Source organism: Apodemus sylvaticus, chromosome 19 (genome assembly GCF_947179515.1).
Source record: "Apodemus sylvaticus chromosome 19, mApoSyl1.1, whole genome shotgun sequence".
NCBI classification, from domain to species: domain Eukaryota; kingdom Metazoa; phylum Chordata; class Mammalia; order Rodentia; family Muridae; genus Apodemus; species Apodemus sylvaticus.
In genome coordinates, this window is record NC_067490.1 from 29,449,152 (window position 1) to 29,521,240 (window position 72,089).

The 72,089-nt window shown below is 40.5% G+C and overlaps 1 protein-coding gene across 1 annotated transcript; it reads right to left on the bottom strand.

The window, feature by feature from the left end:
- Window positions 1–493: 493 nt before the first annotated feature.
- Gcc2 (GRIP and coiled-coil domain containing 2) lies at window positions 494–50,406 on the bottom strand. The gene is made up of 23 exons (XM_052163214.1): window positions 50,295–50,406; window positions 49,973–50,026; window positions 48,892–48,976; window positions 47,253–47,320; window positions 34,748–34,852; window positions 31,092–33,536; window positions 30,391–30,463; window positions 27,929–28,029; window positions 27,737–27,835; window positions 26,012–26,131; window positions 24,154–24,318; window positions 23,762–23,866; window positions 22,933–23,095; window positions 18,568–18,668; window positions 18,402–18,479; window positions 17,567–17,704; window positions 15,952–16,073; window positions 14,217–14,393; window positions 11,087–11,304; window positions 9,037–9,231; window positions 7,556–7,707; window positions 5,786–5,987; window positions 494–2,362 (listed from the first exon to the last, which is right to left on the bottom strand). Exons 1-23 carry the CDS (start codon window positions 50,298–50,300, stop codon window positions 2,292–2,294), a joined length of 5,043 nt encoding a protein of 1,680 aa, XP_052019174.1. The 5' UTR covers window positions 50,301–50,406; the 3' UTR covers window positions 494–2,291.
- Window positions 50,407–72,089: the final 21,683 nt, after the last annotated feature.

Consider the following 72,089-nt stretch of genomic DNA (forward strand, 5'->3'; position numbering starts at 1 on the left):
ATGAGCTGTAGGCCAGGTACAGAATCAGTCATACACTGCATCTAGCCCCAGCTCTGGGTATGTAGAGATTTTAAAAAGCAAGTTGTTAGGGTCACAGTGGAGATGAGCACTGAACTAAACTAATTGATCACCACATACCCATTAATGACTAGGCCTAAAGACCATGCTCACTCCCTGCCAGGGGTCAGTGGTTCCTTGTTTTTCAGAGGACCAGTGTCTCTCTCCACTCTGCCTCTCCCTATAGCCCAGTCCTCGGGAATTTGCAGGAACTGAGGAGGACCCTTCCTCTGAGGTCACCCTGAGGCTGCACCGTTTGCCAGGTGTCTGTCTCTACTTAAATCCATGTCTACATTGCCAAATGTTGTTTCCAGGTCCAGCTGGTATGTGTCTGTGTCTCTCTTTCTGTTCTTCTCTTTTTTTTTTTTTTTTTTTATTATTCGATATAATTTATTTACATTTCAAATGATTTCCCCTCTTCTAGCCCCCCCACTCCCTGTTCTTCTCTTTTAACAGTGTCTCACTACATAGCCCTTAGCTGGACTGCAACTCCCAATGCAGACCAGTCAGGCCTCAAATTCATAGCGATTCACCTACCTCAGCATCTTAGGATTAGAGGCATGTGCCACCATGACTGTCTGTCTGTATCTTCTTCAGAGGTTAGGGGGAGGGTGCCTTACTAGGCTGGCCTCAAATTCCTGAGCTGAGAGGAATTTTTCCGCAGTGGCCTCCTGAGCAGCTCAGTCCATAACACATTTTCAGTACCATCAGATCCCAGCCATGGAGGTACAGTAAGAAAGGAGTTTGCAACTTCACTTCACAACGCAATTTAAAACCCCAAAGAGACAGTGTTTAACAGAACAGTAGTTATAAAAATATATAGTTAAGTGCATTTAATAGAAATATCAGTCATTACAGTTCCTTACAGCTGGTCACAAAAAAGCATATATGTCTTTTGTAATCAAAGTAATTTTTACCATGCAAAAGGTACTTTTATTATATTCATATGAACAGATTAGATTTGAAAACAAGTTTATACAGACTTAAAGGCATGTTAGGCCCAAAGAAAACATGGGGTTTATTTAAATAAACTACAATGACACGGGATGCCGCAGGGCACACTCACATTCACAGTTTATGACGGTAGAGAACCTCACCTTCTAGAGTCAGCTGAGGAAGGTGTGCTAATTAGCACACTCACTCGCTAGGTCTGTTCTCACACAGGCTGAGCGAACACTGAGAGATGGACAGCTTTAAGAGAACAAACTCAACATGTCAGCAGCAAATGTCAGCCAAACCAGGTTGGAAACCAATAGTCACAGTGACTGAAGTACAGTTTCTAGCTGAGACTCAAAATTGGAGACTAAACCGTAAGCTTAATACTTCAGACAGCACTCTGTGGTTATTTCTTAACAAATTACATATTAAAATATAATCCTCAAATTTGATTTAAGAGCACAATTTTAATCCAGTCAATATAGTATTTCCAGAGACAATAAGGACAGAGACACCTCCCAGCTGGGCGTATTCACCAGTAGCCTGAACTCCTGGGGCCATGCTCAGGAAATAAGTCTACCTGAACAATACAGGAAGCACCAGGCACACGTGTAGATTCAATGCTGAGTGAGACAGTCACTGCTCTGAGACCCAGGGAATTCTAGACTCATGGCTTATGAGCAGTGGCAGCGGACTAAGCCTGGAGAACCATGGAGACACACCAGTGAGGTGGGGCCGGCCTATTCAGTCAGCGGCACATCACCGGGACTAGGGTCAAATTTGAAACTAACAAATGGGAGAGGGGGTCTATTTTAAAGCAACTGACTGAATTGCAATTTAACTTAGCTTCATAATTAACCATAGCATAGTTACTTCATAATCCTTTAATAAACATGGTAACTTTACCAAAAAAGCATTTCTTCAATCTTGAAACATTATTTTAAAAGATTAAGTTCCCCAGTTTGTATGGGACTAAAATTTAGTTCAATATCAAAATTCACAGTACTACTTAGAAATGAGCATCTCCTGGGGTTCCAGAGTTCAGGAATGAACTGTTTCCTCTGTGGATGGAGAACACAGAGGTCACATGCTCAGTTAGAGGGCTGTGGACAGTTGGTACCATTGCTTCAAGCTGTTGTCCTTTTACCACCGGATGAGATTCTAAATACATGGGCTAGACATACATAAAATCATCAGGGGATGTGAACAGATATGCACACTTCCTCATTAAATAATGATAACCATTTTTCCCCCAGAGGAATTCTGTTGAGTCACTAAACAATCTTCTTTGTATCGATCTACCGCAGTCCAGACCAGCTATGCAGATAGGACGCCCATCCAGAGGAACGAGAAGCACTTTCTTCCTCACCTTTGGAAGATTAAAAGTAGAAATTATTAAATCTTATCAACGTGAAAACCAAATATGGAATCACTATAGAATATATGCAAATATTGTCTAGTTGATTGATTACAGGCACTGTAAGAGATGCATTAATTATTATTTTGAATTTCTTAGGCGCATGGTACTGGATGAAGCCTGGTGTGACAGGTGCCTGAACAATGCCACTGTTGATTTAGTATGGTCCTTTTTCATTAACTTTTGTGAACAGGCAGACTTTTTTTTTTTTTTTTAATTTTACTTGAAATCATTGGGGTTTGAGTCTTTAATCAGTCTTAGAAAAATCTCTTTAGTTACTATCTCTGTCCTTTCTCTTCTGCTCCTTTTAGAACTTTTATCATCATTATTTTATGCATATGAGAAATTCATTTTCGTATATGCCTGTGCAACACCTGTAGAGGTCAGAAGAGGGCATGGGGCCCCTGTTACTATAGTTACAACAGGTTATGAGCATCCTTGTGGGTGTTGGGAATTGAAGTCAAGTCCTCTGGAGAACAGCCAGTGCTCTTAACCACTGAGCCATCTCTCCAGCCTCTAGAACTTTATTGTTGTCAAATGATGCCACTTATGAGTGTTTATGCCAAAATACGTACAGTTTCAGACTAACCCAGGTACCACTGACCAACCACAATCTCCCCTTCCATTCTCTTCTCCATATGTTGTTTCTCTCAAATTTCCCTTTTTAATCTTGAAGACTTTGTCACAAGCCTATGTGGCTTTTCCTAGATGCCTATTAGGTATTATCTTTCTCTAGGGGGTCTGAGAAACTTTCCCAAGTCATTTGAAAGCATTTTTTTTTTTTTTGCACAAGAAAGCTCACTTTATAAAAATCAACAATAAGCAACAGCTGTCCACCTCTCCCAGACACAGATCTCTTGTATCTTAGACTGACCAGCTGAGGGTGAGTTCCTGAACCTCTTCTCCTACCTCCCAAATCACAGCTGTGATTAGAGGTATATAGCACATATTTAGGCATCAATGGGTGTGGAACCCCATATAGAGTGAATACTCTATAGAACTACGTCTCCAGCCCCTTGTCTTAAAACCCTGAGCCAAAACAGAGGGAAAGGCTTCCACCCGGAAGAACACGACATCAACTAAACATCCATCTAGAGCTTTCTTTCCTGGGTCTTTCTCTATTTCTTGATGCTCTATACGATTCCTTCTTCTATGTGTTTGGTCACCTATTCTGCTAACTGTTATCTGTGCCAGTCATTAAGCCATCATGGTTTTTAATTTTGTGGGTTTTCATTTCCTATGTCAGTGAGAGAAGCACAAATAATTTTAAGACACTCAGGAAACTCTTTAAAACAATTAAACTTTAAGAGTTACATGAGCTACATCAGTGGGTAAAAGAGCTTTCCTTACAAGCTCGATGACCTGAATTCAATTCCTGGAATATACCACAGAGGGAGAGAACTGGCTTCATAGATAACGGTGCCTGCTGCCAACCTATGGCCTGAGTTGGATACCCGGAATCCACACAGTGGAAAGACAGAATCCAGGTTCCAAAAGTATCCTTGAACCTCCACATGTGTGCCATGGCAGGCATGCACAGAACATATATCACTGATACACACAACAACATATACACAAATACATGGTATATTCTCATTTTTTGTTGTCTGAGATGGCCTCTGTGTTTTGATATTGACTCTGTAGCCTGGGGTAAACACTCCAACTCTTGGAATCCTCTCACCTCTGCCATTTGACTGGTGTGGTGACAGGTGTATACTACCACGCCTGGCTTCACTTGGTTATTGTTAACAGTGGCTATGGCAATCTGTACTCCAGTAGGCAGAAATAGGAGTACTGTAAGTACTGAGAACACTCTTTATCAGGAAGACAGGTTGTATGAAAACAGATTCGAAGGAACCACCAGTACTTGTTATGAAGTAAACAATCCTGCCAAACATGAAGCCTGAATCTCCTCAGTCCTCTAGATCAAGAACTCCTGAGGTACAGCCCTAGACCACAAGCATCAGGTTGCTAAAAATTTAAAATCTTGGGAGAGGTCAAGCAGGATTATATTCAAGGGCCATTCTAAATTTATTAGTTTATTTAGGAAGTATAGGGGATAGAGGAACACGTGAAAGAACATCAAGATGAGAACATTGGCCACAAGTTGGTATCTATACAGTTTGGGCCTAGTACTGCAACGCCGTGGTAAGTGTACAGTACGCTTGTGAGGTGTTCTTGGTGTTCACTTTGCCCAGACCCACCTGGATATAATCAGAAAATTCCATATATGTGGTATTTGAATAAATATCGAATTCAAAATGTTGGGCTGCTATGGAAAAAAATGGTCTATTTCTTCAATTCGTAAATGGTATATTAAGTTCAAACATATGACTTATTGTAACTCTGAGGGGATCAAAACAAACAAAACAAACGAACAAACAAATCCAGACAACCAGACCCTTACAATCCTTCACTCAACCAAACCTGAAAAACTGCAACAGAAGGAAGCTTGAGGGATACTGTCAACTAAGGGCAGAGTAGACACTGATGGGAGGCGACATCACGGTCATGGCATGGGAGGAGGAGGTTATAAGCCTCTAGTTCTACTTCTGCTAGAAAAACTGGCCATGAGTTGAGAACCAGAGACTGATGACAGCTACAAGGGACATCACTATATTTTCTCTGTATGCTCAAGAATGAAGACATTCTAGACCAATTCAAAAATAAAATCGTGAATCTTTGGGTTTTTGTTTTGTTTTGTTTTTTGGATTTGGTTCTTTTGAGACAGGGTTTCTCTGTGTAGCCCTGGCTGTCCTGGAACTCTCTATAGACCAGGCTGGCCTTGAACTCAGAAATCCGCCTGCCTCTGCCTCTCAGAGTGCTGGGATTACAGGCGTGCGCCACCACCGCCCGGCTCAAAATCGTGACTCTTAGCCTGCATTTTCAAGTCAGGCCTATCAACCACAGCATTTCAAAGGAATCTATAGAAACACTGTTAACCTCATTGATGGGAACACAACAGTCCACCATGGGACAGCACCTGAAGAGTGGACTGCTACCAGAGACAAGAATTGGGTCACATGACTGTTGTTCCTCTACTGTCTAGGAGTGGGAGTAGAGTAAGGGGAGGGGAGGGAGGAGGAAAACATGCGAACACACGCTAAAACCAAGACACAGCCACCTCAACACCAGGATACAGATGTACTTTTCAGAGATAGGTCATACTGCGTTTTGCTGTGTACTGAACTCAGTGATGTACTGCAACTGACTCAAATGTTAAAGAGCCAGCTTTTCAACCTACATGTATGACAAAAGTAATCCAAGTGAATAAAACTTAAACAGAAAAACTTAAACACACATATATCAATTCTTATGCCAGAGCAACGGTTAGGGCCAAGGACCACAGGCCAGTGACCGTCTCCCATCACAAACCTTGAGCAACTGTGGCCAGCTTTCCCTTTTCCTCAGGGCTGAGCTGCAGCATGGTGTCTATCACAGGAAGAAGCCTCTCTCTTTCACTACCGGGTTTCAGGAAAATGAACCGCAGCAAGACATTCTTCAAGTACTCCAGGTTAGCCACAGACTTCTCACGCTCCTGGTTTCTTTCCAGTCTTCTAATTTCACTCTTGAGAAGCTGGCATTAGAGGTTACTTATCAGAGAGTGTGGGGCCGCAAACTCAACACATACATTCCCATCTTCTCCCTGACCAATCCCTGCCCCATGAAAACAAAACTGGAGAGGAGACACCTGTGAGAGCTGTTGACTAACTCAGGGAGACAGGAGTAGGGGAAGTGCTTTAGTCTGACTACTTTCCAAACACCAGCAAGGAGAAAAGCAGAAGTATCCCGTGTGAAGACACTGATGTCCCTGCCCAAGCACAGGCATCACAGAGATGCACTGGGCCATCGTTCCCGCCCCTTTCCTGCCCATCTTTGAGGATAATTTGAACATTTTAAGTAAAACTGTTATTTCTGTGGTATAGAAAAATTGGCCTACTCTTCTAAGATCCAGGATCACTTAAAAATGTGACAGAAGTCTAAGAAATACCAGAAGTGCAATACATGTATTATATGATCTATAGAGGTGGAACTAGTCAATGACGCTAGACATGATGGTACCTGACAAAGCAGAAACCTATAGAGATGTATATTAACGTGTATTTATAGAGATGTATCTATAGAGATTAAAGTATTCAGATGTCATCATAAATAGAATTCAGTATAAAAACCAACCTGACAAGGACAGCTGGCAGCTCTACATAGAGGTAGGACACAAACACAGAGAGGCGGAAGCGGAAGCGGAAGCACATGTTTGCTGCCAGGCAGCTACAAGTTTTGGTTTTGCCCTACCATTTTTTACAAGCTGCTACCGCTGCCTCCTGCCCGCCTCTACCACTTCCTCCACAGTCATTCATTCACTGATTTCTTTGGGACTAGGTCTCATTATGTAGCTGTAGCTGACCTGGAATTCTGGAATTTGTTATATAGATCTGGCCTTAAAAATCTGCCTGCTCTGACTCCCAAGTGCTGGACTAAAGGTGTTTGTTACTTCTATGTCTGGCTCAGTTTCAGCTTTTTTCCCTTAAGGTTCTCTAGTCATTATGAAGATTAAATAATTTTTGGGGGGGCAGGTTGTTCAAGACAGGGTTTTCCTGTGAAGTCCTGGCTGTCCTGGAACTAGCTCTATAGCTCAGGCTGGCCGTGAACTCACAGAGATCCACTTGCCTCTGTCTCCCCGAGTGCTGGATCATTCTTAGAGGGAGAATATCTCATTTGAACACACTTAGCTATAGTCCTACATGCTTGTAGTATTAGCACTCAGAAGGTAGAGGAAGGATAATCAGATATGTAAAGCCACCTGTGGCTATTTAACAAGTTCAAGGCCAGTCCAGGGTTTGATCTAAGAAATAGGAGATGTCCTTAGTATTCAAGGACATGTGCTCATGTTTGATTTAAGTCCATGAGCAACAATGACTGGGAAATGACTGCCCAATTGCTACACTGTCTTAGAAAAAGTTCGAACGAACAGGATTTAACAAATATAAAAGCAATGGTTCCTATCAGGAGGAACCTAATATAAATGACACAGATGCTATGGATGCATCTGAAATGTGAACTTGTAAATGGGGTACACATACACAAAGGTTAGAGAAGCAACTGGCACAGAGTGTTTTGGGGCAGCCAGCCAGCCTCTGCCCACACCTTAATTTGCTCCATCAGGATAGCGTTGGTAGCCTCTGTCTCCCGAAGCAGGCCGTTTAAGTGATCCGCACTCTTCGTGGTGGAAGTGAGCTTCTCAGCCAGTTCCTCTTTGGTAAATTCATTATGCCATGAGGAGGCCTCTGAAAGACGTTCTGAAAATTAATTTTAAAAATCAGAGATTGCAGATGCCAAATAAGACAATGAAACGTCTTTCTTTGGAGCATGTACACGCCTGGTTATCTGTCTACATGGCACGTGTCATCTCAAACGTGGCTAGGTGCGGGCAGCACCAGTAACACTGAATTTCTGCTGTAGGACAGACAGTTTTGGAGTACAGGCTCTGTCAGCCCCTCATGGTTTAGACTTTTTGCAACTTTTTTTGGGGGTGTATGTGTGGGGGGTAGATGGTGCCCTAGACTCTAACCCAAGGCCTCATGTACACTAGGGAGTACTGAGTTCCCGGTGTGCGTCCTGGGAGATGGGGCATAGTGGAGTGAACGTAGGTCACAGGAGGGGTGCCTCTGCTGGGAAACTGGAGCCCCCCCATTTCCTCTTCTTGGTTGCCATAAGGTGCCCACCATTACATTCCATTACATTCTGTCTTGCCAGTGTCAACCCGGTAGGGCCTAGTGACCATGGGCTGAAACTCTAAAGACCAACCTTTCTTCTTAAGCTACCTTTCTCAAGGGTTTTGTTACAGCTTCTGAATGGTGGCTAACACAACAGTGAGTACAAATGTGGTCCCAGAGCATTAGAAAAGATGAGAAGCCTCCTGAATTAAGAACAGTAATATTCATTACATATAAGAACAAGAAGCATACTGAACTATACTGTATTTATCACAGCAAACTTGCCAATATTTCACTGTAAGGAGTAAACTGTAAACGTAGTTTCCTGGAGGGTAAGGGAACAGCTCTTTTACTATCTGATAGCACCGAGGGACTTTCTTATGACTTCTAGTGACTTCAGCCTGCACTTCTGCCTCAGGCCTATGCTTGTGTTAATGTGTTTTTGTGTTTGTTCTTTTACATTGTTTTTTTGAGACAGGGTTTCTCTGTGTATCCCTCTGACTGTCCTGGAACTCACTCTAGACTCAGAGAGCCACCTACCTCTACTTCCCAAGTGCTGAGATTAGAGGTGTGTGCCACCACTGCCAGGCTATGTTTTTGATTTTTTTTTTTTTTTTGGTTTTTCCACACAGGGTTTCTCTGTGTAGCCCTGGCTGTCCTGGAACTCACTCTGCAGACCAGGTTGACCTCAAATTCAGAAATTCACCTGCCTCTGCCTCCCAAGTGCTGGGATTAAAGGCGTGCATCACCACCGCTCGGCATTTTTAATTTTTAAAGAGATCTGTTTCACACTGTAATATTTTTGACCAAAATAGCTAAAAAACCACATAAAAATCAGAGTAGTGTTTATCAAACAAGAAGCCAAGGTAAAATCAGAACAAAGCCAAGAACCACTCACGGGAGGCGACCTACCAAGCTTGGTGTCAGGAGAGCTAAGGAGCTGCTCTAAGGACTGGATGTGTGTGCCGGCAGACGATGCGGACTCACTGTCAGTGGTCTCCATCCCCTCCCCCTCCTCGCGGGCCACCGTGTGCACGTCCAGAAGGGGGAGGTCCGTGGCTCTTCTTTCTCGGAGGCTTTTTGAAGGTTGATGGGAGGAAGCAGGGCCTAGTTCAAAGGGCGAGCGAAATTGTTAAAGACCAGGGGACTCCACCCCAACAGTTCTTTAATAAAGTTAAATACATTAAACAAACAGAAGCTAAACAAATGGTGTCTGAAGAAAGGATGCTCCATGCTTAGATACATTTAGTCACTTGACACTGAGCTAATCATCTGACAGAAACGATCTGCATTGCTACTTGCTGCCGATGACGAACAGGGGGCTAATGCTTACTCTGCAGGACACCCCCCCCTTTCCACATGCTGCAGTGTGCTGACTGACAGTCTCCATCGCTGCCTTACACTGTCGTCTCAGTTGTACTAAGTGCTGCCTGCTTACATCTCCAGTGTTCAGATTACGGAGCCCAGAGTTCAGTGCTGGGAACCAGCGGTTACCACAGAATTCTTGGGCGCACGTCTTTAATTCTAACATTTGGTAGACATAGTGAGTTCCAGGCCAGCCATGGCTACATAGTATGATTTGATCTCAAAAATGGAAGAAAGGATTTCTTGCTTATTTACAACAAACACTTATACAGACTTGTGACACTCATAGGACATTTCCAAATGCACTACTTGATTAATGAGGAATTAACTATGCGAAGGTCTCATAGTTTAAGTTTCAAAGTTCATTTCTTTTCCTCTTTTTAGATTTTTTATTGCATACACACACACACACACACACACACACACACACGCACACACACACACACACACACACACACACACACACACACACAAACATTGTAGCTGTCTTCAGACACACCAGAAGAGGGCTCCAGATCCCTTTATAGATGGTTGTGAGCCACCATGTGGTTGCTGGGAATTGAACTCAGGACCTCTGGAAGTGCAGTCAGTGCTCTTAACTGCTGAGCCGTCTCTGCAGCCCAGTTCATTTATTTTCAGTACTGTCCTTCAATAAGTGTCTCCCTAGTCCTTTAAAGCTCAGTTAGCCTCTGGCTGCCTGTCTGGAGCATTTCCCTGAGTTTCTGACATTTTTACCAACTGCTTATTACACTGCTGATTCCGAGATTACAACCTCCTTGTACAACCTGTTTTTCTTTGTCTGATCATTTCCTTTAAAACTCTTGGTGTAAGTTAAACTCTCCTAAGGTCATTTTTAACCTTGTTAAGTGACCCGTGCCGGCCAATGCTCCATGACATTTTCTATGGGAAACGAACATAGGACTAAAACATCACTGTCATAACTGATGGTCCCTTGGCTTTTTCTGGAAGAATGGAAGACATCGAGTGAAGCGACAATTCTACCTCACTAAAGTCTGAGGAAAGAAGCTGCACTGGCAAAAGACTCGACAAGTACGGTTCATAAGTCCCTGGCTCTGCCCAAAGCTTCCAACCAACAACACATGTGTTTGAGGCCAAGTAATAGATGACAGAATTAGAACTCATGCCGTTAGACTGATAGGAGTATGTGTAAGCCAAACAAAAAATAAAGACATTACCCAGAGGGTAACATAGTCATGACCCTCAGTGGTCTAAGACGGTGCACAGGCTGCTGTAGGTATAATCAAGAAGGGTTCACATGACTCAGGTTTATTTCCAGTAAACAAATCAATAATTCATTAATCATAGAATCAACACGGGTTGATACTCAGCAACTTTTCCCTTTAAGTTTTATATGTTTTTGGTTATTACTATGACTGTTTTTATGTTGGGTCTCTGGGTGTTTTGCATGTTATGTCTGTATACTGTGTGCAGGCAGGTCCTCTGGAATTGCAGCAAGCACTTGTAACCACTGATCCAGCCAATATTTTACCTTCTCATCAATTTGTGAATGATGTTCTTATGGGATACAAATATGTCCGAACACAGGAAGGCCATCCTCCCACACAGAGACACTTACTTCTCGAGGAGGGCTCACTCCTGAGCTGGAAGAGCTGAGCCTCCACCTTGGAGAGCTGGTGCTGCAGAGTCTCCACTGTCTTTCTGTGCTCATCCTGCAAGTGTCGAACTTGGTCTCGGAAGCTGTTACGGAGCGCTTCATTCTGGGATGTTAGCTGACACATCGTCTGCGCGTGCTCAGACTTCATCATGGTGTTCTCAGACTGAACTGAACATAACCTGTAGGTGAGAAGAGCTAAGTCTGTATGAGAGCACAACACAGTGATGAACTACAGTTGCTGACGCAGCCTCTGTCAGCTGGATGCTCTGGGCTGTCCCCAGCACCACTGAAACTGGACACACTGGAACATCCTTGCAATCTCTGCACAGGGGTGGAGGCAGGGGGATTAGAAAGACACCCTCATCTACATAATGAGTAAGACGAGCCTCAGAGACACCGTTACAATTTAAACACACACACACACACACACAAACACACACACACACAATACTAGTCAGGTTGTTATGTGACTTTACTAGGCAGCTCATGTAAAATTCATCTACCTATTCTCTATTACCTTGAACATGAGAAAGAGGATACTTTTCATAAAGACAGTCCAAAGGAAAATATCAATTTTTGAGTGAATTAGCATGAATCACGCAGGCACAAAGACCTGGTTTATTACAGCTGGTTCTAACTTTCACAGCACATCAGGTTTGCTGGTTTACCTTGTAAAACACATCTAGTTCTCCTATGCAGCTGCTGACTCTGAGGTGGTGGTCCTGGGACTTAGCTACTAGCAGCATCCTCTACTTGAGTTTGACACAGGCTGACAACAGTTAGCAGACCTACACTATGGGAGCAACTACTTTATTAATTAATTAATATTAATATTCTTTTCATTATTCCTGTGTGCGAGTGACTGATGGGCGTGTTATGGGCACACACGTGGCAGGAGTCTGAAGACGATTTTGCAGTCAGTTCTCTTCTTCCACGTTTTCATGGGCTCCAGGGGCTCAATTCACGACCCCAGGCTTGCTCAGCAAGTGTCTCCCTCCCGAGCCATCTCAGCCGCCTGAGCAACAACTGTTTTTAAACAGTTTATTTGTATCTTTGTTATTTTATGTTTGGTTTTAGCAAACCTCAGCCAGAAAACATTAATAAAATTTCCAGAAATATTTACTCATGAAAACTAGAGGCAATTAAAAAACACTGAAAGCTGCCTTCTCCTGGGTCTCGTGCCTGTCAGTCTCAACCTGATTCCAGTGTTAAATGAACATTCTTACCTATTGGGAGTGTAATGTGTTAAAATGAATTTTTTCTGTTATAATTAGACATACCACATTAAGTTAAAACAGATTTATAGTAGCTAAAGAAGAAAACTCAGCTATTAAAAATGACAAATTCATGAAATTCTTAGGCAAATGGATGGAACTAGAAAATATCATCCTGAGTGAGGTAACCCAATCACAGAAAGTAATCACAAAAGTGAATATCAATCACATGGTATACACTCACTGATAAGTGGATATTAGCTCAGAAGCTCGGAATACCCACGATACAAATCACAGACCACATGAAGCTCAAGAGGAAGGAAGACCAAAGTGTGCGTGCTTCGGTTCTTCTGTGATGGGGAACAAAATACTCACAGGAGCAAATATGGAGATAAAGTGTAGAGCAGAGACTGAAGAAAAGGCCATCCAGAGACTGTTCCATCTGGGGATTCATCCTATGTACAGTCACCAAACCCTGACACTATTGTAGATGCCAAGAAATGCTTGCTGAAAAGAGCCTGATTTGGCTGTCACCTGAGAGGCCCTGTCAGAGCCTTACAAATACAGAGTCAGATGCTAGCAGCCAACCATTGGACTGAGTGCGCGGTCCCCAGTGGAGGAGTTAGAGAAAGGACTGAAGGAGCTGAAGGTGTTTGCACCCTCATAGGAGGAACAACAATATCAACCAACCAGATCTCCCCAGAGCTCCCAGGGACTAAGCCATCAACCAAGGAGCACACATGGCTCTAGCTGCTTATGTAGCAGAAGATGGCCTTGTCAGACATCAGTGGGAGGAGAGGTCCTTGGTCCTGTGAAGAAGGCTTGATAGATGCCCCAGTGTAGGGGAATCAATGGCAGGCAGGTAGTAGTAGGGTGGGTGGAGGAACACCCTCATAGAAGCAGGGGGAGGGAAGATGGGATTAAAAAAAAAAACAATTAAGAAAAAGTAAAGGTAATAAAAAAAATCATTATTTCCTTTGTTTTCCTTTCCTTTCCTTTTCTTTCTTTCTTTTCTTTTCTTTTCTTTTTTTTTTTTTTAAAGACAGGGCCCTATAAAACAGTTTGGATGGACTTAAACTTGTTATGTAGCCCGGGTCCTAAACTTGAGTGCTGAGATTACATGTATATGCCACCATGTCCAGCTTTAGCATCTTGCAGTCCAGCAAAAGGGTTCTTAATGACCAAGCTCATAGTGACTAATAAGACACTGTACATAGTGCTTTTGCAAGCCTTTTCTTCATAATAGTTACAAGAACATAAAGGAGGAACCATTAGCAGTTACGACGGTTTTCTGAGGGCTGAGATACAGCTCAGAAGCACAGCACTTGCCTATGTTCAATCTCGAGCAATATACACACCAAGACTGCTTGGCAGTAGCCGCCAGGTGTTACCAGAGGTCCTTCTGGATTTACTAGCACGCTAGCTGCTTACAAGCTCCTCGCAGGGAACTGGAATCCCAGTCCTGACAGCAGCTTATCCTCTGCCCCAGTTGTGACTTGGGTGTACACATTAGCCGGGCTCTGTAGGTTATATAAACACTGGTTGGCTTCATTAGTGAATGATTACTTTAATCCCTCCTTATGGCAATAAAGAGAAATGCTTTTTTAACATTGACACGGGTTGGAAAGCCCCCCCCCTTTTTTTTTAAAATAAGTTCCTGATGATAAAGCCTGTAAGACAGGTGGGAGAGCAGATGTTTGTTGTTCTCAAAAGTGCTAAAGATAAAAACAGTCTGAAGGGAAGCTTGCAAGTGGCTAAGGCGAAGTTACCCAGCGTCTGTATGCTCTCACTCCTTACTGCAACCCAGGGAGGGACACAGCAGAGTGCCAGGCTGCTTGCCTGCCACGGGTGGCACTTGCTGCTCCTGGTAGCCTTACTTTTCCCGAAGTTCAGCCTCTTTGGTCACAGTTTCCTGCAGCATCCGGTTGTGCCTCTCTAGCAGAGTGTCGTGCTCAGCCTGCAGGGTCTGGAACTCCGACACGCTGATTTGTAAGCTATTTTGGCTGTCTTGTAACTTGATTTTCAGTTGGTCAATCAGCATTTCCAGGTGTTCCCTAAAACAGAAAGAGTTTAACAACATTTATGGAAGAGGTAAACTCATTTTGTGGCCTCAAATATGTTTGCTGTTTCAGTGTCAAACTCCTGGTTACTGTGGATGATTGTAATGGATATATACTCGCAAGAATTAAAATAATTTAAAAAATGTTATAGCGAGATGGCAAATATCTGGCACTACAGATTTATCACAAGATGTTTCTTCGGTGTAGTCTATACAGCCATGATGATTGGCCTGATACTTGCTACAGAGCATAAACCAGCTTTGAACTAGGGGCAGTCCTGTCTCAGCTTCCTGGGTGCTGGGATCTCAAAGCTTGGGTTTGTCTGAGTTTGATATTTCATACTGAAATGGAACAGGACATCACATGGTATCAGATGAGGCTACGTTATATGTTTAGGGTTTTATTAGTTAGAGAAGAACCTTACACACTCGTAAGATAGTGGTTCTGAGAATGGCATATGAGGTTAAAATACAGTAAAAGGCAATACTTGAAGAAAAGGGGTGAGTCTGTTTAGAATTAGAATAAAATCTTGGTGGAAATAATGAAAACCCACAATTCTTCCATAATGCATAGATTTTTAGTTCCTTAGAAGATGTATAAGAAACGGACATTCTTTAAGGTGACAATCCTCACTCACAAGAAGCTCTAATTAAAAAAAAAATCACAAAGACAGGTTAAAAAAAGTGTAAAACACTGGAAGGAACTTAAGAAATCACATTGAAGTAAAAAAAAAATCACATAAGCACGCAAACATCATAGGACCATGAGCCCTGTTTAGAAGCTTAGAAGCAGGTACAGAACTTTAAATAACCGACCTCTACTACAAAACCAAAATGGACATGCCACGGGATGTCTGAGCCCTCTGTCCTTCCCCCCATCTCTTTCTGAGACAGTTTCTCTGTGCAGCCCTGGCTGTCCTGGAACTCCCTCTGTAGACCAGACTGGCCTCGAGCTCTCAGAGATCCCCCTGCCTCTGCCTCCCAAGGGCTGAGGTTAAATGGTGTGTGCCACCACATCCAGCTCATCTCTTATCTCTGGTGTAATTTTGAACAATTTATGAAATGAATCTGGATGCTAATTTTAAACTGACATTAACATAGCACTCAACTCCAATGGAGGTGGTCATAAATAGCATAATGTACATCTAATTTTAATGCCCATATCTCTGCTGTGTTTGTATCTTATTGAGACAAGAGGTTATACTTAGAGACCGGATTCTGGCTTCAACATCGTTTAGAGTTTGCAATAATGCCCGTGCTGTATCCTTCCCTAATTGTCTGGGAATATGGTGACACCAGAAATATCTCTGCTCACTGGTAACGGTACCTAAAATTCTAGTCAAAAGCAATCAAAACAGGGCTTTTAACCAACATTGGGAAAAGCCTGTATCTGTAGGGAACCTCAGACTTTAACCAACATTGGGAGGAGCCTGTATCTGTAGGGAACCTCAGACTTTAAGCACCATTGGGAAGAGCCTGTATCTGTAGGGAACCTCAGACTTTAAGCACCCTTGGGAAGAGCCTGTATCTGTAGGGAAAACCTCAGACTTTACCTTTCTTGTTTAGCTCCCTCAGTGTCAGCCTGAGACACAGATTTATTTTTCTGTTGTTTTAGAACGTTATGAACTCGGACTTTGTAGCTCTCAAATTCAGAGGTGACAGCAGCTTGTTCTGCCTATGACAATTAAGAGAGAGAAAATTGTCACTGTAACATGACCCTCCTATGTCCTTTCAGAGGTTAATGAAATGAAGTAAAAAAGAATCTGTGAAAATAAATAAAACAGCTTATTATTCATTTTAGTCTTTATTAACATTACTAAAAGTGAGTTCTGGGGCTGGGTACAGCCGCTCATTCCCACAATCTCAGTAGGCAGGAGGATTGCGAAGAGTTTGAGGGTAGCCTGGGATATACTGATTTCCAGGTCAGTGTAGGATATAGAGTAGTTCTCTGTCTCATAAAATAAACAACAAACCAAACCCCAGTCTTCTACAAACTTAAACCAAAACAGAAACCCTGCTGGCCTGACCTCTTTTAAGACTCTCGATTTTGTGTTTTTGTCCGTAAATTTTATACGGACACTCTTTGCTTCTACTACTTTACAAATTTTTGTTTTTGTTTTTGGTTTTGGTTTTTTGGATTTGGTTTTTTTCAAGACAAGGTTTCTTTGTGTAGCCCTGGCTGTCCTGGAACTCACTCTGTAGACCAGGCTGGCTGTGAACTCAGAAATCCGCCTGCCTCTGCCTTCCAAGTGTTGGGATTACAGGCGTGGCCACGGCTCAAACATTTTTTTTAAAACCTATGATATATTCTTTTTATAAACAGAAAAAACTGATTCTCAAGGACAGCTTCATTTGAACTTCACTCTCAATACACAGTGGGAAAAGTTAAACTGTGTGTTTGGGAAGTGATCTATAGAATCCCACGCTCCCGTCACAATCACTTAGTTAAGAGAGATACTTCTAACAAAGCCACAGTAAGTAGCTAGATGCTTTGTATGTTGACACCAGGGAAGCAGGCCCATTCTATTAGTGTCACAATTATTTAAACCTCAGAAAAAACTGCAGTGCTCTCCCAAAATAATTATGTGACAATTTTACACATACACATTGCTAAACATAAATGTAAGGTAATTGTACTTATGGTTTTTGTTTTAGAAAAAACAAAAACAAAAACCCTGTCAAGAGCTGGGGCAGTGGCTCTGTGGCTAGAAGTACTAACTGTGCAAGTCTGAAAAACCCAAGTTTGAGCCCTGAAACCCATGGTCTATTCTTTGTGTACTTTTGTTTTAAAGCCGGCTCAGAAGGTGTGCATTTACCTTCCCCGTCCTCCCATGGTAAGTCAGGAGGCAGAGACAGGAGGACTGCATGGGGCAGCTGGCACGAGTGCACAGTGCAGCAGCAGAAACAAGACAGACATTGTCTCAACAAGGTACAAGGGGAGAGCCTTTTCCTGAAAACTGACCTCTGACCTCCACACATTCATTTTGGTGTTCCTGTGTGCTCACATATATATATATAAAGAAATAGTAATCCTGTGATGTTGGAGGGGCCTTGTGGTTGGGCTAGAGTAGATGAGCTGAGGTTGGTATGCATGTGCTAATTACAGAACACTGCTAGGGGAGAGCCCTGGAGTACTAGAACCCGTGAGTTCAGTCCTGAGGGACATACCTTGGCAATGCGGCTCTCCTCCTGCAGGGCTGCCACCCTCTGCTGGTATGCATTCAGTGTGCGCTGGTGCTGTTCTGCAGAAGTCTTCAGATGCTCATGGATCTTGTGTTTCTCAGATGTCATCTCAGCCAGCTGAATCTGCAGAGACAGATTAAATAATAGTGGACTGTTTTTAGATATGAGAACATTTCCTTAAGTAGGCTGATTTATTTTTTTTAAAATCAGAATCTGCATAACTTAAGACTAAATATCTCATGTTTAATTAAATACCATCAGACATTATGCATATAAAAAGCAGCAAGTATAAGCCAGCTCGCTTCTTGCAACTGTCTTTTCAGTCAGAGGTAGAGATGAAGTTTTGGGTCGTGTTTATTTTCTTTGCACTGTTCCAGAGTGTTAGACCCTCAAAGGCATGATGGTCACTAGCCTGACTGTGTGGTGTAAGTAGACTTCACTGCTTCTGCTTCAGCGAAGTGCTGAGCAATCTTCTTAAGAACCCCTAAAGATAACTCTTTATCTGATAGAAAAACATCTAAAAGGAAATTTTTTTCTAAAAACAAAACAAAACAAAACAATCAATCAATCAATCAAACAAACAAACAAACAAAAACAATGAAATACCCAAACTCCCTTCTATTAGTTTTTATGTGCACGGATGTTTTGCCTGGGTGCATGTCTAGGTACCACATGTATGCCTGGTCTGGTGCCCTTGGATGGGTGCTGAGAATTGAACCTGGGTTCCTTGCTAGAGCAGTGAGTGTAGAGCTCTCTAGCCCATCTAACTGGGAACTAACTTCTACACGGTCAAAGCTGTTCAACACATTCAAAATCTTACTTTATAGACTTCTACTTGCTGCTGGGCCGCTTCCAGCTCACCCTTCAAAGATGCTTGGAGTAGGATGTGATTGGTTTCCTACAGAAAGACAGGCTTGGTTAAATTAAACACCAAAGAGACGTGTCGCCGTGAGTGCGCGCTAAAAGGGTCCGAGAGATGAACTTACCACTTGCTTTGCGTCCGCCAGCTCCTTCTTGGTCTTCACAAGAAGCTGCTTGATTTTGGTGTTCTTCTCTTCGTGGTGCTGTACCGAAGACTGCAGTGAAGCTAGCCCACGAAGGAATTCCAGCAGAAAGAGATAAGATTTTTATTAGCGAACATGACACACAAATGGTAATTGTTTTTCTTCATATTAAGGTACCAGAAACTCAATTTAGTTCTTCATTTGAATTTTTCAAATATAGGCAACAATGCATTCCTCCGTGCCGATCACCCACCTCAAACACTTATGAACATAGCAGATCTTACTGTACACTGACAGGTTCAAAACAATGCAGCTGCTCACAGGCTAGTTTTCTGAATATAGTTTAAAACAGAACACAGAGAGGCTCCTTCATTCACATATGGTCTATGGCTGCATTAGCATGATCCACTGGTGCCCCCGAGGAACCACCACAAGGACTGTGTAGCTTATAAAGCCAAAATATTTACTACTTGGCCCTTTACAGAAAATATGCAAACCTCTGATCTGCTCTAAAACTGCCAGATAATTTTAAAGCAAATCTGTTCATTTGTAAATATTTAAGTATGTATCACTTAAATAAAGGCATACTTTATTTAGTATATACATTTGAAGAAGTACTTTTTAAAAGTTCTTCAAAAAAGTGAGGTGTGGTAGTATACCTACAATCCCAGCAGTTAGGAGTCAGAGGCAAGTTTATGATTATGAGTTTAACGACAGCCTGCCAACCCTGTCTCAATGACAGAAAACAAAAATAAAAAGTACGGTTGTAAAACACAGAAGGTGTATACCTGGGATTGGCTTTTGTGATAGCAAGTAAGAGGCAATACATTTGTGGCAGGATTGTTAATGAAAGAGTGCTTGCTAGGGAACAAATCGAAACATAATAAAGGAAAGACTATTCTTGTTAACAGAGGTTAAGAACAAAAAGCAAATATCAAGTGATTTTTGTCCACAGTTAAGTGGACAGACTGTGTAGAATGAGCAGGATAAATCAGGCTATAACCTGCTAGGAAACAAGCTAAGGAGAGATGACACAGATCCTGTGGTCTGAAGCCAGAGATAGCGACTAGTAGGCCCTTCTCACTTTTGTATTAGCACTTCATAGACAAAGCATACAGATGAGTAGTTGGGAAACAGAGACGGGAGTTGCTTTCTACTACAGCAAACCCTGCTCAGCTATCACCTGACAACCGATTTGCTCAGTTCTGAAAGTATTTTATAAAGCACAGATAATATAGGAAGCCTTGATATGTAGGCGGCACGAAGTTCCTGGGATCAAAGAACAGAACGAAATGGGGAGACGACGGTTTACAACATGATGTAAAGCCACGTCTACATGCTATATGAAACGCAAAAGGCTATGTGGTGCCACATGCTCAAAGGTCATACACATTTAACATGAACAAGCGAAGTTTCATAGGACAAGAAGCATTTAGGATTAGAAGGATCCGATGGGTATTCAGGGTGGACAGGGAAGGGAGAAGAAGAGGATCAAGATCTGTACCTGTGGTAAAGTCACACGCGGAGAACAATGTCTAGTCCTTTACTGAGAGGGTGCTGAGAAAGCCACCCATGTGGTGGCACACTGTCCCTGCTTCTGAGGCTTCCTTCTATACCATGGCTCTAGCACGTGACCATGTTTTTGTCCATCTTTTGGCATCTGTGGTGCTTTCTGACACACTTATGGATGAGAAAAGAGACACAGGGCGCTCCTCAGGTGCTGACCTTTTGTCTGGTTTTACTGGGTGGCGGTACCTTAGTGTCTCCTTTTAGACTGCTTCCTCTGAAGTCACTGCATGGCAGCTGCTTCGCGGGACTTTATGGACATTCTGCTTCTGGTCATGAGAGCCAGAGGGTCTAGACTTAAACTCTGCTGTCATATACAATCAAGCAGCTGAATCCTAACAACACCTTTCGCTCCCTGACACTTGAACAATGAATAGCGGAGGACTGTGATCGCTAAGAGATGGCCAACAAAGGCGGTGAGCGTGCTTCCTGTTCTGGCTTTGTGCAAGGGAGTATCTATAGAATATGGTGTAAGGGTGGAAATCTGAACAGCTGTTGATCTAGCTGGGATGTACATGACTTCGAGGAAAGAAAACAACGAACAGTGTTGTATGTAATGTGAACGCTGTAGCTTTCACACAGGGTGATCACCATTAGCTACCAGCCAGGGTGGAGAAACCCTCTGCAAACAGATACACAGGGTTTCAGAAAGAGAACATGATACACAACTAGGAGAAAAGAAAGGAGGAGAAGCAGACCCACACTTTATAGAAATAATGACTTAGCCAGCATGGACATTACATAGGTATTATATGTGTTCAAAGAAACATTACTATAATAGAAGAATTTTAAAAATGAACCCAACAGAACTTTTAGAGATAAAACTCATATTCAATATCTAAAGTGAAATTTTCACCACATGGGATTAACAGATTAGACACTGTGGATTAGTGAACGTGACGACACAGCAGTAGGAACCTCCAGAGACTCCATTCCACGATGGGACATTTGCAACTTCAAAGTAACCAAAGATAAACTCAAGATGTAAACTAAAATGCTAAATTACCAAACTGGAAGTACAGCAAATTATTAAACAGGATGAAAGGCTTGCACAAGACAAGGACCACTACAAAGGCACACACTTCATAGGCAATGACTCTACAGATGGCTCAAATATTTCAACAGATGAGACTTAGCTTGGAGGGAAAAGCAAGACCCAATTATAAAGCTATTTAAAGGTCATGGAAGCAGCTGGGTGGTGGTGGCGCACACCTGTAATCCCAGCACTCTGGGAGGCAGAGGCAGGTGGATTTCTGAGATCGAGGCCAGCCTGGTCTACAGGGTGAGTTCCAGGACAGCCAGGACTACATAGAGAAACCCTGTCTCGAAAAAACCAAATCCACCCCCCCCCCCAAAAAAAACAAAAAACAAAAAAGGTCATGGAAGCTAGAACAGTGCTCAGTGGTTGAGGGCAAGTACTGCTTGTTCAGAGGACTGGAGTAGGGTTTACAACTCCTTGTGACTCCAGCCTCCGGGCACCTGTACTCACATGCTTATATTCACAGACAGATAATTAAAACACACACACACACACACACACACACACACACACACACACACACACACACATTATGTAATAACACATAAGGGTTAGGGATTTAGCTCAGCCCTTGGATTCAGTCCTCAGCTCCATGGGTTGCATATCAAAGACTTAGATTACAAGGCAAATGTCAATACCAATCAAAAGGCTGCAGTTCTGTAAGTATTAGTAAATATGGGGTTAGAAAAGAGTGACCAAATCATTAGGAATGGGCAAGAATTCTAAGTGTGAATGCAGCCAATACTAGACTTTCTAAATAAATGAAACAAAATGGCAGAATTGAAAGGACAAAAAGGGATCCAAAATTATGGTTTGAGATTTCAACATAGCTGCCTCAGGACATGGTAGAAGGAGATGAGAGAAAAATCATTATGACTTGAAGATCAGGTGACCTGAACCCATCCACCAACTGACAAAACCTAACTGATGTCCACCAGATATCACACTACAGTAACACGGTTGTCACATACATTAAGAAAATTCACTCAGACATCACATAAATCCAAAACTTAACACATTGAAAAGAACCGGAAACCATGAAGTGCTGTAACTGCAAAGGACTTAACGCAGAACTCACTAAAAATATTTGAAAAGAATCCTTTCAATATTTAAAAAGTAAGCAACATGTGACTTGAGGGGCCAAAGGAGTAATCACTAAAGGAATCTTATTTTTGAAATTACTCAAACCAAGAAAATAAGCCACTCAGGGCGCTTAAAGGGAATGCTATAGTGTTTAATGATAATGTTAGAATATATTTTATGGGTAAAATACATACAATCACCTTAAAGAGGAATGCTTCATGGCTATTTAAATTTTCAATTTTTTATTAACCAAAGATCTGTGAATGAATATTACTGGTACCTTACAGCAAGCACTGTGTGGCTTTTTAACCTCTTAATGGCAGATGGCTTGACCTGCTTCTGGCCCTCAACACTGTGTCACATGTGCTGGTGATTAAAGATCTGTATGAATGGCTGGGTGGGGTGGCACACAACTTTAATCTCAGCACTTAGGAGCCAGAGGCAGGCAGATCACTATAACTTAGTTCTGGGCCAGCAAAGACTACACAGGAAGACTCTTGTCTACAAAAAAAAACAAAGTTGGCAGAGGGAGAGAGTCGGGGGAGGGGGCAGGGCAGGTGGGCGGGCGGGCAGTCAGGCTTGTAGGAATGCACAACTGAGGCTGTTCTCTTTATCATGTTCTGAGGCAGTTATAAAGTAGAGGGAATTGCTTTACTCACTTATTTCTTCCTGGAGAGTTTCTTGTTTCTGTTTCTGAATTTTCATTTCTTGCTCCAAATCTTCTATCGTACTGTTTTTATTTGTTAACTTTTGATTTAATTCTTTCATCAAACGTTCATAATCTGCTATTTCCATATTCATCAATGTGGTCTGTTGGGCATCCTGCACATTTTATAAAAGACATATTACTAGGGCAACTAGTCTTTGAAACTGCTATAACCATGCTACAGGATCAAGCAGGTTTTATTATGTTTTTCGGTAGCATGGACATAATATAATGAGAAAGTGTGAAGTTCAACACTTCACAGTTCTAATTTCATCACGTGTTCTCTAACAGTTAAAACTCAACTTTTTGAACTCCATCTGACTAGCTTTAATCACTCACAGTAGTACATGGAGTTCTTACTTATGAAATAGTAATATTGAGGTAACTCTTACAATGCCTTTTATGGAATACTCTTTTAAAAAGTAGAGAGAAATTAATTAAAATGAATTTTAAGCTTTGACAATAATTCAATCTTCATGTGTTCTATAATACAGCAACCACACACAGAGAAAGAAAGTCATGAGTCTAGGTTCTTCTCAATAGACAAGTACGAAACAAAGTTCAAGTTTTAATTTGATGAGGCTAACAATTTATAAAGGATTATTTTAGTATTATAGCCAATACTTGAAATACTTTTTACGTGCATAAAGTTGCAATAGTATGAGCTATACAGTCTATGAACACTTCCTAGTTTCTGAGGTCCTGGGAACCACACCCAAGCTTTAGGAAAGCTAAGTATGCACTCTGTCACTGAGTTCTCTTTCTGGAGACGATTTCTGTACCTTTTTAACCAGCTCTAATTCTTGCATTGTTTTCTGAAGCTGTTTCTTTTCTTTTTGAAATTGAAGTTGGAGTTCTTCGAGCTCATTTACAGTACTGACATGTTCCTAAAAATAAACAGCCCATGACACAACCACCATTAGAGAAGATATTCGTTATGTATAAAGTGCACACCATACACAAATCATAAGACTCTGGAAATGTTTGAAAACTTTAAAAAAAACTATATGGTTAGTATATAAAACTAGAACAGATTCTCCAATGTAAAGTTGATGTATATTAAGAAATTAACTACACTGTACTCATAAATGTACTCAGTCAGACTGTTCAGTCAAGCAATATGTGATTAAAACCCCACTGTATGGATGGGAACGGGTCTCTGGGTTGTTCTTACCTTAATTTTCTGCTCTTTCTGAAGTTTTTCAGCTTCCAGTTCTTTTTCTGCTACTCCTTTGGCTCTCTGGACTTCTAAGATCTGTGCTTCTAATAACTTGGCATTAGCCTGCAGGGTCTCAATTCGAGCCAGGAGATCCTCATTGTCTGAAGTTAGCCTTTCACACTGGAACACAAATGCCTCGTTACTGTGAACATGCAGTACACATATACAGAAGGGAAGTGTGCAATGAGAACATTAGTGCAGAATGAAAGTGATTTCACCATTAACCACACAGATCACTGTTACATCAAGAATAAATTTAAAGAAACAATCACTGCTGATATTGACCTGACAAAAACCTTCCAAAGAACAAAAAGCAACCTCGGGAGTTAAGAGATGGGGGGACCCTAAGAAAGTACCAGAGACCTGGGAGGAGAGAGACTCTTAGGACTCAAAGGGAGGGACCTTAGAGGAAATGCCCTACAGTGGAGAGAGGCAACTTGTAGAGTCCACCTCCAGTAGAAAGACAGGGCATCAAGTGGAGGGATGGGGTTGCCATCCCACGGTCAAAAACTGACCCAGAATTGTTCCTGTCTGAAAGAGCTGCAGAAACAAAAATGGAGAAGAGCCTGAGGAAAAGAAGGTCCAGTGACAGGCCCAAATTGAGATCCAGCTCAAGGGGAGGCCCTAAAGCCTGACACTATTACTGATACTATAGTGTGCTCACAACAAGGGGCCTATCATAACTGCCCTCTGAAAGACCCAACAAGCAGTTGAAAGAGTCAGATGTAGATACTTACACCCAACCAATGGACAAAAGCTGGTGACCACTGTGGTTGAATTAGGGAAAAGCTGGAAGAAGCTGAGGAGGAGGACAACTCTATAGGAAGAATAGCAGTCTCAACTAACCTGGACCTCCAAGATCTCTCAGACACTGAGCCACCAACCAGGCAGCATACGCCAGCTGATTTGAGGTCCTCAACACATATACAACAGAAGACTGCCGGGTGTAGACTCAGTCAGAGAAGATGCACCTAACCCTTGAGAGACTTGGGGCTCCAGGGAGTGGGGAGGTCTGGTGGGGAAGGGGTGTAGACATCCTCTTGGAGACGGGGGTGGGGGGTGGGGGGTGGGAGAGAGGGATGTGTGGGATGTGGAACAGTTGGGGACTAGACAGGGAGGGGAATAAAGTCAAGTCTGTAAAGAACAATTAAAGAATAAATAAAAAAATAATTTAAAAAAAGAACAAAAAGCCAAAATAAAAAGCCCAACAAATAATTCCTGTTGGACTGAGGTTAGTTGATGTCTTCATGCTCATGCACAGTAATGGTGTGCTCCTAAAATGAACAGTAACAACCTTCACAACTCAACAGTAAGAAAGGTTTAATTAAAAGGATGCTGTTAGCTACTGTGATGGTTTGTATATGCTTGGCCCAGGGAGCAGCACTATTAGGAGACGTGGCCTTGTTGAAGTAGGTGTGTCACTGTGGGCATGGGCTTTCATACCCCCCCTCCTAGATGTCTGGAAGTCAGTCTTCTATCAGCATTCAGATGAAGATGTAGACCTCTCAGCTCCTCCTGCACCATGCCTGCCTGGACACTGCCATGCTCCCACCTCGATGATAATGGACTGAACCTCTGAACCTGTAAGCCAGCCCCGATTACACGTTGTCCTTCTAAGAGTTGTCTTGGTCTTGGTGTCTATTAATAGCAGTAAAACCCTAAGACAGCTATTTAGTCAAATTCTTTTCCTAATCCAAAAAAAGTGAAAAAAGAATTTCTTCTGATTACAGTTTAACTTTTTGAGCAAGAGAAAATGAGATTAAAATGTATTTACTAAAATTTGTTTGTCTACATGTATTCAATTTGAAATTACCTGGCAAGTTGAATTTCTTAATTGTTTGGTAAGGTCTTCTATATGATGTTCAAAATTATTAGCACGTTCTTTTTCCGCATCCAGTTGTTCCGACTGCTTATCATATTCTAACAGAAGATTCTTCAATAAAAGACAAAATTTAACTCTAGGCGATGAAGCACTCACTAGGTCAGAACACAGAATCAAGCCAACTTGACACCTGAAGAGCACCTGTGCGACTCATGTGAAGGTGAAAACTGGCATTTGGGAATATAACGAGAGCAGTGCTCAGTATATATGATCTTATAAATCCATTAAGACCATACTTTAAAATTTAAATAGGAGCTTATTCCTTTTTCAGGGGTCAGTCACATTAGGATTTTGCTTTCTTTACACTTTATAAAACCATAATCTACTAATTTTCTCCACAATTAAACCACGTATAAGTTTAACCTTTCAATTTTTCTACTTTGACAATTCAAAAAATTGCTTTTAAGTTTATAAAAAAAATTGTTACCAGAAGTCAGCAAAGTGCTGTGAATTTTATTTTAAATATTAGAAAATGTTTCATACATACAGAATTTATTTTGGTGCATATAGTGTAATAAAGACTGGATTATACTTACTTCAATTACCTTTCTAACTCTTTCCTCCTAACTTCTATTTGCAAATTTCTGTGGGATAACTTAGCCGGCATGAACAGAGTGGGAACAACTGACAAGACTCTGTAATGTTACTAGTCTCAAGATGTTTAAGGCAGTGGCCTTGAGTCTCTGTGCTTCAGAGACCCACTTGTAAACTGGTGATGATGATAAGATACTTCTACTATTTGTTCTGAAAATACACATAGAAGACAGGTGAAGCGTTCGAAAGACAGCCTGCCATGTGGTTGGAGTCTCTATGTCTTTTGTTAATCTGAGCCTGAGGAGAATTCTCCTATTCATCCTTTTTTCCCTGGTCTCCATTCTTATACAGCATCTACCTTCTCCTTTTGTCTACCTGGTACTGCTACTAGGCTTTAAGAGTAAGGGGTCAGGAATTTAGAAAGTCTGCTGTTGACCATCATCTGTCCAGAACCAGGAATATAGACCATCTATATAAATATTGTGTGAAGAAATATAATATTTATTTTGCATTTAGTGATTTTGTTAGATTTGAAAAGAAATGTAATCGACTCAAGATATTAAAGTAAATAAGGATATCCCCTCAGGGACCTGAGCTCTCCTTGTTCTAGACTAGCTGGGATCTTCACGTCACTGTGAACACACTGGATCGCAGCAGGTGCCCTTCCTTTACATTTTATTATGAGGCAATCCCCCAGTGGATTTTAATTTTAAGAAACAATAATTTAAAAGCACCATTTAAAGGCTAAATTTTTCTAGCTGTGGTGGCAAATGCCTTTCATCCCAGTACTTGGAAGCCAGGTGGATTTCTGTTTCCAGGTTAGCCAGGGCTACACAGTGAAACACAGGCTAAATTTCACACATCTAGACATTATATGTCTAAAATAAAACAGACAACAAAAAAACAAAACAAACAAACAAAAAACCCAACAACAACAACAACAACAACAACAAAACCCCAGATGCAACCAAAGACTAACCTTTTATGTACACTAAACAAAAAACAAAAGCAGGGAAATTTAAATTTCAGTAGCCAAAACAACAGATTTTATGTACCAGTTTTATAATTCTATTATACCTGTTAGTTGTGAATGAAGTCTGTTATTGAAGTAACTGCTTTTACCTTATAGCTTTCTGCTCCTTGGATGAACTCCTTCAGAGAAGCAGACAGGCCGTCCTTTTCTGACCGGATGGATTCGAGTTCTTCCCGTAGTGTCTGGGCCTGTTGTAAATATAGTGAGTGTTTTCATGTATAGAAATACCTGATTTTCCACATCATAGGATTCGACAATCTTGTGCTTTTATGTTGCCTTACCTCTTTCCTGTTAGAATCTAGTTCTTTCTTTGCTTTCACAGCAACTAGTTTTATCTTACTTATTTTCTCATCCTTGTCTTTGGATTCTTTTTCCAGACTTTCTAAAATAGAAAATGAAAGGATCACATATAAAGTCAAAAGGAAAAAATTGTGAAATTACTTCTCTTAACCCCAGAAATGGTTTTATTATTGAACACAAATTTGCAGCTTGAAATTAATGGTAAGTAGCTAGAACTTTATTTTGTAAACATAAACCTTAATTATTCATTAGCAAAGTGAGATAAATTATGTAAAACTTTAAGTCCCTGTTAATAGTTTATTTTCCAAGGTCATTTCTTAAATACCTAGGAACTGGAGTTCCTAAGACGTTGAGTATGAGAGGATTTTAGGAGATGGATTGTAAATTAGGACAAGTAGGAAAGATGTAAGGCACATTTAAGTGATGGTTGGTCACAGTCTTCCTCTAGACTGTGCCTGTAAACGTCGTTCCTCACCCTATTTGACTACCTCTTCTAGTTTAGGACTTTATTTTTGTTATCTTTTCTTGACTGCAGTCTAGAGCTCTGCTCGCACCTATCACTTGGGTGCACCACGTATAGTGATGTGTGCACCACGTATAGTGATGTGTGCACCAGAGGCCACCGTCATTCTTCCTGTTTCCTATACAACACAACTTTGCTTTGCCACTCAAGCATCACAATAGTGATTCCCCTTTTCCAGTGGACTTTTTCCCCAACAGTTTATAAATACGCAACAAGATCATATTATCAAGATTGATGAAGTGGTTCAGCAGGTAAGAATGCTTGCTGTGCAATCCCGAGGACCTGGGTTTTATCTCCGGTCCCCACAGTGGAAGGGAAGAACTTACTCCTGAACTAACCTCTGACCTCCACACAGGATATGGCAGGCACAGCCACACATATTATACAGATAGATACAGGAGTAATAAAATGAAACATATCAGTATATTAGGATTAAATAGAATCTACAAAGGGCTGGGGAGAGACCATAATAGGTGGTATAATATCACAAACATGTGTGATTTACCATTAAAAAAAAAAAAACCAAAACAACAGAAACCACACTGCTCTACTCACAGAGCAAAACCTTTCAAAGAGTTGCCTGCATATATAATCTTAAATTTCTCTCCCCCATCTTTTTCTAGCAGGCCATTTCCATCCATCCTTGGCCCCAGAACACCAGGAAACTGTCCTCTGTGTTGCTTAACACAATAGGTAGCTCTGGGCACTCACTTAATCCATCAGCAGCATCTGTTGTGGCGAAAGGTTTTCCCTTGTCTGTCATCTGGACATAGCTTGACTTTCAGACTTCTGTTCAATGATTTCCCACCTACTAGCTGCGGCGTCTCAATCCCTTTTGCTGTTTCTGTCATTTAAAGATGGGAACTGTCTCTCTGATCCTCATCCATCTATCTATGGCTCTGTCTCTCTCTCTCTCTCTCTCTCTGGCTTTCAATGCCCATAATTTGACTATGCGGTTTTCTACCTTTATGCTAGTTATCTCAATCACAGATGTATACAGCATCTTATGTGATGATACATACACACACACACACACTCACTCACACACACACACACACTCACTCACACACACACACACATAAACACACACATGTATGTATAGTCTAAAATTGAGTATTCTCTTTCACTTAAACCATCTTTGACAGAAAACTAGGAGCCATTCTGAGCTCTTTTCCATCCTCCTTTCCCCAATCTATCTGGGTACTAAACTGAAGGATCATGGACACATCATTCAACTCCTGTTAATCTTTATTTCTTCATTTTTCAAGGGGAACAAAAGAACTAGTTCAGAAAATCACTAAAACAAAAGGATATGTATGAAGGCTTAACTCTTCTGTGCATTGCAATAATGCGTTTATAATCAGCGACTCCTTGGGAACTTTCTGGTCTCCTTGATGTTATTTAAAAAAAGAAATCAAGAGACAAGCATACTTCTTGCTAAAATACCTTTTCTTCTTGTGTTTTACATCTTACTCTTTAGGATCCAAGGAAGTAATCTTTTCCTTAAAGCAGGTAACGTTCTATATCAGCATCATCTCCTGTACAGTTCTAACTGCTGAACTTAACGTCTTCCTGCTAAGGAGTACTCTGAACATACTGTCTGAACCTTGTTTACCCTCGCTATTGCCATTATACAGAACAGCTGATTACCCAAAATGTCTACGTAGATTAAAAAATTCAAATTAATTCACAGAATCAATTATGAATGCAGTCACAACAGTATTTTTGTTTGAATTAAATGACAGAAAGTGGCATTTGGATTAAATTACAGAAATGGCAGAGGACAATTGGGGAATGAGGAAAAGGAGCCAATTACTGTGTATTTAATAACTCACTAATTGAGACTAGAGTCCTCAATCTATCTTAAACACTAATAAAATGTCTAATTAATGGCGACAACACATATAAAACCATAGTTACCTATTTTTTCTTCCAGCTCTTTTACCAATGAAAGTTGATCATTTTTTACAGAAGGCGATTTCTCTAAGGAATCCTAGATTTTATAGAGAAAAAACAAAACAAAACAAAAGAACCCCTAAACCAGAATTCATTTCATACCCCACAATAAAACTGTCATCATTTAATAATGAGAAAATCTTTACCTAGAAAAACCATATAAATAGCAATTTGGTTACTTTGATTTTCTATTGCTAGGGTAACACTACTACATTTATTATGTATATGGCCTTTATTAAAATAGTGCCAAAGAGCAACATGACTAATCTGACACACCCCAAACATAATAAAGATATGACTATATGGTTATCACTTGTCATTACTTCACAACACAATTTCTAAGAGAACTTTAGATTTTTAACTAAAATACCATTATAGCTTATTCTTTTGAGCAAGTGTTCTTTAAAAAGACAAGCACTGTCTGTGTCCTGAGGGCAGTTCTGATTTGTCCTTGATTAGTTTTGCTCATGACTAGTCACACTTGACTGAGATACACCACATCAAAGTGCTCATTAATTCATTTGCCAGAAATTTGTTGCTTGAGCCTAAATGCTAAAACCTAACTTTTGATTCCAGACTATAAAAATGTTAATACATGTATTTTCTACAACCTACGAGCAGAGCTAAGTGTTTATTTGAATCAATAAAACTCAAAATAATAATACCTTTAGCAGCATCAATTCTGCTCTCACATCTTGGAGTTCAGATTCCCTCTGTTCAAGCAACAGCCTTACATTTTCATGTTCTATTACAAGAGCCTTTTCATTATGGACTTCATTTTTGTTATGTAATGTCTGAGATAATTCTTCAACTTGTGTTGAAAGAGTCTGATTTTCAAGGCTTGCTTTTTCATTTGTTTTCTTCATTTCTAGAAGATCAAGTTGCAGGGCCTCTTTTGCTGCTGTGACTTCCTCTAACTCCTTTCTTAGGAGAATTTTCTCTTGCTCAGAGTCTTTAACTAGAGCCCTCAGTTCTTCACACTGAACTACACTCTCCTCTTGAAGGCACTTAATCTTACTTTCTAATTCTAATACTCGCGCATCATATTCACAGGCCAGGTCATGTTTTTCTTCCTTTACTTTCACTAAGGACTCAGCCACAGCTTGCAGGACTTTGACAACATCTCCCTCTTCCTTTTCTTCTTGGACGCTTGCCCTCATCTGCCTAAGATACTCACACAACTGAGTTTTGACAAACGACCTCTGAACTTGCTCATTTTCGAGCAGTTTATTTAAATCATCTCGCTCTTCAACCATTAACTGGAGTTTCTTTTCGAGTTCAGCAACATGTTCTTTATAGGCAAAATCTTGTTGAGACTGAAGAACTTCTAAATCCCTGCTCAGCTGGACCTTTTCTGAATGTAGTCTATTGTTTTCTTCATAAAGAGACTTGATTTTAGATGACAACGCTTCTTGGTCTTCAGTCATAGTTTTCATTTGACCCATAATGTTTTGGTCGTTTTGACTCTTTTCTCTTAACATCTCATCTAGTTTCCCTGTTAATTCACTTATTCTTTGTCTCAGTTCACTGTTTTGCTGGGCAGCTTGCCCTGCTGTTTCCCTGAGTTCTACACACAGTCTCTGTTCCCATTCCCATTTCTGTTGGAGATCATTTATCTTTTCATGGGAAGTTTTGATTTTACTTATAAAGTCATCTTTTTCTTCAGCAAGAGAACTTATCTTTGCTTCTAATTCTTGTAACAGGGTATCTTTTTGACTAAGATTGGCTAAGTACATGCTACTATCTGCCTGCAGGTTCTTTATCGTATTTTTGAGTTCTGGTACTAATTCTTGTTGCGATAATAATTTTTCATTTTCTCCTTGGAGGCGATTCACAGTTTCAAGAAGAGCATCTTTTTCATTAAAAGCAGTTCTTAGCTTCTGTTGAAGCTCATGAACATCAGATGCTTGCTGTTGCTTCATTGTTTCAAACTCTTGACTTATTTTTCCAGCAGATTCTCCAAGTTCTGTTTGTAAAATTTCCATCATCTCTCGTAAACTCTCGTAATTTAGAACTACCTCTTGCTTTTCATGTTGTAGATTTTCACACTGTTCCTTAAGACCCTGTATTTCAAACATTAATGCTAACTTTTCTTTTTCTGAACCTGACATAAATGTCTCACTTAGTTCAGAGATTTCTTTCTGATGATGTTCCTGAAGACGCTGTATTTCTTTGTTATGTTGTTCTACAGCATTGCAGAGCTGTCTATTTAAATCTTCTCGCTCGTATTTTAATTTTTCTACTACATAGCCCTGTTCTTCTTTAGCCAGCAACAGTTCATTAATTTTAAACTCCAAGTCTTCTCGTTCATGGAAAAACTCATCCTTTATATGCTGGGCATCCATTTCAAGTTTTAACTTGAGATTATTCATATAAGTCACTTCATCTTTTAAGATACTATGTTGAGATTCCAGTTCTTTTAGAGAATCTTCCAATTGTCTGACTTTATCACATACTATTTGCTCTGCAAAAGGCTCTTCCTGTAAGGCCACAGAACAATCTTGACTCTCCTGGCTTGCATCTGAGGAGCCTTCATTTAAGTTTTCTGATTCACACTGGTATTTCTCTGGAATGTTCTCGCTTGCCTCACACTGTGACCCTCTGCTCTCTTTTAGCTTACTTAGTTCTGCCTCGTGTTCTTTAGCTGATGTTTCCATTTGAGACATCAGCTCATTAACTTCTTCTTTGTGTGTAGCTCTCAGCTGCAAAATCTCTTCTTGGAAAGTATCCATATCTTTTTGGTAGTGCTGAGCATTGTCCTCAATGACTTTCTGGAGATGACTAATCTCTTGCTGTTTTTCATCGCTGGTCGCTTCTAATTGCTTTTCTAGACATAAAATTCGTTCCTTAAATGCTGCTGTAATGTTTTGAATCTCTTCCTGCAGTTTTTTAACATTCTCTTCAGAGTCACTCTGAGACTTAAGCTGCTCTATGAGCTCTGCTTGCGTACGGGCTGCTTCTTCCAGTTCTTTCTGTAAGGTGGCCTTTGCTTTGCTGTGCTCGGAGTGCACTGCCGCCAGCTCACTTTTACAGTCTTCAATTTCTTGTACGTAGTTTCTATGTGATTGTTCAAACTCTTTCTGTGTCTCTTCCAGTTTAGTGACAGAATCCTATTACCAAAAAAAAAAAAAAAAAGCACAAATACATCTCTGAAGATGAAGGAAATCTCTATCTTTACTAAAGAGTTAATAAGATGAGAAAAGAGGTGAACAGAATATACCTAGAAAAATATGATTCTGAAATCTGAAGAATTTTGTTTAGGGCTTGCCTCACTTAAGAAGAACTATTATCATCAATACAAAATCTACTAAAGTAACTAACAACTAGGAAACCTCTGTATTTAACTATCCTTCTAAAGGCAATACATTATTTAAAGTAAAAAGCTTCGGTGTATTGCTCCTGAACAGATTAATAAAAGACATTTTAGAGAAAATACACTAAAACTTTACAGACAAGAAAGTAACAATGTGATACTAAATGTCCTAAAACTGAACAGATATAAGTATTTAGAGTTGTGAAAACCTAAAAATCTTAAAATATTTTTTATTAAAGAATGCAACGGTTATACGAAAGATTAAACTATGCTAGAAATAAAATGTTAGTTTATTTTGTATAACTGCATGCTTTTAGTATTGTTAGCTGAATAAGGAATTGAACCCAGGTTCTTTACACATAGGCAAACATTCTAGTACTGGGCCATATCCCTATTCCTCTTTTCCCTTTTTGACACAAGGTGTTACACAGATGTTCAAGCTCTCCTTGACCTCATTCTGGGTGCTAGACTGGCCCTGAACTTTGAACCTCATACCCTGAGCTTTCTGAGTGGCTGGAATTCTGGGTCTGTGCTTCCAGAGCTGACTGCTTTGTTTGTGATAAAAGTGGTAAGACTGGATCAGATAACCTTTAAAAACCTAAATTATTTAGTGTGTGTGTGTGTGTGTGTGTGTGAGAGAGAGAGAGAGAGAGAGAGAGACTGACAGATGGATGAGGGTGATCCTGTGCCACAGCGCACTGTGGAGGGTATAGACAACATGTAGGAGTCAGTTATCTCTTTTACCATGTACATTCTGGAGGCAGGTCACCAGGCTTGGAGGCAAGCACTTCTATCTACCGAGCCATCTTGTTGGCTCCTTTTATTAGAAACAGAACCTTGTTAAGTATCCCAGGCTGGCCTTACGTTTGATATCTTCCTGCCTGAGCCTCCCAAGTGCAAGTGTATCCATGCTTGGCTAGACTAGATGCTTAAGATCCTATTCAGATGTAAAATTCATTACTATTCTGTGTAAGTTAACAGATAAAAGAACACTAAATGTTGTCTTACCTCAACCTCTTGCTTCAGTTTAATATTTTCTTTTTTTAGACACAGACACTGTTGTTCAGTCTCTGCTTTTTCCAGAAGAAGAGCATCCAAGCGTTCAGTTAGTACCTGTTTTGAAATGATAGGATTGTTTTTATGAGGTTAGAAAAAATGGTGTCTTGTTCTCTGTTATCCCCAAACATAATCTTTCAGTCTCGTGTTCTGAAGCAGAACACCCATGGCAGCCTTCCCTGTCCCCTCTGCTCTCGGGATCTCAAAAGAGCTCCCCTTCTAAACTTCCCTGCCCCAGCTGCTGCTTTGTCCCAGATGCTAGCAGGCACCCGCTGCTAACCCTAGGGTGGCTCCTTTCTGGCCAAAAGTAGGCTGAAAGCCGACTCTCCTGCTCCAACTGCTCCTGAGAATCAGCCTCCTTAGTTTTATCCCGAGATCTATAGCAGGAAACCTACTGTCATTTCTTTCTTCCCTGACCCCAACCATAACAGAGCACCAAGATCTTCTCCTCCAACCTTCCTTCCCTGACTTATCCCAGCCTCCAACATACCAGCTGAGCAGGCAGGAAAACAGGAAACACATAGCCATTACACTCTCTGAAAATCCAGAAAGGAAACAGAAACCAAGGAACAAAACACCCAGCCAACAAAGACAAATCCAGAAGTTAGCACCCAGACCTTTTCACCTCAAACCCTGATGCCTAGATGCCAGTATATAAACACAATCAATAACAGCCACTCCCTGAAAATTCCAACATAGCTAAAGCACAAGAAAAAGTCCTGAAAAGAGCTTTATGGTAGAGGCTCTTAAAGAGGAAAAGAATCTCTCAAAGAAAGCCAGCAAAACACAAACAGTGGAGAAAATGAATAGTATTCAAGACCTCAAATTGGAAATAGAATCAATAAAGAAAATCGATATTCCTCAGGTGAAAATTCTTTGTTTAGCTCTGTACCCCATTTTTTAATAGGGTTATTTGGTTCTCTGGAGCCTAACTTCTTGAGTTCTTTGTATACATTGGATATTAGCTCTTTGTCGGATGTAGGGTTGGTAAAGATCTTTTCCCAATTTGTTGGTTACCGTTTTGTCCTACTGGCAGTCTCCTTTGCCTCACAGAAGCTTTTTAATTGTATGAGGTCCATTTATCAATTCTTGATCTTAGATCATAAGCTACTGGCGTTCTGTTCAGGAACTTTCCCCCTGTGCCCATGTACTCAAGGGTCTTCCCCAGTTTCTTTTCTATTAGTTTCAGTATGTCTGGTTTTATGTGGAGGTCTTTGATCCACTTATATTTGAGCTTAGGACAAGGAGATAAGAATGGATCGATTTGCATTCTTCTGCATGATAGCTGCCAGTTGAACCAGCACCATTTGTTGAAAAGGCTATCTTTTTTCCACTGGGTGGTTTTAGCTCCTTTGTCAAAGAGTGACCATAGGTGTGTGGATTCATATCGGGGTCTTCAATTCTATTCCATTGATCTACCTGCCTGTCACTGTACTAATACCATGCAGTTTTGTTTGTTGTTTTTTTTTTTAACACAAAATACCCACATAAGGAGATACAGAGACAAAGTGTGGAGCAGAGTCTGAGGGAAAAGACCATCCAGAGACTACCCTACCTAGGGATCCATTCCATATACAGTTACAAAACCCAGAAACTATTATTGATGCCCACAGTACTTGCTGACCGGAGCCGGATATAGCTGTCACCTGGGAGGCTCTTTTAGTGCATGGCAAATACAGAGCAGGACACTGTCAGCCAGCCATTGAACTAAGCACAGGGTCCCCAATGGAGAAACTAGAGAAAGGACCCAAGGAGCTGAAGGGGTTTGCAGCGTCATAGGAAGAACAACAATATGAACCACCTAGTATTCCAAGAGCTCCCAGGGACAAAACCATCAACCAAAGAGTACATATGGAGTTACCCATAGCTCCAGACGCATAGGCAGCGGACGATGACCTTTTTGGACATCAAAGGGAGGAGAGGCCCTTGGTCTTGGAAAGGCTTGACTCTGTGGGGGAATACCAGGACAGGGAAGCAGGAGAGGGTTGAGTGGGGAACAGGGGGAGGGGAGATGGCTTATGGGATTTTCGGTGGGGGACGGAAACCAGGAAAGGGGACAACATTTGAAATGTAAAAAAAAAAAAAAAAAAAAAAAAAAAAAAAAAGAATATAAGAAAAGAAAAAAAGCAAAAGTCAAAAGAAAAAAAAAAGAAAAGAAAACCAAAACCAACAGAAACTTGGAAATAAAATATTTAGACATTCAAACAAGAATTACAGACATAAACTTCACCAACAGAATGCAAGAAACTAAAAGACAGATTCTCAGGCACTGAAAATATGATAGAAAAAACAGACATATCAGTCAAAGAAAAATGTTAAATCTAAAAAACTTCCTGAGACAATACATCCAGGAAATCTGAGACACTATGAAAAGACCAAATGTAGGAGTAATAGGTATAGAAGAAGGAAAGAAACCTATCTCAAAGGATCAGAAAAATGTTTCAATTCAATCATAGAAGAAAATCTTACTAAGCTAAGGGAGATGTTTATCAAGGTTCAAGAAGCATACAAAACACCAAATAGATTGGACTGGAAAACAAAGTCCTCTTGCCATATAATAATCAAAACACTAAACATACAAAACAAAGAAAGAAAGAATATTAAAAGCCACCAGAGAAAAAGAGCAAGATCTATATAAAGGCAGAATGATCAGAATTACATCTGAATTCTCAATAGACTAAAAGTTAGAAGTTCTTGGACAGTGGTACTGTAGATTCGAAGAAACTACAGACGTTGGCCCAGACTATTATACCCAGCTAAACTTTCAATCACCACAGAAAGAGAAAATAAAATATTTCATGATAAAGTTAAATTTAAACAATATGTATCTATAAATCCAGTCTTAACGAAGGTGCTAGAAAAAATATATCAACCTAAGATCATGAAAAAAAAAACAGTAAATAAATAATTGCACTAAAATCAGGAATAAGAAAAGGCTGTCCACTCTCTCCATCTGTGTTCAACTGAAAGATATCAAGGGTACACAAATTAGAAATGAAGAAGTCAAAGCATCATTATTTGCTGATATCGTAGTACACATTAAATTATCCTAAAATTCTAAAATACTAGGGAACTCGTACAGCTAATAAACACTTTCAGAAAAGTATCTGGATACAAGATTAACTTTAAAAAGTCATTAGCCTTCCTATGTACAGATGACAAACAGTCTGAGAAAGAAATCAGGGAAATAACACCTTTTGCAATAGCCTCAAATAATATATAATATCTTGGGGGTAACTCTAACCAATCTAAGTGAAAGACCTGTATGACAAGAACTTCAAGTCTTTGAGAAAGACACTGAAGAAGATATCAGATGGAAAGATCACCCAAGCTCATGTGTCAGTAGGATTAACATAGTAAAAATGGCCATTTTACCAAAAGTAACCTACAGATTCAATGGAATCCCCAACAAAATTAAAACACAATTCTTTACAGACCTTGAAAAAACAATTCTCAACTTTAAATGAAATAAAAACAAAAAATCCAGGATAGCTAAAACAATTATGAACAATAAAAGAACTTCCAGAGTTATCACTATCTTTGATTTTAAGTTGTACTACAGAATAATAAATACAGCATCATATTGGCATAAAAATAGAGACATTGATAAGTGGAATAGACTTGAAGACTCAAATATAAATCCATATACCTATGGAAATCTGATTTTTGATAAATTAGTCAGAAATACACAATGGAAAACAGAAAGTGGGGCTGGAGAGATGGCTCAGCAGTTAAGAGTATCGTTAGCTCTTTTGAAGGTCCTGAGTTCAAATCCCAGCAACCACATAGTGGCTCACAACCATCTGTAAAGAGATCTGACACCCTCTCTTCTGGTGTGTCTGAAGACAGCTACAGTGTACTTAGATAAAAGAAAACAGAAAGTATCTTCAACAAATGGTGCTGGTCAAACTGTATGTCTGCATGTAAAAGAATGCAAATATATACTTAGATCTCAAGACTAAGTGGATCAAAGACTTCAAGATAAGACCAAACACACTGAATTTGACAGAAGAGAAAGTGGGGAACAGCCTTCAACACATTGGCAGAGAAGACAATATTCTGAACAGAACACTGAAAGGGCAGACACTATGAACAATTAATAAATACTAGGGCAATGGTGGTACAGAACTTGCCAGTGCCTCATTTGGCTTAAGGCTTACTCCACAATCAGGAAATCATACCTGACACTTCTTAGGTAACCAAGAACCACAGACTAGATACCTAGGGTAAAACCAAATGTTATTGGCAAAAAAACAAAACAAAACAAAATAATCAACCAATAAAGTAACTTGTAATGGTATTCTGCTATATTCCATAGATCAGTGCCTTGTTCAGTCAACATCAAAGAGGCTTCCTCCACTGGCAAGTGAAAATGAATGCAGAGAGACATTCCTCAGAGAGGTTTACTTCCAATCCTTCCCCTTCAAGAGATCAGGGTATCTCACAGATGAAGCCGAAAGACTTCACGAGCCAGAGGGGATGCAGGGCACCAGAATAGAATCAACTAAGCAGGATGCACATGAATGCTCAGAGACTGAAGCAGCAGCACAGGGTCTGCATTGGGTCTGCACCAGGGCCTTTGTATAGACGTTACAGCTATTAGCTTGTACTTCTATGGGACTCCTGACTGTGAGAACAAGTGGATCTCTGACTCTATACCTCATTTTTGCTTCATCTTATTATATTTTATTTTGCCATGTTTGGTTGTTACCTCTTAGAAGCCTGTTCTTTTATAATGAAAACCAGAAAGGGAATGGATTCAAAGGGACGGAGAAGGGAAGTAGTTAGGAACTGGGAGGAGCATAGGAAGGGGAATCTATAATCAGTATATATTGTGTGAGAAAAGAATATATTTTTATTTAAAAAAAAACTTCAAAACAAAACAACAAAATAACAAAACAACAACAAAAGCAATAAGCCTTGATCCCCTACAACTGTGAAGAATAAATGTATGGTTTATGAACAACTAAAAAAGTATTTTGACCACATGTATAATTATCTCTCTACCCTTTCCAAGTCATGCTAAAGTGAAAATGAAAGATTCAAAAGGTAAAAACATTGACAACAAAGGAAAAGGTGAGTGGTAGTGGTGCATGACTTTGATCCCCACACTCAGGAGGTAGAGGCAGGCAGATCTCTGTGAGTTCGAGGCCAGCCTGGTCTACAAAGTGAGTTCCAGGACAGCCAGGGCTATACAGAGAAACCCTGTCTTGAAAAAACCAAATCCAAAAAACCAAAAAACTCCCAAAAAAGAGCCTGTGCTAGAAGGCACACACACATGCCAGAAGGTGGCAAACAGTTCTGAAAAATGACATCTCAGGAACTGGCCCTACTAGTTAGGGGCTAAGAGAATAGTAGCTCAGTAGTAGAGTCCTCACACCTAGTATAAGTAAGGCCTGGATATCAATTCCAGCATTATAGAAACAAGCAAGCCAACATCCAATAAATGAGAAAGAGCAGGTTTTGTCAATGGTGGTATAAAGTGTGGGTCTTAGAGACCGAGGATTAGAGTCTTTGTAGGATCTGAGATTAAGACTGCTCTTACAGAGGACCTGAGTTGGGCTTCCCAGCACCCATGTTGAAAGGCTCACAACCATCCACAACTCCAGCTCCAGGGGCTCTAACAGTCTTTTGGCCTCTCTGGGCACCTGCATTCACACACACATACACATGCTGAGACTCATACACACACACACACACACACACACACACACACACACGCACACACACAATTTTAAAAAATCTTTAATAACACCGAGAATTGGATTACATACAGTGGTTCATACTACAGAGCTTCGTAATATAAACTTCTGAAATGTGATCCCTGTAAAAGTGTCATTCCATCCCCAAAGGGCTTGTGACCGACAGACTGAGAACTGGCTCTAGAAAAACACCCAGCCACAAACAAACAAGGAACAAACATATAGCTTAGCTGACAATCGGAATAGGGTGTAGTTAAAAGAACAGGCAAGAAATAATCTTGTTTCTCTGCTTGAAAGTCAGACTGACAGCACAGGCGTGATGGCTGACACCTTTAATCCTAGTAATTGGTGAGCAAAGGCAGGAGGATCTGAGTTTGAGGCTAGCCTGTATGGCGTGAGGTCCAGGAATGCAAAGGTGACACAGAGAAACCCTGTCTTTAAAACATCTTTAGATAACCTTATCTTTAGAAAATGTGTGGGAAGGCAAATCAATAAAATGGGAGCTAGATCAACAGGCCAAGTCAGTTCCTAGTTAAGACAGGTCTAACAAGGCAGATGAGGACACAGAGGTCACAGACGATGCAACTAAAGCAGAGTCTAAAAAGTTAGAGATATGATTTTTACCAATAATATTGGAATCTCAAGTGAAATGGATAAAAATTCCTAAAATAACTCAGCTTTACTTACTCAAGAAATATTACAAACCATAATACTCTTTTTTGTTTGTTAGCTTTTTTGTTTTTGTTTTTTTTTTTTTTTTGTGACAGGGTTTCTCTATATAGGCCTGGTTGTCCTGGAACTCACTCTGTAGACCAGGCTGGACTCGAACTCAGAAATCCACCTGCCTCTGCCTCCCAAGTGCTGTGATTAAAAGCGTGCGCCACCACTGCCCGGCATAATACTCTTTATTAATAAATACTGTGGGATAAAGAAAATTGAAAGGATGAATATAAGTTAGTTTTTCAAGGAGTAGAAAATTATCTCAGTTGCATATGAACTTGTCTAGAAGAAAGGAAAAAAATAAGATATACAAAATCAGTATAATGCAAAAATTAACTGAAATAATTTACAGAAGGTGCAAATCAGAGGTTTATTTTACAAGTCTTGGTCTAGTTTGGACACTGTGACAGGAATATTTCTTGTTTTTTAAAGACTTATTTATTTTATTTATATGAGTACACTGTATATACTCTTCAGGTATATGAGCTACCTGAAGAGGGTATCAAATCTCTTTATAGATGGTTGTGAGTCACCATGTGGTTGTTGGGAATTGAACTTGAGACCTCTGGAAGATCAGTCAGTGCTTTTAACCACTGAGCCATCTCTCCAGCCTGACAGGAATATTTCTTGAGCCAGGAGTTTGAAGCTGGTGTAGGATACATAGTGAGCTCCCATTTCACACCATATTCCCCTCCCCGCAAATCTATAAGAAAAAGACTGTAATTGCCAAACAGAAACTTTAATACAGTAATGGAAAAACAAAAGACAAAGTTATTTCTAGACAAAATGAACCATAGCTTATGAAAGACATATGAAAAAATATTTTTAAAAAGGAAAATTTGTTTATAGCATATATAAGCCCTTATAAAAACACAAACAAACACAACCTACAGGTAATTAGAAATTGCAAAGAATGTCAGAGAAGTAGCTACATATAAGATCAATATGTAAAGTAGTGGCTATTGGGATTCCGGTAGAAGTTTCTTATTATCCTTCCTATCCTCCATCACCCTCTGTCCAGATTTATTCTTAATCCCATAGCAGCCTCCTTGCAGAGGCCCTGCCTACCACCCCAACTCAATGCATTGGGGACTCTACCTTTGGTGTGGACCCAGGGTCCTGTTAACCCTTTTACCTCAGTCTTCTCAGATGTATTCTTTGTCCTACTGCAGCCTACAGCAGAAGCCCCTCCTCTCACCACACCTTCACTCCTTGGAGATTCCACCTCTGGGTTAGACCTGGTTCTCCTAGCTCTTTTCCACAGCCACCCTCAGCCTTTCCTTCTAGCCCATCTTGTTTTGTTTTTTTTTTTTCCTGCCAACCTTCAGAAGCACTCTCTTAGAGACCCCAACAGCCAGCACACTCAAAGAACCCAGCCAACAAAGGCAAGACAAGATATCAACACCAAGAAATATCTCAAACACTGTAACTCCACATGCCTAGACATGTGGAGTTACAGTGTTTGAGATCCCCAGATCACAAACATAAATGACAAGACAATATGCCTCAAAGAGAGCCCAGGAACCCCAATACGGTAATCCCTGAGAAATGACAGTGTAAGTGAGACACAAATCAAGGACTATGACTATATGCAAGGTCCTGAAGGGATAAAAATAAATCTCCAAATAAAGAAAGACCACGAAAACACAGACAGTTGAATGGAGCAATGAAAATAGTTCAGGACACCAAAGTCTAAGATGAACTCTGAAAGGCAAGGTCCCAAAGATACTTCATCTCAGGATGGCTTCTTGCTGCTGATATGTCTTTCCTGTCACTATTACATAGCCTAAGGATTCCTGGGCATTAGCCTACCATATTGAACAGACTTTCTGCAGAGCAACACAAAGATGAACTTTCATGAATTAATAATATTTTATAGAATTACTGTTTTGATTCAAATAATCTTAGGAAGAACGTTTTAAGAGATGGCTTTAGTTGTCTTGCTAGAAAGATAAAGTTCAAACATTTGATTCAAAAGAATCAAGAATAGAATGTACCTACTCCTCATAAAAGTAAAGACTGCATAATAAATACATCGAGCTTTTATAATTACACTAACAAGAGAAAGGCTCAGGACAAACTCGTATTCAAGGGAAAGCAATCAGGTCTCAGGATGAAACCACAGGTGTACATTATGATAAAGCAAGGCCATGTGAAATTGTTGCTTTGAACTTAAGTGAGCTTACAGAATGAAACACTGCTTCAAACTTAATATCGAGATCCTTTTGTAACTCCCATTTTATGTAACATTTTATCTTTGAGGTAATTTTCTAAGAACTTTTGTCTATAAAAAGGCCAGAGAAAAGAAATAATGAGGATGGGGTCAGCTTGGGAGGCTCTGTCCCATCTACCCATCCATATGTCTGTTTGTATGTGTGTAGGTATATGTGATGTAAGCTTGCAGGACAAAGTGTGAATATGTGTATGTATCTGTGCGTATTTGCCTGTGTAAAGGATTTTAATTATTTTTCTTTCCTTCCTCTCTGGTTCAGAAAGAGTTAGCCAGACTGGCCAGTGAGGGGCTCCGGGCTGCCTGGTCAGAGAAGGGAGCACTAGCAATAAATCCTTTACCTAATAACTCCCCCATCTCCCAGCTGTTAACCAACAGGTATTAATTCGTCTGAAGCCGTCCACTTCTGGCCCCAGAATAACAGAAAAATGAAGGAGATGAAATATTATTTATACTAAGCAACGTTAACTCTCGCAAAACTGCAGCAGCCACCGCACCTCATCTGTTGCCTTCTAGAGAAACCCAGTGCCCAGGCAGGCTCTCCGCAGTACATCTCAGCAATAGAGTTTTAAGACATAGAAGAGAGACCTCAAACACTAAAGATAAGGTAGAAAAAAATGGATAGCTTAGTTAAAAAAATGTGAAATCTGGAAAAAAAAAAATCAAGGCATCCAGAAAAGACCAAATCTACAAATAGTGGGGATACAAGGAGTAGAAACCCAGGTCAAAGGCATGGAAATACTTTTTTTTTTTTAATTTTTTTATTCAATATAATTTATTTACATTTCAAATGATTTCCCCTTTTCTAGCGCCCCCACTCCCCGAAAGTCCCGTAAGCCCCCTTCTCTTCCCCTGTCCTCCCACCCACCCCTTCCCACTTCTCCGTTCTGGTTTTGCCGAATACTGTTTCACTGAGTCTATGGAAATACTTTTAACAAAACCAGAGAAGAAAATTTCTGAAATCTAAAGGAGGAGGTACCAATCAAGAACACTAAAAAGACAGGACCAGAAATTTCCCCATGATACATACTAATCAGCCTTGACCACAGAGAAGAAAGAAAGGATATTAAAAGCTGCAAGGGAAAAAGACCAAGTCACTTTTAAAGGCAGGCCCATCAGAATAATGCTTGACTTTCCAAAGTTAAACTAAGATCACATGAGCGATTTAAGCAAAGCCATGACTCCTGGTGAAAGAAAACAGAAGCAGTAATTAAAAGTCTCCCAATCAAAAAAGTCCAGGGCCAGACAGTCAATGTAGAATTTTACCACACCTTCAAAAAAGAAAAATGGCCAGGCGGGCGGTGGTGGCGCACACCTGCAATCCCAGCACTTGGGAGGCAGAGGCAGGCGGATTTCTGAGTTCGAGGCCAGCCTGGTCTACAGAGTGAGTTCCAGCACAGCCGGAGCTACTGTTTCGAATCTCCACCCCCCCTGCCCCCCCCAAAAAAAGGTCACTATCCTTTATGAACATAGGTGGAAATATTCTTAATAAAATACTATTAGCTGATACTTGCTGGGAGAAGGAAAATGGGATTTCTACAACAGTTAAGTAACATTGGGTAATTAACCACAAGGCAGGCCTCATACTGACGAGTAGTTTACCAATCTAAAAATCCATGTTTTTTGGTTTTTTTTGTATGTTTTGTTATGATTTGATTTTTTTCCCTTGACATGAATAGAACATGAAATTGGGTGGGTAAGAAAGAAGAGCAGAAGAGCTGGGAGGACCTGGGGTCGGGGTAGGGAAAGAATATGAGCACGATATATTGTCTGAAGCATTTTAAAATAATTTAAAAGTCGCAACAAAAAAATATTTGTTATTTCATGTGTGTATGAGTGTTTCCCTATGTGCATGCATGTGCACCCACGTGTGTGACTGGCACCTGTGGAGGCCAGGCACGGGAACTGGAGTTACACAAGAGGGTTGTGAGCCACCACGCACCCTTGGGAACCCAACCTGCGTGCCCTGCGAGAACAGCAAGTACTCTTAACTGCAGAGCCACCACCAGTCCTAAAAGAAAACTCCTGATGAGCATGTCAAAGATGTTCTGTGGCATACTCTGAAGAATGCCTCTTCTAATCCTTATAACCAACCATTGTCTTTGATACCAAAAAGCTAAAACTAATCTCCTGATTACCCAGGGCGGAAAAAGTAAGAACAAAGAAACAAAGACAGTCTGTCCTGACATTACTGGGAGACCAAAGACTCCTTAGGACTTCCAACTTCCATACTTCTGGGAATCGTTTTTAATTTCTGTGAAACTGAAAAAACTGTCGTTGCCTGGTCTCATGGCATAGACCTTTTATCCCAGTACTTGGGAGGCATAGGCAGGTGGATCTCTGAGTTAGAGGCAGACCTGGTTTACAAAGAGAGTTCTAGGAAAGCCAAGACTACATAGAGAAACTGTTTTTTTTTTTTTTTAAAAAGAAAGAAAATTTTGCTGTTCAACAAAACTAAAACTTTCAAAATGTTTCCATGTTTTTGCTCAGTATGTAAAGTTCTACAGCAGGCCATAGCTCTCAAGCTGGAGTTATCACTGAGAAAGGAGCCTCCCTTGAGGAAATGCCTCCATGAGATCCAGCTGTAAGGCATTCTCTCAATTAGTGATGGAGGAGGGAGGGCCCTTTGTGCCAGGGTGCCATCCCTGGGCTTTATAAGAAAAAAAGTCTTGGGTTTTATAAGAAAGCAAGCTGAGCAAGCCAGGGGAAGCAAGCCAGTAAGAAACATCCCTCCATGGCCTCTGCATCAGCTCCAGCTTCCTGACCTGCTTGAGTTCCAGTCCTGACTTCCTTTGGTGATGAACAGCAATGTGGAAAGTGTAAGCTGAATAAACCCTTTCCTCCCCAACTTGCTTCTTGGTCATGATGTTTGTGCAGGAATAGAAACCCTAAGACATAGAGTAAGCCTTGAAAATAGAAAACAGCACATAATAATTTATGTTTGCCTGGAATGGTGGTGCATGCCTTTAACCCCAGCACTCAGGAGGCAGAAGAAGGCAGATACCCTGTCTCGATTTCTTTTGTTTCTGAAATTTCCTGTGCCATTATTCTTAGGTCCCTGTATGGACAAATCTATCAAAAACAAGCATTAATCCAGTGAGTAAGTTTGACTAAGATACGTAGCAAAGAGGTGTGCAGGGTAAGGAAACGGTGTAGACATTTACAGGATGACTGTCAAAGTCCAGTTTCAGAACTGCCACAGATCTAGAGGACGGACAGAGCTGCTCCCTGCAGGGAACAGAAGGCTGCAGGGAGCCGGAATGCCACGCAAATGCGGGGCAGGGACACACTGGAGCCTCCTCCTGAAGCTGCGGCAGGTCTGCGGTGACTGTTACAGGTTCAGGATAGAGGGAACAGGAAAGAAAGCGACTCTAAAGTTAAATGTGATGAAAACTAATGATGATGCCTAGTGCTGGGGACCTGGCAAGTTGAGTGGAGATCACAAGGCCAATGTGTTACCATCCCCCACACTGCCTGAGGGCGGCTAGAACTGAAGCTATCAAATGTGGGTCAGCAGTCATGTATAAATCTATTCCCACGTGAGGAAGTGCTACACACGGCTGAGTTTTCTAAGGAGATCAGAGAAGGAAAGATAAAAGTACTAACTATAGTGAGGGAGGACTACCGACTTTTTGTTTGAAATGAGTCCTGTCCCCTTCACTCTGAGTTAAAGAACTAGTAGGCTAAACCAAGGCCAGTAATGAGGCGATCAAACCAAAAGCAAGATCCGTCTGCAGCGAGTCCTCACAGAAATTTTACCTATGACTAGACATTTTCTATAAGTCAACAAAAACTGCTTCGTTACCTTAATAATGTCATCGGTTCCTCCATCAGCAGGTTTTGATTTGAGTTCTTCGACTTCTTTGTCTAATTCTAAATAATAAAACAGATTCCAGTTCAAAAACTAAGAAAATAATTACTACTGAACTGACAAATACATGCTAAGAATCCGAAGCCCAGCCGGGCAGTGGTGGCGCACGCCTGTAATCCCAGCACTCTGGGAGGCAGAGGCAGGCGGATTTCTGAGTTCGAGGCCAGCCTGGTCTACAGAGTGAGTTCCAGGACAGCCAGGGCTATACAGAGAAACCCTGTCTCGAAAAACCAAATCCAAAAAAAAAAAAAAGAATCCCAAGCCTATAAATTAGAATGTATTTAAGAAGTCAGCACTTGGAGAAATAATAACTCCATCCAAACAATAGTAGTTGTTTTTCTTCTCCCTTTTACTATGAAAGGTTTCATGTGGAAGAGTGATCTAAGTTCCCAGCACCCTGCTTTAGTGCACATGAATAACTGTGTTTCATCTGAAGCTGCATTCACTACTTCTTCCTTTCCTGTCTTTCCTTATTGCCCACAGAGATGTAGAGGCAGCTATGCTGCCCAAGCTGGTGTTGAAATCCTGGGCTCAACTGATGCTTCTCTTTTTAGCCTCTAGAAAATCAGAGCCTAGGTGTGGACACCACTATGACTAACTACCCTGAGAATTTGGAAGCATGTCCCATACATTCTATTATTTTTGTTGTAAATATTGACTGTATAATCTTAAAGCGATAACTAAGCTTATATCAAACACATGTATTAATCTGAATATTTCAACAATATATATACACACATCAATACACACTAGTTCCACAGCTTAGGTCATCTTCCCAAATAAATTACTTGAGTACAAACTGTTCCATTTTCTACAAAAAACCTCTATCTGTTCTGGTTAAGAAAAAAACAAAACAAAACCTTGGTGTTTAAAATTTTAAGTTAATGAGAATTCAAGAGCTCTCAAATAGGGAATCACCCAACTTGAGCGTGTGCATACACTTCAAATTTCTGAGAATGTCTTGGGAATTACTTTGTGCCTTTTACATTTCAGCTGATTTCTCTAAAAGACACAGCTAATTTAGAAGAGTTTATAATCCACGTGAAGCAAAAAAGCGGTTCATTTTACCATTAAAAAAATATTCCTCTTGGGGTGGAGAGATGGCTCAGTGGTTAAGAGCATGGGCTGCTCTTCCAGAGGACCTGGCTTCAATCCCCAGACCCCACATGGCAGCTCACAACTGTCTGTAACTGCAGTTTCAGGGAATCCAAAACCCTAACAAAGATATATATATAGCCAAAACACAATTGTGTGTGCACAAGCAAGCACACGCGCACACACACACAATGAATTAAAAATTCATGTCGGGCAGTAGTGGCACACTCCTGTAATCCCAGCACTCTGGGAGGCAGAGGCAGGTGGATTTCTGAGTTTGAGACAAGCCTGGTCTACAGAGTGAGCTCCAGGACAGCCAGGGGCTATACAGAAAAACCCTGTCTCGAAAAAACCAAATCCAAAAAACAAAACAAAACAAAATTTTTTAAAAAATCATTTGTTCCTTTATTTATTCAAAGGAAACTGCAAGGCTAGGCATGGTGGTCTAGTGGAAAAACTATAATTCCAAATGCAGTACCTGTACACCTCGCTTTGGCTTTCTGTAGCAGCATCATTTGCTTCTTGGCAAACTTGATGAGATCTTCTCTGGGCAATGTTTCTAGCTGAAAGATGTAGTCGTGTTATTGACTTTTATAACCCATGCTCCTAGCATGCCCACCAAGAGAAACACAGCATCTGCCTAAAACCAGAAACACTCTAAATTTTCAAGCCAATCATAATTTTCAAACTGACAACTATAACTTCAATAACTAAAAATTATTAGCTGAATCGAAAGTCAAACAAAAACCCCAGCATAAAACTCTTACAGAGTTCTCTAACTGTACAAGTAAGGGTTGGAATGAAAGATTTCTAGAGCTGTAGAATTCATTCTGTTGGAAGTTGAAAACATAACTACATTCACATGTGAATCGGATCACATTTAGACTTCAACTAAAATATTAAAGTTTACCAACTGAAAATTACTTAATCTTTGTGCACAAAGTTTTCTCATCTGCAGAATGAGAAGAGTGGAGATTATTCCACGAAGCTTACATGAAAGAATCTGGTACTTAGGCCAATTGCCTAGGAATCAGTATGCAAACAATACATGTTGGTAATAAACCACTACCTTCCTGGATCATTTAGCATTAAACATTGCACAGAGCTGTAACAACAACTTTATTCTACCCTCCGCTGAGCTGGAGCCAACAGGATCTAGCTCCTTGATTCTTTCTTCCTCTTATCTATTGCCCTCGTCAGCGTGTCACTGTGTAAACTCTCATAAAACAGACTACTTAAAGGTTTGAAACACAGCAGAATCTCAGCATGGTGCTAACACAGGGCAGGAAGTAAACAAACTGCTTGCACATCAGGAAATTAAAAAAAAGAACAGGAAATCTCTCAGTGACAGTAAATTAAAATGAAACACCCTGAGGAAAGGTTAGTTCTCAAAAAAAAAAAAAAAAAAAAAAAAAAAAAGAAAGAAAGAAAGAAAGAAAGAAAGAAAGAAAGAAAAAGAAAAAAGAAAAAAGAAAAAAAGAATTCTCCCCATGCCAAAGCTTTCCAATTTTATTAACCTTACGCTCTAAGGGAACCTGGCGGCAGAGTGCTCGCCTCACCTTGGATTTCGGGGTCCCGGAGGGTGCTGCAGCCACCGCATCTTGAGCAGAATCCTGTAAAAAATATAAATCAAGAGCTCATCCCAATTCCCGGCACAAGGCGCGGCCAAACAAACCAGTGCAGAGGAGGACCCCTTTAGGCGGGAGGAACCGGAGCCTGAGCCGGAGCCGGGCCGTCGGCAAGGCAGGAGCCAGCCCCAGGTTCAATGCAGAGCGCCGCGGCGGGGGTCGGCCGTGAAGGTGGGCACAGGGTGCTGGCCGTGCCCTCCCACTCCTCGAGGGGCACCCGGGGCCAGCTGGGCGGCACGACGCCCACTTTTACCTCCATCGCGGCTGCGACCCGCGGCCACGAACGCCTCTTCGGGAGTCCCAGCTGCTCCGCCTCTGAGGCTGCAGAGCGCGGGTCAAAGGTCTTGCTACGAGGCGACGCCTCCCCCGCGTCTCCAAGGCTACGCAGAGTGGCACTTCCGCTTCCTCCTTGGTGTCCCGGAGGAAGTCCTCTGTGCGCAGGTCCCCTGGCCCGCGCCTGAATGCGCCGAGTCGCCCCGCACTGCTCTGTGCCTGGTGACAGGTTTGAGCACGCATTCCTTTTAGACCTCTGTTTCCTAATTTTTAAAGATGGGGTTTACAAATTTAACTAATCCCCACTAGCAGGCATATGTGAAACAAAGTTTATAGGTGACTTAATTCTGTCATGTTCAAAGTAGATTCCTTTGCGAGTAGTAATTGGTAATAAATTACCGAATCCCTGACTTTCTCAGGAGTTTCAAAATGCTGGCATGCTCTCTGTATTTCTAAATATGAATTTGCTGGCTGAGGTGCTTCTTGTATTGTTAATATTGTCAATTTGAAAGGATCTAGAATCATCTAGGAGACAAGCCACTAGACATGTATGTGAAATTTATCTAGATTAAATTGAGCTATGGAGACCCCCCCAGTAACTGTGGGTGGCAGAGTGGTGTCAATGGCTGAATAAAAAGGAGAACTCTGAGTGAACTCCAGCATCCATTTGAAAGACTCTATCAAGGTCACAGTGTGGGAAGGTAAGAGTGGCTAGTGTCTGGTAGACGCCCTCCCTTGTGGTCACAAATGAGAGAGGACAGGGTAAAGGGATTCAAGGGTTCTGTCAGAGTCCTACAGGTCTTCCTTTTCCTTGTAGTTGCTCACAAGGGGATGAATGCAAGATAAAGAAAAAACAAAACCTCAGAGGACTAGAGAGGAAAGCAGAGAGACCAAAGATATTACAATATAGATTTTCGTTGTTATTGTCTTACAGAGTGGTAACAGGGCACCTTTAGACTGACCTAGGCCTTAAAAAATGTCTGATATTTTTCTATTGTTAAGCCTGGCCTAAACATAAACTAGAGGACAGAGCAAGTGGCCTATGGTGGTGAATATTAACGTATTTTTTGTAGGTGAGAGGACGTTTATTCAGCAGGTTTTTCAAGTTGTCTACTTCTGGGTGTAGGCATACACTAATTGCAGGTATAGGACTTCAAGCAGTTGGGCACTCAACCCAAGTAGAGCCAGAGAATTTTTGAAGTTACATATGGGAAAAACCAGGTATTTTTGTTGGTTTTGATCATGGCTTTTGGAAATCATATGGTATTACCTTACAAAATATAAAGACATCACATTCAAAATGAATGTTTTCTCCCTGATAATACTCTGAAGGAAAAAAGTCATTACCATTGAGAAATTCTCAATCCTTATTCCCAATATACAGCTCAATAAGTGACTGGATGCCTTCTCTTGTTTCTCTGATCCTTCAGAAACAGTGATTTTCTTCAGTTTTACAGTGGACCGAATACCTTTCGTTAGTCAGGTTTCATGCACTATTTAAATTCAGTGAGAATCTGCCTCGACAGGTGGGATTTTCCCATAGATCCATTTTGTTTTTTCAAATTGCCCTCTGAAACACCTTGTTTTGTATCATGCTGGTCTCCTAACTTTGTATTGGGAGAAAGGAGACCATCAAAATATCCCAAGATAAAAAAGCATTAAGTTCTTGAAAACAGCTGGAGAGTAAACTATTTCCAAAAGAGAGTACTATTGTTTACCCCAAGATATAAAAACAGCTTCAGTACCCTGAGCTAGAACTGATCTGAGGACTCGATTTCTTGGTACCAGAAGGCACCATGTAAGCTTCCACAGGAAGAGGCCGACAGCAGTCCTTCCCAGCTAAGCCACCTGTGAACCACATCATCCAGCACGGCCCGGTAATCAGAATTCAGTATTGGACTTCATTGGACTAATTTGACTTAAGAGCTGCTCAACAAAAGGGAAGCCATGCCTCCTACTGGAAACCAAGCCTAACTACTCAGTGCTACTGAGGTCGTGGTTACTGGAGGAGAGTCTTCAACCATTCATTTACTAAGCTAGCATTATCTCCAGCAATATAAACACTTGTCCTTGTACCCTGATATGAGTATAGTCTTTACCTCTCATCAAGGAAACTTTTCTTTGCATCAGGTGGAGTCATTAAGAAAACTACAGTCCATCAGTATTCAGGGTTTGGAGCTCAGTCCCAAAGGATCCATCTACAAAACATGTCCACACCTCAGGCTCAGAGAAAATTGAGGAGGAAGGGGTGGAAAGACCGTGAGAGACAGAGAATCAGAGAGCTCGTGAGATTCTGTCTCCTAGTAATGTCAGAAGCTACCTATAAATCTCACTAAATGACTGCCCAAGAATGAACAAGGATGACATCAGTGGATGTGGTGAAGTGGGAAGAGAAGAGCCGTTAGGCCTCTGCATAAAGAACTACAGGCATCTGAGGAGAGCTGGGAACAAGAGAGGTGGTCCTTCCCAAGGAAGGGCACATGAAGTGATTGTCCAATACCAAATAGCCCTGAAAACATACTTACAAGTAGCATGGACTAAAGAGGCTATATTTGGGAACATATATGTATATAATACGTATATACATGCAATAACAATTCATGAAAAAAAGCCATGAAATTGATGGAGAGCAAAGAAGGTTAGATTAGAAGGGTTTTGAGAGAGGAAAGAAAAGGGAGAAATGTAGTTATTGCTAACCTGTCCTGGTCAGGGAGACTAAGTCTTTGCACATTGAAGGCTATGTGAAAAGATTTGTGTGGGGTGTCCAGGGGACCCCAGGTCTAAGAGTAATGCAAACAAAGCACTTCTCAAAAAAGCAAGCGAGACATGAGGTGACATTTAAGCAAATATAAGCACACCGAGGGACTACCCCTGGTGTTGTGTCTTAACATTTTCGGCCATATGACAAGAGCCAAGAGTATTCTCCCAGACCTTCGCCTTTCCCACAAAGATATTTTCCACACGCCAGGGCACTCCCTTCATGCACTTGCTTTCAATTATCATAGTTTACGCCGTTCTCTCTAGAAGGAAGCCTTGTGGAAAGAACATTCTGCACTCCGTTCAGCATTCACAGGAAGTTTACAGCGTTTGTACATAGTCTTCCACAGTTATCGCCTCAAAAAATAAATTACAAAAAGAAATACAACTTGCTAGTAAGATTTTTTTTTTTTTTTTGGAAACAGGGTTTCACTCTATAGCTCAAACTGTTCCGGAAACTACCATGTTCTGGAACACAGGCTTGGCCTTGAACTCAGGTATGCATCTGCTTCTGACTCCCAAGCACTGAGATTAAAGGTGCATATCCTTGTGCTCATCGAGTAAACATTAAAAAAAAAAAACAAAACAAAACTATTCAATGTCCTTGGCTATTAAGTCAACACAGATTAAAACTAAGTCAAGGTTCTATCTCACCGGATGCCTATGATCAGGAATACAAATGACAGGCAATACTGCTGTGGATGTGCAGAAAAGGAACCTCTTCTACATTGTTGGTAGGGGATTCAAACTAGCACAACCACTATGAAATCATCTGGATGCTTCCCAAACTATAAATGGAACGACCACAATGTAACCCAACAAGACCACTCATGGGGAAATAATCAAAGAACTTTAATCCCCCTGCAGCGTTAACTTGCATTCCCTCACTATAGCTAGGAAATCATACCAACATAGATTTCCATCAAGTGTTGAACAGACCAGGAGAATGCGGCACATATACACAGTGGAATTCCACTCCACTGTGTGAGGACGTCTTGGAATTCAAAGATAAATGGATGAAACTTGAAAGAAAAAAAAAAGGTAGTAGAACAGTAGTTCTCAGTTGTGGGTGGAGACTCCACCGTGGATCAAATGACCTTTTCATAGGGATCTCGTGAGACCATCTGAATATTTGATATATGCACAATGATTAATGTCAGTAGCAAATTTACAGCTATGAGGCCACACTGAATATAATTTTATGATTGTGGGTCATCGTAACATGAGAAACTGGATTAAGGGGTTGCTAGAAACTGGATTATTAGGAAGGTTGAGAACTACTACACTGGAGTAAAGTTCAGAAAGACAGTGTATATATGTTCTCTCTCCTATGAGGCCGCTAGCTTTAAATCTTTTGTTTCCTATGTTTAAGTTGGAATCTATGTGGTAGTCAGGTAATTAGAAACAGGCTGCTGGGAGCACACCCATTAAAAGAAAGGAGATAATAATATACATTAAAATATAAATAAACAGGCACTTGGGATGGCAAGGAAAAACTATGGAGAGGAGTGAAGGATGGGGAAGTAAGTCAGTGGGAAAAGGCTTAAGTAAAATGAAGGGGGAGTATAGAAGTTATATGGAGACCTATAGTCTTGCAACATAAGTTAAAAAAGGCAATTAGGTGCATAGTAGAACACAAAATGACATTAAAGAATGGGGTAAATATACTGAAATAAATGTTTAAGTGGAGATGGCATCAGATAAATAAAGGAAAACAGGTTAGAGGGTGTGCTGCTTTGAATAACAAATCTCCCCCATAGACTCTCATATTTGACCATTTGGTCCTCATTTGGTGACACTGGGTGATGGTCATAGTGCCAGTTTGCATCCCCACCAATATTTAGGTACTATTCCGGTTTCCCTATATCCATGCACATTTGTCATCATGCGTATTTATTTATTTATTTATTTATTTATGTATTTATTTTGTTTTTTTCGAGACGGGTTTCTCTGTGTAGCCCTGGCTGTCTTGGAACTCACTCTGTACACCAGGCTGGCCTCGAACTCAGAAATCCACTTGCCTCTGCCTCCCAAGTGCTGGGATTAAAAGCGTGTGCCACCACCGCCTGGCTCTAAATGTAGTTTTAATATTCATTCCCCTTGATGTTAAACTTTCGAAATGATTTCTGCTCAAGTCCACACAGCATCACAGGGTAAACTGAGGCAGGTTGTGGGAGGAGAGGAAGAGGGGATAGCCAAAGCTGCTTTCTTTTGTCAATTTCTACCTTCTTTAACTCTTTGCTATTCGGTGGCCCAAGCCCTCTCACTTCTGGTAATTTAATTCCTGCTGATAGCAGCAGGCAACTAAAAACAAAAAGCTCTCTTTTCTTTTAATGTTTATTTATTTATATGTTTATATGAGTACATCATAGCTGTCTTCAGACCAGAAGAAGGTGTCAGATCCCATTACAGATGGTTGTGAACCACTCTGTGGATGCTGGGAATTGAACCCACGACCTTTGGATGAGCAGTCAGTGCTCTTAACCGCTGAGCCATAAAAACAAAAAGCTTAGTTAGGCTCAAGGGCCCCTCATTGGCTTGGAGTTCATTAACTCTTCATGAGTCAGAGAGAAAAGAAAAGGAAGGAAGAACGTCACACACAGATACACACAGACACACACATATGTACACATGTGCACACTCACGTGCACATGCACACACACACACACACACACACACACACACACATACACACTCTTTGGCCATACCCAACCACCTGCTTCATCAGTTCCACAAGTGTTCATGCATACATACATAAATACACACATACCTACACATGTATGGATGTACATACATATAGACAAACACACACACACACACATATTTGGGGAATATATTCATCATTTGGTGGATGGAGCAGAGCCTCTAAAGTGACATTTTATTTCTTCTTTCTGGCAATACATACTTTCTAGACAAAAAGTTCTTTATAAAATTACCTCATAGATAAAATGTTATACAGTAGGGGGGTTACAAAAGGATGTCCATAGTAAGTTCAAAGCAGTGCTTCATACTATAAGCTCATTATAAGTTTAAAGCAACAATTTCACACAGCCTTGCCTTATCATAGTGCACACCTGTGGGTTCATCCTTGGACCTGACCTAGAATGAATATTATTCCTTAATCACAAATTCGTACCAAGCCTGTTTCTCTTCTTAGTGCAATTTATGAAAGTATTCCTTATTATGCAGCCTTTACTTACTATTCTGTGAGAAGTGGATCTATTCTTGATTCTAACTGTATTGCATATTTCTGGCAAAACAACTAACTCTGAAGCTTTCTTCCAAAAATTATTTGGATTAAATCAGAAATGCTATGAAGTCGTTAATTTATTGAAACAGCATTAATTCATGAAAGTTCATCTTCACGTTGATTTGCAGGAAATTTGCCCAATAGGGTGTGCGGTTGCCCAAGAATCATTAAGGTGTGCAATAGTGGCAGGAAAGCCATATCAGCAGAGAGAAGCAATCCCAGGACAAAGTCTCTGGGGCTGTGCCTCTCCAGTGTGCACCCATTGAAGCCATGCAAAATGGTGGGCTTTCTCCAAGAAACGGACTTGCTTGCCATAGCCTTTCCTAGATGGCTTCTGACAGATTTCTTAGTCATTTGTGTTTTATTTTTTGAAAATGCTATGTTTAGTTCCATACTTCGCTTTTAATTGGGCTATTCTTTGTTTTCTTTGTTTTTGTTTTGTTCTTTGAATATTTTATTTTTATTTTTTAATTCGATATATTCTTTATTTACATTTCAAGTGATTTTTCCCTTTCCTGGATCTCCCCCCACCCCGAAAGTCCCATAAGCCCTCTTCGCTCCCCTTGTTCCCCAATCCATCCCTTCCCACTTCCCTGTCCTGGTATTCCCCGACACTGCTGCACTGAGCTTTTCCAGGACTGGGGGCCGCTCCTTCCTTCTTCTTGGACATTATTTGATATGTGCATTGTGTCTTGGGTATTCCAAGATTCTAGGCTAATATTCATTTATCAGTGAGTGCATACCATGAGTGTTCTTTTGAGACTGGGGGTTACCTCACTTAGGATGATGTTCTCCAGTTCCATCCATTTGTCTAAAATTTCATGAATTCATTGTTTCTAATGGCCGAATAGTACGCCATTGTGTATATATACCACATTTTCTGTATCCATTCCTCCATTGAGGGACATCTGGGTTCTTTCCAGCTTCTGGCTATTATAAATAAGGCTGCTATGAACATAGCGGAACATGCATCCTTATTATATGCTGGGGAATCCTCTGGATATATGCCCAGGAGTGGTATAGCGGGGTTCTCTGGAAGTATAATTCCAAGTTTTCTGAGGAATCACCAGACTGACTTCCAGAGTGGTAGTACCAGCTTGCAACCCCACCAGCAGTGGAGGAGTGTTCCTCTTTCTCCACATTCTTGCCAGCACCTGTTTTCTAGTATGAGGTAAAATCTCAGGGTTCTTTTGATTTGCATTTTCCTGATGACTAAGGATGTTGAACATTTCTTTAGGTGCTTCTCAGCCATTCAATATTCTTCCGGTAAAAATTCTTTGTTTAGCTCTGTACCCCATTTTTAAGGGGGATATTTGGCTCTCTGGAGTCTACCTTCTTGAGTTCTTTGTATATCTTGGATATAAGCCCTTTGTCAGATGTAGTGTTGGTAAAGATCTTTTCCCAATTTGTTGGTTGCCGTTTTTGTCCTTTTGACAATGTCCTTTGCCTTACAGAGACTTTGTAGTTATATGAGGTCCCATTTGTCAATTCTTGATCTTAGAGCATAAGCTATTGGTGTTCTCTTGAGGAAAATTTCCCCTGGGCCCATGTCCTCAAGGGTCTTCCCCAGTTTCTTTTCTATTAGTTTCAGTGTGTCTGGTTTTGTGTGGAGGTTCTTGATCCACTTGGATTTGAGCTTAGTACAAGGAGATAAGAATGGATCAATTTGCATTCTTTTGCATGCTGACCTCCAGTTGAACCAGCACCATTTGTTGAAGAGGCTATCTTTTTTCCATTGGATGGTTGTAGATCCTTTATCAAAGATCAAGTGACCATAATTCTGTGGGTTCATTTCCAGATCTTCAGTTCTATTCCATTGACCTTGCTTGTCAGTGTACCAATACCACGCAGTTTTTAACACAATTGCTCTGTAGTACTGCTTGAGGTCGGGGATACTGATTCCCCCAGAAGTTCTTTTACTGTTGAGAAGAGTTTTAGCTATCCTGGGTTTTTTGTTATTCCAGATGAATCTGAGAATTGCTCTTTCTAAGTCTATAAAGAATTGAGTTGGGATTTTGATGGGGATTGCATTGAATCTGTAGATTGCTTTTGGCAAGATGGCCATTTTTATTAATATTAATATTAATCCTGCCAATCCAAGAGCAAGGAAGATTTTTCCATCTTCTGAGGTCTTCTTCAATTTCTTTCTTCAAAGACTTGAAGTTCCTGTCATACATATCTTTCACTTGTTTGATTATAGTCACACCAAAATACTTTATTTTGTTTGTGGCTATTGTGAAGGGTGTCATTTCTCTAATTTCTTTCTCAGCCTGTTTATCCTTTGAGTATAGGAAGGCTACTGATTTGCTTGAGTTAATTTTATAACCAGCCACCTTGCTGAAGTTGTTTATCAGCTGTAGGAGTTCTCTGGTGGAGTTTTTTTTGCTGCAAATAGTGATAGTTTGACTTCTTCCTTTCCAATTTGTATCCCTTTGACCTCCTTGTGTTGTCTAATTGCTCTGGCTAGAACTTCAAGTACTATATTGAATAAATATGGAGAGAGAGGGCAGCCTTGTCTAGTCCCTGATTTTAGTGGTATTGCTTCAAGTTTCTCTCCATTTAGTTTGATGTTGGATACCGGTTTGCTGTATATTGCTTTTATTATGTTTAGTTATGGGCCTTGAATTCCTGTTCTTTCCAAGACTTTTAACATGAAAGGATGCTAAATTTTGTCAAATGCTATTTCAGCATCTAATGAAATGACCATGTGGTTTTTTTCTTTGAGTTTGTTTATGTATTAGATTACATTGATGGATTTCTGTATGTTGAACCATCCCTGCATCCCTGGGATGAAGCCTACTTGATCATGGTGAATGATTGTTTTGATGTGTTCTTGGATTCGGTTGGCAAGAATTTTATTGAGTATTTTTGCATTGATATTCATAAGGGAAATTGGTCTAAGGTTCTCTTTTTTTTGTTGGATCTTTGTGTAGTTTTAGTATCAGTGAAATTGTGGCTCCATAGAACGAGTTGGGTAATGTTCCTTCTGTTTCTATTTTGTGGAATAGCTTGAAGAGTATTGGCATTAGGTCTCCTTTGAATGTCTTATAGAATTCTGCACTAAAGCCAACTAGACCTGTGCTTTTTTTTGGTTGGGAGACCGTCAATGGCCACTTCTGTTTCTTTAGGAGTTATGGGTCCATTTAGATGGTCTATCTGATCCTGATTAAGTTTTGGTAATTGGTATCTGTCTAGGAAGTTGTCCATTTCATCCAGATTTTCCAGTTTTGTTGAGTATAGGCTTTTGTAGTGGAATATGATAATTTTTTGGATTTCCTCAGTTTCTGTTGTTATATCACCCTTTTCATTTCTGATTTTGTTAATTTGGGTACTGTCTCTGTGCCCTCTGGTTAGTCTGGCTAAAGGTTTATCTATCTTGTTGATTTTCTCAAAGAACCAGCTCCTACTTTTGTTGATTCTTTGTATAGTTCTTTTTGTTTCAACTTGGTTGATTTCAGCCCTGAGTTTCATGATTTCCTGCCCTCTACTCCTCTTGGGTGTATTAGCTTCTTTTTGTTCTAAAGCTTTCAGGTGTTCTGTTAAACTGCTAGTGTATGCTCTCTCCAGCTTCTTTTTGTAGGCACTCAGAGCTATGAGTTTTCCTCTTAGCACTGCTTTCTTTGTGTCCCATAAATTTGGGTATGTTGTACCTTCATTTTCATTAAATTCTAAAAAGTCTTTGATTTCTTTCCTTATTTCTTCCTTGACCAAGGTATCATTGAGTAGAGTTCAGCTTCCATGTGTATGTGGGCTTTTTGTTGCTTTTGTTGCTATTGAAGACGACCCTTATTCCATAGTGATCTGATAGGAGGCATTGAATTAGCTCGATTGTCTTATATCTGCTGAGGTCTGTTTTGTGACCAATTATATGGTCAATTTTGGAGAAGGTACCATGAGGTGCTGAGAAGAAGGTATATCCTTTTGATTTAGGATGAAATGTTCTATAGATATCTATTAAGTCCATTTGGTCCAAAATATATGTTAGTTTCACTGTGACCCCATTTAGTTTGTGTTTCCCTGATTTGTCCATTGAAGAGAGTGGGGTGTTTAAGTCCCCCACAGTTATTGTGTGGGCTGCGATGTATGCCTTAAGCTTTAGTAAGGTTTCCTTTACAAATGCAGGTGCCCTTGTATTTGGGGCATAGATATTCAAAATTGAGAGTTCTTCCTGATAGATTTTCCTTTGATGAGTATAAAGTGGCCTTCTGCATCTTTTTTGATAACTTTTGGTTGAAAGTCTATTTTATCTGATATTAGAATTGCTACTCTGGCTTGTTTCCTGGGACCATTTGCTTGGAGAACTTTTCCAGTCTTTTACTCTTAGGTAGTGTTTGTCTTTGACACTGAGATGCGTTTCCTGTATGCAGCAAAATGTTGGGTCTTGTTTACGAATCTAGTCTGTTAGTCTATGTCTTTTTATTGGGGAATTGAGTCCATTGATGTTAAGAGATATTAAGGAATAGTGATTGTTGCTTCCTGCTGTTTTTGATGTAATTTTTATGTTTATGTGGTTATATTCTTTTGGGTTTGTTGAAAGGAGATTACTTTCTTGCTTTTTCTTGTGTGTAGTGTCCCTCCCTTTGTTGGTGTTTTCCATTCTTTGAAGGGCTGGATTTGTGGAAAGATACTGTGTAAATTTTTTATTGTCATGAAAAACCTTGGTTTCTCCATTTATGATAATTGAGAGATTTGCTGGATATAGCAGTTTGGGTTGGCATTTGTGTTCCCTTAGGGTCTGCATGACGTCTGCCCAGGCTTTTCTGGCTTTCATAGTCTCTGGTGAGAAATCCAGTGTAATTCTGATAGCTCTACCTTTATATGTTACTTGACCTTTTCCCCTTACTGCTTTTAATATTCTTTTTTTGTTTAGTACATTTGGTGTTTTAATTATTATATGATGGGATGAATTTCTTTTCTGGTCAAATCTATTTGGAGTTCTGTAGGCTTCTTGTATGTTCATGGGCATCTCTTTCTTTAGGGAAGTTTTCTTCTGTAATTTTGTTGAAGACATTTACTGGCCCTTTCAGTTGAAGATCTTCATTCTCTTTTATGCCTGAAATCCTTAGGTTTGGTCTTCTCATTTTGTCCTGGATTTCCTGGATATTTTGGGTCAGGAGCTTTTTGCATTTTTCATTTTCTTTGACTATTGTATCAATGCTTTCTATGGTATCTTCTGCATCTGAGATTCTCTCTTCCATCTCTTGTATTCTGTTGTTGATGCTTGGATCCATGACTCCTGACTTTTTTCCTAGGTTCTCTTTGTCCTGAGTTGTCTCCCTTTGTGATTTTGTTATTGTTTCTACCTCCTTCTTTAGATCCTGGATGGCTTTGTTTAATTCCTTCACCTGTTTTGTTGTGTTTTCCCTTAGTTCTTCAAGGGCTTCTCGCTGTTTACTTGTGTTCTCTTGTATTTCTTTAAGGGAGTTATTTATGTCCTTCTTGAAGCCCTCCATGACGCCCTCCATCGGCATCATGACCTATGATTTTAAATCCAAATCTTGCTTTCCTGGTGTGTTGGGGTATCCAGGACTTGCTGTTGTGGGAGAATTGGGTTCGGATGGTGCCATATTGTCTTGATTTCTGTTAGCAACATTCCCACATTTGCCTTTTGCCATCGTAGTCAGACCTGCTGTCACTGGCTGGAGCTTGCCCTTCCTGTGTGTGTGCCTGTAGGCCTATCTCAGCAACCTTGGGTGAGCTGCTTTCTCCTGGCACAAATTGCTGTGGTGCAGCAGAGTTCCTGGGTGCAGGTGGAGTCCTGGTGCTGTGTGTCCCAAGTGATCCTCTACTCTGGTAAAACTGCCTACCAATCTGTTGCACAGTCACAGAAGCAAAGATGACAATCGAGACCCACTCTCTTGTAGTTGTATTTGGGTATGTACCTCTGTGGCCCCAATTAGCTCTGGATGCAGGCTGTGCTGGCTGTCTCCTCCTCACTGGCTGCTGGGTGTATAGCTGGCTGCCTACACTGCTTAGAGATGGTGCACTGTGGCCAAGGCTGTTCCTGATCCAGAGGCAGAGACCAGAAGGTCTCTTTGAATATTTTAAAGCACAGCCATTGACACTGTATAGGTTGGTAAAGACTTTTCCCCCTTATTATTTTTTTGTTTATAAAACATTGCTTATAAAACACATGCAGGGGACAGGTGTATGTGGAGTTTGTATATTATGCTTTTTAAAATTTAAAATAGATTTTTAGAACTGCGATATGTTGTGATTACAGTTTCATTTTCCCTTTATTCCTCTACAACTCCTCTTCCATCTGGACACTCACCTTTTCTGTCTCCCATTAGAAAGTAGAGAGACACCTAAGGAACAAATTATAAAATAAAATATTATGATTTTTCAAATTTTAATATGAAAAAACAAGCCAACAAGGAAAAGAGCAAAGAATAAGCATACAAAATGCATATAGAAGCCGGGCAGTGGTGGCGCAAGCCTTTAACCCCAGCACTTGGGAGGCAGAGGCGGGCAGATTTCTGAGTTCAAGGCCAGCCTGGTCTACAGAGTGAGTTCCAAGACAGCCAGGGCTACACAGAGAAACCCTGTCTTGAAAAAACCAAAAACCAAAACAAAAACCAAACAAACAATGTATATAGATACTGAACACACAAGTTCACACACATAAGAATCGCATCAAAACAGAAACTTGGAAATTCACACACACACACACACACACACACACACACACACATTGATATGTAGGGTTAAAAAAAGCACCAATTTGACATTATGTGACAACCTTCAAAGTTGCCCTTGAGCCTTTGTGTTCAGTTTTTTGGTCCATCTATTGCTAGGCATGGGTTTTGCCTTTAAGAGTGGTTTGTTTCTCCAGTGAGACTCCTTTGGAAAACACCAGGTTTTCATTTGCAAGTGGCTATCAATTGGAGATGGTTTCTGGGTTAGGAATGGGTTATGTGTCCATTCCTCCTCTCAGCTCTAGAACCATGTCTGGCACAGATGAATGGCAGTCCTGCACGTGTTGCCATTGTCTATGTGAGTTCAAATGTGTGCTAGTCTCTGGTGTCCTTCATGCCCTCTGGTTCTTACCTTCTTTCTGTCTCTTCTGCAGTGTTTCTTGAGCCCTGAGGTGAGGGATTTGATTTTTGCACATAAAATATTTATTCTTTTCCCTTTGTATCATTTATATTGCCTTAATTTATCTTGTTGCTCCAGCGATGAGTTTTTTGTACCTCTTTCCTCCCTCCCTCCCTCCTTCTCTTCCTCCCTCCCTCCCTCCCTTCCTTCCTTCATTCTTTCCATCCTTCTATGAGTACACAAGCTGTCTTCAAACATACCAGAAGAGGGCATTAGATCCCATTATAGCTAGTTGTGCGCCACCATGTGGTTGCTGGGAATTGAACTTATGACTCCTGGAAGAGAGGTTAGTTATAGTAACCACTGAGCCATCTCTCCAGCCCTTCAGCAAAGACTTTTAAGGACACTTTTGACAGGTAATGAGAGTGGTCCTCCTTGTCTTTTTTTTTTTGTTTGTTTTACCATCTTCTTATTTGTTATATTGCTCAAAAAAGAAATAAATAGGCATACTTTATGCTCTTGGTAGAAAGGATCTAAAACCCTAGCTTAGAAAGGAGCAGTAAATATCTGAAGAGCATAATAATCTACTGTGAATTCCTTTTCCCCCCCTGTTTTTCAAGACAGGGTTTCTCTGTGTAGCCCTGGCTTTCCTGGAACTCACTCTGTAGACCAGGCTGGCTACTCAGAACTCAGAAATCTGCCTGCCTCTGCCTCCCAAGTGCTGGGATTAAAGGCATGCGCCACCACTGCCCAGCTAAAATAGCAAGTTTTTGTTGTTGTTTGGTTTTGTTTTTTGTTTTTTTCAAGATCTGTGGAGAATTGTGTTGCCATTTTATGGGGGATTTCTTTTGTTCGGATGGCCTTGTCTACTATATTAATCCTACCAAGCCATAAGCATGTAATTTATTTCTATCTTCTGATATCTTCTTCAATTTCTTCCTCCAATATCCTGAAATTTGTATCATATAAGCCTTTCACTTGCTTGGTTAGAGTTCCCCCCAAGTTATATTTTGAGAGTATTGTGAATTGTATTATTTCCCTAATTTATTTTTTTCAGTAAGTATTTAATTTTATAGAGGAAAGCTACTGATTTTTGTGAGTTAATTAGTATACAGCGACTTTGCTCCAAGTGTTATCAGCTATCAGAGTTTCCCAGGGGCACTTTTAGGGTAACTTATGTGTGCTATGATATCATCTGCAAGTAAAGATACTTTGACTTCCTTGTTTTCATTTTGATCTCCATCAGTTGTCTCAATGCTCTATTAGATAAAGAGATAGTGGACAACCTGTCTTGTTCCTGATTTTAGTGGAATTCCTTTGAGGTTCTCTCCACTTAATTTGATGTTAGCTATGGTCTTGCTGCAAACTCCCTTTCTTTGTTTACGTGGGTCCCTGAATCACTTCTTTCTCTCCAGGACTTTATCATGAAGGGGTGTTGGGTTTTTTGAAAGGCTTTTCAGCATATAATAAGATGATCATATGGTTTTGTCTTTTAGTTTGTTTATATGGTAGACTACACTTATTGATTCATATATATGGAACTATCCCTGCACCTTTAAGATGAAGCCTACTTGTTGATTATCTTGGATGATCTCTTTTGATGTGTTGTTGGATTTTGCTTGTAAGTATTTTACTGAGAATTTTTGTATCTATGTTCAAAGGGAAATTGGTTTGTAATTTTCTTTGATGGGGTTTTGGTATGTTTTGATTTTATGTGATTTCGGTATCAAGTTAACTCTGGTCTTGTAAAATTAGTTGAGGAATGTTCTGTGTCTATTTTGTGGAATAAATTGAGGGGTATTGCATTCATTCAGAATCTGCTAGAATTGTGTGCTAAAACATTTGATCTTGGGCTTGTTGTTGTTAAGAGACTTTTTTTAATTGAATATATTCTTCATTTACATTTCAAATGCTAAAACCTTTCCCAATTTTCTCCCTCCCTGAAAACCCCTAACCCCTCCTCCTACCCCCTGCCTCCAAGTATATGCCCCTCCACCTGACCCACTCCCACCTACCCACCCCCTCAATTTCCCTATGCTGGGGCATCTATTGAGCCTTCACAGGACCAAGGACCTCTCCTCCCATTGATGCCCGACAAGGCATTCCTCTGCTACACTTTTGGCTGGAACCATGTGTACCTCTTGGTTGATGGTTTAGTCCCTGGGAGCCCTGAAGTGTCTGGGTAGCCGACATCATTCCCATGGGGCTGCAAATCCCTTCAGCTCCTCCAATCTGCCCTCCAACTCATCCATTGGGGACCCCATGCTCAGTCCAATGGTTGGCTGCTAGCATCTGCCTCTGTATCTGTAAGGTTCTGGCAGGGCCCCTCTGAAGACAACCATAACAGGCTCCTTTTGGTATGCACTTCTTGTAGTCCATAATAGTGTTGGGATTTGGTGACTGTTTATAGGATGAATCCCCAGGTAGGGCAGTCTCTGGGTGTCTCTGCTCCACACTTTGTCTCCATAATTGCTCCTGTGAGTATTTTGTTCTCTTTCTCAGAGGAACCAAAGCACTCCCACCTCAGTCTTCTTTTTTCTTGAGCTTCCTGTGGTCTGTGAATTGTAACTTGTTTATTTTGAGCTTTTGGGCTAATATTCACTGCATTGTGTATATTTACCACAGATTCTGTATCCATTCTTCTGTTGAAGGACATCTGGGTTCTTTCCAGCTTCTGGCTATTATAAATAAAGCTGCTATGAACATAGTGTAATATGTGTATTTATTACATGTTGGCGCATCATCTGGGTATATGCCCAGGAGTGGTATAGCTGGGTTCTCAGGTAGTACTATGTCTACTTTTAGGAGGAACTGCCAAACTGATTTCCAGAGTGGTTTTACCAGCTTGCAATCCCACCAACAATGGAGAAGTGTTCCTCTTTCTCCACATCCTCTCCAGCATCTGCTGTCCCCCTGAGTTTTTCATCTTAGCCATTCTGACTGGTATAAGGTGGAATCTCAGTGTTGTTTTGATTTGTATTTCCCTGATAACTAAGGATGCTTAACATTTCTTTAGGTGCTTCAGAGCCATTCGATTTTCCTCAGTTGAGAATTCCCTGTTTAGCTCTGTACCTCATTTTTAAATAGGGTTATTTGATTCCCTGGAGTCTAACTTCTTGAGTTCTTTGGATTTGTGGTTGTGGGAGAACTGGGTTCTGATGGTGTCATGTTGCCTTGGTTTCTGTTGGTAATAAGTTGTGTTTGCCTTTTGCCACCTAGTTATCTCTGGTGTTAGCTGGTCTTGTTGTCTCTGACTATGGCAAGCCTGGGCATCTTTACTCCTGGGATTCCCATTCTCTCAAATGCCCTGCATGTGGCTGGTTCTCCAGAAAGTATCAGGAGATGGGGTCTTCATTGTGGCAGGCCTGGCAAGGGTCTACCATAGCAGAATGGGCAGAATGGAGGAAGGGGGGTCGTTAGGAGACGTTTAATGACTGTTTCTATTTTACTTGGATTTGCAGTTCTATTTATATTGTTTATATGATCCTGATTTAAGTTTGGTAAGTGGTCTGTATTGAGAAAATTACCCATTTCCTTTAGTTTTTCAATTTGTTGTACTGCAGATTTTTAAAGTTTGTCCTTATGATTTTCTGGATTTCCTTGGTGTTTGTTCTGTCCCCCTTTCCATTCCTAATTTCCTTGATTTGGATATTCTCTTCCTTCCTTTTAGTTAATGGTTTAGATAAAGGTTTGTCAGTCTTTTTAATTTTCTCAAGGAATCAACTCTTCATTTCATCAGTTCTTTGTATTGTTTTCATTTTTTTTGTTTCTATTTCATTGAGTCTATTCCTGATTTTAATTGTTGCTTTCTGAGTTGTTCTGTGTGTGTGACTTTTTTTTTTTTTTTTTTTTTTTGTTCAAGAGACCTCAGGTGGGCTTTACAGTTACAGACATGGCTTTTAATCTTCCATCTTACGTGGAGGTCTGTTGCTGATTTTTAAATCTTACATATTCATGTCTTTTTAAACATTCACAATTTACCAGAACTTCCTGTGAGGAATGAAATGATTTGAAAAGACAACTATTCAGAATCCACAGTGTATAAAACACTGTGGGGGAGGGGCATTTCAAATTAGTTAAAACTGTCAGAAATGGTTCTTGTGTTGAAGAGTGGCTCAATGGTATAGAACACTTGTTGCTCTTGAAGAGAACCCTGTTTCAAACACCAGAATCTATGTCGTGCCTGTACGGATTGGGTTTGTATGTCAACTTGACATAAGCTGGAGTTATCACAGACAAAGTAGCCTCCGCTGAGGAAATGCCTCTATGAGATCCAGCTGTAAGGCATTTTCTCAATTAGTGATGGGGGTGGGATGGGGGGGTGGGGGGTGGGAGGGACCATTGTAAATGGGGCCATCCATGGGCTTGTAGTCTTGGGTTCTACAAGGTGAGCTGCCAGGGGAAGCAAGCCAGTAAGCAGCATCCCTCCTCAGCTTCTGTATCAACTCCTGCCTCCAAGTCCCTACCATGTGTAAGTTCATCCTGACTTCCTTTGGTGATGAACATCAATGTGGAAGTGTAAGTTGAATAAACTCTTTCCTCCCCACTTACATTTTGGTCATGATGTTTTGTGCAGGAATAGAAACCCTGACCAAGACAGTGCCTCATGGCCATTCATAACCCAATTTCAGGTAATCTAACAAGCATGTCTGTGGTGAATATACATACATATAGGGAAAACATTCACATACATAAAATAAGCCAATTTGATGCTTTTTAAGGAGAAATGGCCAGTGTTCTCATGGCTGCAACTTGGGATGCTGGAACCTGAGACTAGAAATTCAAGGCCTTATCTATATAATGAGTTTGAGTCCAGCCTAGACTAAATGAGACTTTGTGTGAAAAAAGTTTATTTTTATACTTGTATTTTATATGTATCAGTACAAATGAATAAATTTCACACTAGCTAAGATAGAGCTTTGAAGACACTGGTTAACATTGACTTTCTGGGGCCGTACCAACCAGGAGGAAAAAAAAATCAAAGAACAAAATTGCAATATAGGTAGCAACTAAACTAATATCTTGTTCCCCCGCCACCGACTGCCCCGTTCCTTCTGATGTGGTAGACCTGTGCCACTTCTGCCATGGGGAAGACCCCATTTCCTGATACTTTCTGGAGAACTGGCAGCAGCAGGGCATTCGGTAAGAATGACCCCTGACCTCTGGAGGTCCAAAGCCTCTGGCTTGAACTCAGTACCCTCTCCAGATCACCACTCCCCTTCCATCCCTTCTACCCTTCCCTCTTCCCCTGCCACCGCCTGCCCCATTCCTTCTAATGTGGTAGACCCATGCCATTTCTGTCATGGGGAACACCCCATTTCCTGATACTTTCTAGAGAACCGGCAGCAGCAGGGCATTTGCAGCAGGGCATTCACAGCAGCAGGGCATTAGAGAACCAGCACTGGGCAGGGCATTCGAACAAACAGCACGCAGGACATTCGAGAACCAGCAGCCTGCAGGGCATTTGACTTGCTAAGTCTGCCACAGGGAAGACCCCATTTCTTAACTTCCTGGAGAACCAGCTGTATGCGGGGCATTTGAGAGAAAGAGAATCCCATGAATACAGAATCACAGGCCTGCAGGATAGAGAATTCACAATCAGAGACAGCAAGACCAACTAACATCAGAGATAACTAGATGGCCAAAGGCAAAGGCAAGATTATCACCAACAGAAACCAAGGCAACATGGCACCATCAGAACCCCATTCCCCCACAACAGCAAATCCTGGATACTCCACTACATTGGAAAAGCAAGAGTTGGACTTAAAATCACATCTCATGATGCTGATAGAGGACTTCAAGAAGGACATAAATAACTCCCTTAAAGAAATACAGAAGAACATGGGTCAACAGATAGAACCCCTTAAAGAGGAAACACAAAAATCCCATAGGGAATTATAGGAGAACATGGGTCAACATATAGAAGCCCTTAAAGAGGAATCACAAAAATCCCTAAAAGAAACACAGAAGAACATGGGTCAACAGGTAGAAGCCCGTAAGAGGAAACACAAAAATCCCTTAAAGAATTTCAGGAAAAAACAAACAAGTGAAGGAACTGAGCAAAACTATTCAGGATCAAAAAATGGAAGTAGAAACAATAAAGAAATTGCAAAGTGAGACATCTCTGAAGATAGAAAACCTTGAAAAGAATTCAGGAGTCATAACTGTCATCATCAGTAGAATACAAGAGATAGAAGAAAGAATCTCAAATGCTGAAGCTTCCATAGAAAACATTGACTGAACAGTCAAAAAAAATGCAAAATGTAAAAAGTCTGTAACCCAAAACATCCAGGAGATACAGAACACAAAGAGAAGACCAAACCTAAGGATTATAGGTATAGAAGAGAGCGAGGATTTACATCTTAAAGGGCCAGTAAATATCTTCAACAAAATCATAGAAGAAAACTTCCCGAACCTAAAGAAGGAGATGCCTATGAACATACAAGAAGCCTACAGAACTCCAAACAGACTGGGCCAGAACAGAAATTCCTCATATCACATAATAATCAAAATACCAAATGCACTAAACAAAGAAAGAATATTAAAAGCAGTAAGGGAAAGGTCATGTAACATATAAAGGCAGACCTACCAGAATTACACCAGACTTCTCACCAGAAACTATGAAAGCTAGAAGATCCTGGGCAGATGTCATACTGACCCTAAGAGAACATAAATGTCAGCCCAGACTACTATACCCAGCAAAGCTTTCAATTAACATAGATGGAGAAAACAAGACATTCCATGACAAAAGCAAATTTACACAATATCTTTCCACAAATACAGCTCTACAAAGGATAATGGGTGGAAAATACCAACATAAGGTGGAAAAGCAATAAACTAATCTTTCAACAAATCCAATAGAAGATATCTATACAAATAGAATTTTACCTTTAACAAAGAGGATAACAGTAAGCAACATTCATTTTTCCTTAATATCTCTTAATATCAATGGTCTCAATTCCCCTATAAAAAGATATAGTCTAACAGACTGGATACATAAACAGGACCCAATGTTTTGCTGCATACAAGAAACACACCTCAGTGGCAAAGGCAGTCACTACTTCAGAGTCAAAGGTTGGAAAACAGTTTTCCAAGCAAATGATCCCAAGAAAAAAGCTTGAGTGGTCATTCTAATAGCGGATAAAATTGACTTTCAACCAAAAGTTGTCAAAAAAGATAAGGAGAGACACTTCATACTGGTCAAAGGAAAAGTCTACCAAGATGGACTCTCAATTCTATGCTCTGAATGCAAGGACACCCATATTCATAAAAGAAACTTTACTAAAACTCAAAGCACACATTGTACCCCACGCAATAATAGTGGGAGACTTCAACATCCCACTCTCAAAAAGGGACAAATCATGGAAACAGAAACTAAGCAGAGACACAGTGAAATTAACTGAAGTTATGGACCAAATGGATCTAACAGATATTTATAGAACATTCCACTCTAAAGCAAAAGAATATACCTTCTTCTCAGCACCTCATGGTACTTTCTCCAAAACTGACTATATAATTGGTCATAAAACTGGCCTCAACAGATACAGAAATATTAAAATAATTCCATGTACCTTATCAGATTACCATGGCCTAAGACTGGTCTTACGCTCAAAAAAAAAAAAAGTGGAAAATACACATACCCATGGACTTTGAACAATGATCTTCTCAATGGTAGCTTGGTCAAGGAAGAAATAAAGAAATTAAAGACTTTTTAGAATGTAATGAAAATGAAGACACATCATACCAAAACATATGGGATACAATGAAAGCAGTGCTAAAAGGAAAACTCATAGCTTTGAGTGCCTCAAAAAAGAAAATGGAGAGAGCTTACACTAACAGCTTTACAGTGCACTTGAAAGCTATAGCACACACACACACACACACACACACACACACACCCAAAAACAAATTCACCGATGGGAGGAAATAATCAAACTCAGGGCTGAAATCAACCAAATAGAAACAAAAAGAACTATACAAAGAATCAACAAAACCAGGAGCTGGTTCTTTGAGAAAATCAACAAGATAGATAAACCCATTGCCAGACTAACCAAAGGGCACAGAGACAGTATCCAAATTAACAAAATCAGAAATGAAAAGGGAGATATAACAACAGAAACCAAGGAAATTCAAAAAAAAATCATCAGATCCTACTAGAAAAGCCTATACTCAATACAACTAGAAAATCTGGATGATTTTTCTGGACAGATACCAAATACCAAAGTTAAATCAGGATCAGATAGACCATCTAAACAGTCCCATAACCCCTAAAGAAATCGAAGCAGTCATTGAAAGCCTCCCCACCAAATAAAGCCCAGGACTAGATGATATTAGTACAGAATTCTATCAGACCTTCAAAGAAGACCTAATATTGATACTCTTCAAGCTATTCCACAAAATAGAAACAGAAGGAACACTACCCATCTCATTCTATGAAACCACAATTATGCTTAAAACAAAACCACACAAAGATCCAACAAAGAAAGAGAACTTCAGACCAATTTCCCTTATGAATATCAATGCAAAAATACTCAATAAAATTCTTGCTAACTGAATCCAAGCACACATCAAAATGATCATTCACCACGATCAAGTAGGCTTCATCTCAGGGATGCAGGAATGGTTTAATATATGAAAATCCATCAATGTAATCCACTGCATAAATAAACTCAAAGGAAAAAACCACATGGTCATTTCATTAGATGCTGAAAAAGCATTTGACAAAATTCA

Excerpts from the sequence above, each read along its gene's own strand:
- Gcc2 (XM_052163214.1), bottom strand. Across the intron at positions 33,537-34,747 it reads AACTGAAGCAAGAGGTTGAG|GATTCTGTCACTAAACTGGA; the intron begins GTAAGACAACAT and ends TTTTGGTAATAG. Across the intron at positions 11,305-14,216 it reads GAGGCTGAACTTCGGGAAAA|GTTATGTTCAGTTCAGTCTG; the intron begins GTAAGGCTACCA and ends TCTCACCTACAG.